This window comes from Panulirus ornatus, chromosome 13 (genome assembly GCF_036320965.1).
Source record: "Panulirus ornatus isolate Po-2019 chromosome 13, ASM3632096v1, whole genome shotgun sequence".
NCBI lineage: Eukaryota > Metazoa > Arthropoda > Malacostraca > Decapoda > Palinuridae > Panulirus > Panulirus ornatus.
The window spans coordinates 51023679-51095767 of NC_092236.1; the positions used below are offsets into that span (position 1 = coordinate 51023679).

The 72089-nt window shown below is 43.7% G+C and overlaps 3 protein-coding genes across 4 annotated transcripts in view; 2 read left to right on the plus strand and 1 right to left on the minus strand.

The window, feature by feature from the left end:
• Nucleotides 1-5289, plus strand: part of LOC139752869 (glucoside xylosyltransferase 2-like) — a 172682-nt gene extending 167393 nt beyond the window's left edge. For both annotated transcript variants that reach the window (XM_071668865.1, XM_071668866.1), the window contains exons 5-7: nt 1101-1443; nt 1961-2137; nt 5068-5289. In XM_071668865.1, coding sequence (XP_071524966.1) covers nt 1101-1443; nt 1961-2137; nt 5068-5274 — 727 coding nt within the window. In that variant the 3' untranslated portion in view covers nt 5275-5289. The remainder of the gene's footprint in view (nt 1-1100; nt 1444-1960; nt 2138-5067) is intronic.
• Nucleotides 5290-16939: 11650 nt separating this feature from the next.
• LOC139752864 (glucoside xylosyltransferase 1-like) lies at nt 16940-39310 on the minus strand. The gene is made up of 9 exons (XM_071668861.1): nt 39204-39310; nt 32804-32999; nt 30624-30782; nt 29601-29672; nt 28633-28729; nt 25303-25642; nt 24776-24952; nt 21528-21686; nt 16940-20584 (listed from the first exon to the last, which is right to left on the minus strand). Exons 1-9 carry the CDS (start codon nt 39285-39287, stop codon nt 20414-20416), a joined length of 1455 nt encoding a protein of 484 aa, XP_071524962.1. The 5' UTR covers nt 39288-39310; the 3' UTR covers nt 16940-20413.
• Nucleotides 39311-64922: 25612 nt separating this feature from the next.
• LOC139752865 (chitotriosidase-1-like) overlaps nt 64923-72089 on the plus strand; it is a 19902-nt gene continuing 12735 nt past the window's right edge. Inside the window, exons 1-2 of the mRNA XM_071668862.1 lie at nt 64923-65080; nt 71646-71939. Of these exons, the coding sequence (XP_071524963.1) occupies nt 71855-71939 (85 nt within the window). The 5' untranslated portion in view covers nt 64923-65080; nt 71646-71854. The remainder of the gene's footprint in view (nt 65081-71645; nt 71940-72089) is intronic.

A 72089-nucleotide genomic window follows, 5' to 3' on the forward strand; every position in this document is an offset into this window, starting at 1 on the left:
CCTCACTCCTCGCTCATTTTCTGTCCTCACTCCTCACTCCTCACTCATCTTCTGTCCTCACTCCTCACTCATTTTCTGTCCTCACTCCTCACTCCTCACTCATCTTCTGTCCTCACTCCTCACTCATCTTCTGTCCTCACTCCTCACTCCTCACTCATCTTCTGTCCTCACTCCTCACTCATTTTCTGTCCTCACTCCTCACTCCTCACTCATCTTCTGTCCTCACTCCTCACTCATTTTCTGTCCTCACTCCTCACTCATCTTCTGTCCTCACTCCTCACTCATTTTCTGTCCTCACTCCTCACTCATCTTCTGTCCTCACTCCTCACTCCTCACTCCTAACTCATCTTCTGTCCTCATGACCCCCTTGCGGGATGATGAATTATGGCCTAACATCCTTGATGAATTTTGCCTTAAGTTATGATTATACTAAGTGACATAATGCTCGCCCAGTCGATCCTTTGCTTGACTTCAAGTTTATCCTTGACTTCAACTTCATCCTTGACTTCAGCTCTCCCTCCTATTCTCTACTAAACCATTATCTGTTCCTCATATATCATCCTTTTGGATCTTTCACTCCCTCTAACCTTCCAATCCTGCCTTAGAAATTTCCCTCAGTGCTTCGTGCCGCATCTCTCTTCTCTCACATATCACCCGATCTTTCAACTCGTCTTCTCTATACCATTATTCATCTCCATGATGCTAAAGAGTTTTACAATATGTCTATAATTGTTTGTTCCTCCTCTTCTCTCCCTCCCTTTCCAAAATGCGTTTGAGTGTTTTGTCTGTAGTAACTTTTGATGCATGTAAGTGTGTACGTGTAAGTGAATAGAATAGAATAGAGTAGAATAGAATAGAATAGAATGGAATAGAACAGTTTATTTGCTCAGACTTTTACACAAATTAATGATCACAGCTCCCAGATAACATCAGCAACTATTAGAAAATTCAATCGTAAATCAATGTTTGTATGTGTGTGTGTGTGTGTGTGTGTGTGTGTGTGTGTGTGTGTGTGTGTGTGTGTGTGTGTCGTCACATACACCCATTATGTGACACACAACTCGCGTTACAGACTAAGTTCGTATCCCTCTTCGTCACAGGTTTCTGGTGGTGACGGACACGGAGACGCTGTACGACCAGGTGGTGTCGCTGACGGAGGGGTGGCCAGCGCAGTATCGCCAACGGCTGGTACTGGAGCACCACAGTGTGTGGTACCCTCCTGACAGAGAGGAGCTGAGGCCCCTGGCCAGACCCTGCTCCTCCGCTAGAGTCTTCCTCACCCACATCTTCCCCAACTTGGACGCCGCCGTACTGCTGGACACGGACACCATCTTCCTACGCCCTCCAGGCCAACTCTGGCAACACCTGCGCCAGTTTGATGACGTGCAGGCCGTTGGCATGGCGCCCGCTGCCGGCAAATACAAGGAAGCAAAAATGGAAAAGGTCGGTTCACTTGTATACCCTGGTGTTCGCTAGAAATGAAAAGGTAAAGGAGTTAAAAAAGGGGACAAATGGTTCATCTTTTACAACCGCTCTACCGTCCTTATCTTGGTCTATTTCTACAACCGGCTTACCATCACTGTCTTCAATGTCCGAAGTTATCGTACGGCAGGAGGTTGTATATAAGTCTTATTATAATCATGATGATTCGATGATAACTTCTTTTGGATTAGGTGATTAGAAAATGACCCACCTGTAACACCTATTCATCATCTACAATCAGAAACTGTTTCTGTGGGTGGAATTGAACTTGTAATGGGATTAGGTTGTGTTGATCACAATACTTCTCTACGTTTTACAACTTCACCTTCAAGAGAATTATATTGTGTGTTGTGACAGTATTGATCGTGTTGATGATGACCATCGTCAGTTTTCTCCTCTCCCCAGTTCCCTCACTATGGCGACGGGGGCGTCAACACTGGGGGGGTGATAACCATCGTCTGTTTTCTCCTCTCCCCAGTTCCCTCACTATGGAGACGGGGGCGTCAACACTGGGGTGATGGTGATGAACTTCACACGACTGAAGAACCTCCCTGGTGGAGGGTACACTGAGGCCTTCTTAACTGCCTATGATAAGTACAAGGACGTGTTGAGTGAGGCGTATACCAACGACGTCATCAATATTGTCTTCAGTCAGGTACGTGACCAGGTGGCGGGAGGATCACAACTCTTGTCTGACCAGGTGGTGGGAGGATCACAACTCTTGTCTGACCAGGTGGTGGGAGGATCACAACTCTTGTCTGACCAGGTGGGGGGGGGGGGGGAGGATCACAACTCTTGTCTGACCAGGTGGCGGGAGGATCACAACTCTTGTCTGACCAGGTGGGGGGGGGGAGGATCACAACTCTTGTCTGACCAGGTGGCGGGAGGATCACAACTCTTGTCTGACCAGGTGGGGGGGGGGGGGGAGGATCACAACTCTTGTCTGACCAGGTGGCGGGAGGATCACAACTCTTGTCTGACCAGGTGGGGGGAGGATCACAACTCTTGTCTGACCAGGTGGGGGGGAGGATTACAACTCTTGTCTGACCAGGTGGGGGGAGGATCACAACTCTTGTCTGACCAGGTGGGGAGGATCACAACTCTTGTCTGACCAGGTGGGGGGAGGATCACAACTCTTGTCTGACCAGGTGGAGGGAGGATCACAACTCTTGTCTGACCAGGTGGCGGGAGGATCACAACTCTTGTCTGACCAGGTGGGGGGAGGATCACAACTCTTGTCTGACCAGGTGGGGGAGGATCACAACTCTTGTCTGACCAGGTGGAGGAGGATCACAACTCTTGTCTGACCAGGTGGGGGAGGATCACAACTCTTGTCTGACCAGGTGGGGGAGGATCACAACTCTTGTCTGACCAGGTGGGGGAGGATCACAACTCTTGTCTGACCAGGTGGGGGGAGGATCACAACTCTTGTCTGACCAGGTGGGGGAGGATCACAACTCTTGTCTGACCAGGTGGGGGAGGATCACAACTCTTGTCTGACCAGGTGGGGGGAGGATCACAACTCTTGTCTGACCAGGTGGGGGAGGATCACAACTCTTGTCTGACCAGGTGGGGGGAGGATCACAACTCTTGTCTGACCAGGTGGGGGAGGATCACAACTCTTGTCTGACCAGGTGGGGGGAGGATCACAACTCTTGTCTGACCAGGTGGGAGGAGGATCACAACTCTTGTCTGACCAGGTGGGGGGAGGATCACAACTCTTGTCTGACCAGGTGGGGGGAGGATCACAACTCTTGTCTGACCAGGTGGGGGAGGATCACAACTCTTGTCTGACCAGGTGGGGGAGGATCACAACTCTTGTCTGACCAGGTGGGGGGAGGATCACAACTCTTGTCTGACCAGGTGGGGGGAGGATCACAACTCTTGTCTGACCAGGTGGAGGGAGGATCACAACTCTTGTCTGACCAGGTGGGGGGAGGATCACAACTCTTGTCTGACCAGGTGGGGGGAGGATCACAACTCTTGTCTGACCAGGTGGGGGGAGGATCACAACTCTTGTCTGACCAGGTGGGGGGAGGATCACAACTCTTGTCTGACCAGGTGGGGGAGGATCACAACTCTTGTCTGACCAGGTGGGGGAGGATCACAACTCTTGTCTGGGGGGAGGATCACAACTCTTGTCTGACCAGGTGGGGGAGGATCACAACTCTTGTCTGACCAGGTGGGGGGAGGATCACAACTCTTGTCTGACCAGGTGGGAGGAGGATCACAACTCTTGTCTGACCAGGTGGGGGAGGATCACAACTCTTGTCTGACCAGGTGGAAGGAGGATCACAACTCTTGTCTGACCAGGTGGGGGAGGATCACAACTCTTGTCTGACCAGGTGGGGGGAGGATCACAACTCTTGTCTGACCAGTGGGAGGAGGATCACAACTCTTGTCTGACCAGGTGGAAGGAGGATCACAACTCTTGTCTGACCAGGTGGGGGGAGGATCACAACTCTTGTCTGACCAGGTGGGGGGAGGATCACAACTCTTGTCTGACCAGGTGGAAGGAGGATCACAACTCTTGTCTGACCAGGTGGGGGAGGATCACAACTCTTGTCTGACCAGGTGGGGGGAGGATCACAACTCTTGTCTGACCAGGTGGGAAGGAGGATCACAACTCTTGTCTGACCAGGTGGAAGGAGGATCACAACTCTTGTCTGACCAGGTGGGGGGAGGATCACAACTCTTGTCTGACCAGGTGGGGGGAGGATCACAACTCTTGTCTGACCAGGTGGGGGGAGGATCACAACTCTTGTCTGACCAGGTGGGGGGAGGATCACAACTCTTGTCTGACCAGGTGGGGGGAGGATCACAACTCTTGTCTGACCAGGTGGAGGGAGGATCACAACTCTTGTCTGACCAGGTGGTGGGAGGATCACAACTCTTGTCTGACCAGGTGGGGGGAGGATCACAACTCTTGTCTGACCAGGTGGGGGGAGGATCACAACTCTTGTCTGACCAGGTAGGGGGAGGATCACAACTCTTGTCTGACCAGGTAGGGGGAGGATCACATCTCTTGTCTGACCAGGTGGGGGGAGGATCACAACTCTAGTTTTAATGTGATGTTGTATTGACTAGTGGGATTCCAATGATTGTAGGCCAGTCTAATAGTGTTGTAGGTTAGGTTGTTGATGTAGGCCAGTCTAGTGTTGTAAGCTAGTCTAGCTGGTGTTGTAGGCCAGTCTAATAGTGTTGCATGCAGGCCAGGTTGATGTTGTAGGCCAGACTGAGGTTGTAGGCCAGGCAGTTCCTGTAAACCAGTCTGGTGCTGTAGTCCATCCTGGTGTTGTAGACCATACGTGTGTGTGTGTGTGTGTGGACTCACAGATCTGTTCTACATTGGAATACACTCTCATCATAACCTTCTCCTCCTCTTCGAGGTAATACCGAATCTCTCTCATGTATGCCTGTGTCTCCCCCTCTCTCTCTTTCTCTCTCTCTATCCCCCTCTCTCTCTCTCTCTCTCTCTCTCTCTCTCTCCCTCTCTCTCTCTCTCTCTCTCTCTCTCTCTCTCTCTCTCTCTCTCTCTCTCTCTCTCTCTCTCTCTCTCTCTCTCTCTCTCTCTCCCTCCTACAGGAGCACCAGGAGCTGGTCTACGAGCTCGAGTACGAGTGGAACTACACCCCGGGAGGTTGCAACGCTCGCTACAACTATTACCCAGAGACCGCTCGCAGGGGCATCTCCCTCCTGCACGCCACAGGCGCCTCCTTCCTCCGTGGCACCAACTCCAAGTTTCAGGTGAGCGGCGACCCATCCGGCCTGCCAGGGACGGAGGCTGTGTGAGGGTGGAAGGATGGGAGGGAGGGATTATGACCCAGGTGGGTCGAGACTGAGGGAGATGGTACGAGACTAGAAGGGAGGAGGAGGAGGAGGAGGAGGAGGAGGAGGAGGAGGAGGAGGAGGAGGAAAGGAAGGATGGGGGAAGAAGGAGGAGGAAAGGAAGGGTTGGGGAAGAAGGGAGGAGGAGGAGGAGGAAAGGAAGGGTGGGGGAAGAAAGGAGGAGGAGGAGGAGGTGGAGGAGGAGGAGGAGGAAAGGAAGGGTGGGGGAAGAAGGGAGGAGGAGGAGGAGGAAAGGAAGTGTGGGGGGAGGAGGAGGAGGAGGAAAGGAAAGGTGGGGGAAGAAGTGGGAGACAGGACGTCAGTGAGTGAGTGAGTGAAGGAAATAGGCCAATTCTGAGGGACGAAATGGGACGAATTGGACGCCTTACTTAGTGCAGCAGTTCAGACAGTGATGGACGGTATGACCAGCAGAAGAACAACACCGTAACACCACTATAGGAGGTATACCACTTGGTAGAACCCCTGCAACACAACAAGAGGAGGTATACCATTGGTAAAAAACCCCTGCAACACAACAAGAGGAGGTATACCACTGGGTAGAACCCCTGCAACACAACAGAGGAGGTATACCACTAGGTAAAACCCCTGCAACACAACAGAGGAGGTATACCACTAGGTAAAACCCCTGCAACACAACAGAGGAGGTATACCACTAGGTAAAACCCCTGCAACACAACAGAGGAGGTATACCACTGGGTAGAACCCCTGCAACACAACAAGAGAGTATACCACAGTAGAACCCCTGCAAACAACAAGAGGAGGTATACCACTAGGTAAAACCCCTGCAACACAACAGAGGAGGTATACCACTGGGTAGAACCCCTGCAACACAACAGAGGAGGTATACCACTGGGTAGAACCCCTGCAACACAACAAGAGAGTATACCACAGTAGAACCCCTGCAACACAACAAGAGGAGGTATACCACTGGGTAGAACCCCTGCAACACAACAAGAGGAGGTATACCACTGGGTAGAACCCCTGCAACACAACAAGAGGAGGTATACCACTAGGTAAAACCCCTGCAACACAACAAGAGAGTATACCACAGTAGAACCCCTGCAACACAACAAGAGGAGGTATACCACTAGGTAAAACCCCTGCAACACAACAGAGGAGGTATACCATTTGTAGAACCCCTGCAAACAACAAGAGGAGGTATACCACTAGGTAGAACCCCTGCAACACAACAAGAGGAGGTATACCATTTGGTAGAACCCCTGCAACACAACAAGAGCAGGTATACCACTAGGTAGAACCCCTGCAACACAACAAGAGGAGGTATACCACAGGTAGAACCCCTGCAACACAACAAGAGGAGGTATACCACAGGTAGAACCCCTGCAACACAACAAGAGGAGGTATACCACTAGGTAAAACCCCTGCAACACAACAAGAGGAGGTATACCACAGGTAGAACCCCTGCAACACAACAAGAGGAGGTATACCACTAGGTAGAACCCCTGCAAACAACAAGAGGAGGTATACCATTTGTAGAACCCCTGCAACACAACAGAGGAGGTATACCACTTGGTAGAACCCCTGCAACACAAAAAGAGGAGGTATACCATTTGTAGAACCCCTGCAAACAACAAGAGGAGGTATACCACTAGTAAAACCCCTGCAACACAAAAAGAGGAGGTATACCATTTGTAGAACCCCTGCAAACAACAAGAGGAGGTATACCATTTGTAGAACCCCTGCAACACAACAAGAGGAGGTATACCACTGGGTAGAACCCCTGCAACACAACAGAGGAGGTATACCACTGGGTAGAACCCCTGCAACACAACAGAGGAGGTATACCACTGGGTAGAACCCCTGCAACACAACAGAGGAGGTATACCACTGGGTAGAACCCCTGCAACACAACAGAGGAGGTATACCATTTGTAGAACCCCTGCAACACAACAGAGGAGGTATACCACTTGGTAGAACCCCTGCAAACAACAAGAGGAGGTATACCATTTGTAGAACCCCTGCAACACAACAAGAGGAGGTATACCACAGGTAGAACCCCTGCAACACAACAGAGGAGGTATACCACAGGTAGAACCCCTGCAACACAACAAGAGAGTATACCACAGTAGAACCCCTGCAACACAACAGAGGAGGTATACCACAGGTAGAACCCCTGCAACACAACAAGAGAGTATACCACAGTAGAACCCCTGCAACACAACAGAGGAGGTATACCACTGGGTAGAACCCCTGCAAACAACAAGAGGAGGTATACCACTTGGTAGAACCCCTGCAACACAACAAGAGAGTATACCACAGTAGAACCCCTGCAACACAACAGAGGAGGTATACCACTTGGTAGAACCCCTGCAACACAACAGAGGAGGTATACCACAGGTAGAACCCCTGCAAACAACAAGAGGAGGTATACCATTTGTAGAACCCCTGCAAACAACAAGAGGAGGTATACCACTGGGTAGAACCCCTGCAACACAACAAGAGAGTATACCACAGTAGAACCCCTGCAACACAACAAGAGAGTATACCACAGTAGAACCCCTGCAAACAACAAGAGGAGGTATACCACTTGGTAGAACCCCTGCAACACAACAGAGGAGGTATACCACTGGGTAGAACCCCTGCAACACAACAGAGGAGGTATACCACTGGGTAGAACCCCTGCAACACAACAAGAGAGTATACCACAGTAGAACCCCTGCAACACAACAGAGGAGGTATACCACTGGGTAGAACCCCTGCAACACAACAGAGGAGGTATACCATTTGTAGAACCCCTGCAAACAACAAGAGGAGGTATACCACTAGGTAGAACCCCTGCAAACAACAAGAGGAGGTATACCATTTGTAGAACCCCTGCAACACAAAAAGAGGAGGTATACCACTAGGTAAAACCCCTGCAACACAACAGAGGAGGTATACCACTAGGTAGAACCCCTGCAAACAACAAGAGGAGGTATACCACTGGGTAGAACCCCTGCAACACAACAGAGGAGGTATACCATTTGTAGAACCCCTGCAACACAACAGAGGAGGTATACCATTTGTAGAACCCCTGCAACACAACAGAGGAGGTATACCATTTGTAGAACCCCTGCAACACAAAAAGAGGAGGTATACCATTTGTAGAACCCCTGCAACACAACAGAGGAGGTATACCACTTGGTAGAACCCCTGCAACACAAAAAGAGGAGGTATACCACTTGGTAGAACCCCTGCAAACAACAAGAGGAGGTATACCACTGGGTAGAACCCCTGCAACACAACAAGAGAGTATACCACAGTAGAACCCCTGCAACACAACAAGAGGAGGTATACCACTAGGTAAAACCCCTGCAACACAACAGAGGAGGTATACCACTGGGTAGAACCCCTGCAACACAACAGAGGAGGTATACCATTTGTAGAACCCCTGCAACACAACAAGAGGAGGTATACCATTTGTAGAACCCCTGCAAACAACAAGAGGAGGTATACCACTAGGTAAAACCCCTGCAACACAACAAGAGGAGGTATACCACAGGTAGAACCCCTGCAACACAACAAGAGGAGGTATACCACTGGGTAGAACCCCTGCAACACAACAGAGGAGGTATACCACTGGGTAGAACCCCTGCAACACAACAGAGGAGGTATACCATTTGTAGAACCCCTGCAACACAACAGAGGAGGTATACCATTTGTAGAACCCCTGCAACACAAAAAGAGGAGGTATACCACTGGGTAGAACCCCTGCAACACAACAAGAGAGTATACCACAGTAGAACCCCTGCAACACAACAAGAGAGTATACCACAGTAGAACCCCTGCAAACAACAAGAGGAGGTATACCATTTGTAGAACCCCTGCAAACAACAAGAGGAGGTATACCACTGGGTAGAACCCCTGCAACACAACAGAGGAGGTATACCATTTGTAGAACCCCTGCAACACAACAGAGGAGGTATACCACAGGTAGAACCCCTGCAACACAACAGAGGAGGTATACCACTTGGTAGAACCCCTGCAACACAACAAGAGGAGGTATACCACTGGGTAGAACCCCTGCAACACAACAAGAGGAGGTATACCACTTGGTAGAACCCCTGCAACACAACAAGAGGAGGTATACCACTGGGTAGAACCCCTGCAACACAACAAGAGGAGGTATACCACTTGGTAGAACCCCTGCAACACAACAAGAGGAGGTATACCACTGGGTAGAACCCCTGCAACACAACAAGAGGAGGTATACCACTGGGTAGAACCCCTGCAACACAACAGAGGAGGTATACCACTTGGTAGAACCCCTGCAACACAACAGAGGAGGTATACCACTTGGTAGAACCCCTGCAAACAACAAGAGGAGGTATACCACTTGGTAGAACCCCTGCAACACAACAGAGGAGGTATACCATTTGTAGAACCCCTGCAACACAACAGAGGAGGTATACCACTAGGTAAAACCCCTGCAACACAACAAGAGGAGGTATACCATTTGTAGAACCCCTGCAACACAACAGAGGAGGTATACCACTGGGTAGAACCCCTGCAACACAACAGAGGAGGTATACCACTGGGTAGAACCCCTGCAACACAACAAGAGAGTATACCACAGGTAGAACCCCTGCAACACAACAAGAGGAGGTATACCACTAGGTAAAACCCCTGCAACACAACAAGAGGAGGTATACCACTAGGTAAAACCCCTGCAACACAACAAGAGGAGGTATACCACTAGGTAAAACCCCTGCAACACAACAGAGGAGGTATACCACTAGGTAAAACCCCTGCAACACAACAGAGGAGGTATACCATTTGTAGAACCCCTGCAACACAACAAGAGGAGGTATACCACTGGGTAGAACCCCTGCAACACAACAGAGGAGGTATACCACTGGGTAGAACCCCTGCAACACAACAGAGGAGGCACCACTGTAAACGATGCAAAACTAGATGCGGCATCACTGTGAACGATGCAACACTAGATGTGGCATCACTGTGAACTATGCAACACTCGATGTGGCATCACTGTGTGAACGGTGCAACACTCGACGTAGCACCACTGTAAACGACAAAACACCAGATGTGGCACCACTATAAACAATGCAACACTAGACGTGGCACCACTATAAACAATGCAACACTAGACGTGGCACACTGTAAACGACAGAACCACAGATGTGGCACCATTGGAACCAATGGAACGCTATGTAAACAAGAGTCACGCATGGGAAAGCCAGGTAACAGATGACCTCCTCCTGCTGCTGGTGGTCTACTCTAGGGTCATCTGCTGAAGGATAGAATGACATGGCTAAGGTAGTTACAGGAGAAACTGTAGTCTGTAACGAGGTGATTTAGTGGAGGTGAATAGTGATAACTTTAGAATCCTAAACTATATCAGCTGCCACTGATATCTCTCTCTCTCTCTCTCTCTCTCTCTCTCTCTCTCTATATATATATATATATATATATATATATATATATATATATATATATATATATATATATATACATATATATATATATAAATATATATATATATATATATATATATATATATATATATATATATATATATATATATATATATATATATATATATAGCTAAGGTAATTACTATGAAATATAGAAAGCATCCTGACATAGACAAGCTGTGTTATGCATATGCTTGAACCCAGTCAGAGATTAAAGATACCAAAAGAAAAAGTCATGACCGAAATGTGATTGATTAAAGAGACGATAAAACTTTTTAGGAAACCTTCACAAAGTGAAAAGAAAGAAAGAACTCAGTGTAATTCGTCTGCCATCATCATCATTATCAAAAAAAAAAAAAAAAACTTTGAATACCAAGAGTTTGAGATGATTAATAATAGACTTTTAATGTTTTGAGAGGATGAATAGACTTTTGATAGCTGAGGTAATCTATAGATACGAGAGAAAGAAGAAACTCTTTGATGAATGCAATGGTTATATTTCAGGATTACAGATTAATGCAATGGTAATATTTCAGGATTACAGAATGAAATACTTCAGGAAGACGTTAATGTTAATATCTAGGTATTTTTCTCATCTTCAATGTGTGTGTGACGGTGAGTCTGTGTTCCCTAGGACGTGACTGACGATGAGTTTGGGTTTCTGGGACGTGACTGACGATGAGTTTGGGTTTCTGGGACGTGACTGACGATGTGTTTGGGTTTCTGGGACGTGACTGACGATGTGTTTGGGTTTCTGGGACGTGACTGACGATGAGTCTGTGTTCTCTGGGACGTGACTGACGATGAGTTTGGGTTTCTGGGACGTGACTGACGATGAGTTTGTGTTCCCTGGGACGTGACTGACGATGAGTTTGGGTTCTCTGGGACGTGACTGACGATGAGTTTGGGTTCCCTGGGACGTGACTGACGATGAGTTTGGGTTCCCTGGGACGTGACTGACGATGAGTTTGTGTTCCTGCCGTGACTGACGATGAGATTGGGTTCCTGGGACGTGACTGACGATGAGTTTGGGTTTCTGGGACGTGACTGACGATGAGTTTGGGTTTCTGGGACGTGACTGACGATGAGACTGAGTTCTTGAGCTGTGTGTGTGTGTGTGTGTGTGTGTGTGTGTGTGTGTGACGATGACTGAGTCATATCACATCTCACATCCAATTAGTCAGAGAGGCTTCGGATAGTTCGAAAAGTCAAAAGGAAAAAAAAAAAAAGATAATCAATGTCTACTCACAAAAGGTAATTCAACATATATACTCAAAAGAAAGAGGAGAATCTGAGGAAGAATTACAGGACTTCGAACGTATGAACTTGAACGAATCCTCTTCATCCACTTGACCAACACATGGTCATAGAATTCAGTGATGTGTTCGTTCAGTGTTTCGTCAGATGGAACCCACGTTTCGACACCATAGTTGAAGTTTCGGTTGCTAAACAATCCTGTACCCTGATCTGTATTTGAGGACCACTTGACCCATTGCTTGGCTGATCCTGTACCCTGATCTGTATTTGAGGACCACTTGACCCATTGCTTGGCTGATCCTGTACCCTGATCTGTATTTGAGGACCACTTGACCCATTGCTCGGCTGGTGGACTCGAAGTACGAAGGCAGGATTTCCTTGAACTTCTGAAGGAGGTGTGGTGGTGTGGTGTGGTGTTCCTCCACTTACAGTCTTGAGTACAAAGACACAACTTTGACGGTACGACCATTGAGCAAGGATGGTAGTTCGACACTTTAAGCGCTGCAGAACGACACCATGTGAACCACTTTTGGACCCTTGAGCTCGAGAGTATGACACCTCAAACACGGCAAGACGAAGACTGAAGTACGAGGGTACGACCCTGAAGCACGACGGTACGACCCTGAAACATAACGGTACGACACTGAAACATAACGGTACGATCCTGAAACACGACGGTACGACCCTGAAGCACGGCAAAACGAAGCCTTAAGCACGACGGTACGACCCTGAAGCACGACGGTACGACCCTGAAACATAACGGTACGACCCTGAAACATAGCGGTACGATCCTGAAACATGACGGTACGACCCTGAAGCACGGCAAAACGAAGCCTTAAGCACGACGGTACGACCCTGAAGCACGACGGTACGACCCTGAATCGCAACGGTACGACCCTGAAGCAAGACGGTACGACCCTGAAACACGACGCTACGACCCTGAAACAAGACGGTACGACCCTTGTGTATGATGAAGCGACGCTGCCGGGTTTATCACACTTGACTGAAGGTCGTACTTTCGTATTCAAGGAATAGCCAATTATTCACAAACAGTTGAATTAAGAACAGATTTAAGTTCACATCAGAGCCTGGCCACACACACTCTCTGGCGTCCGAATGCGTTTTATTTTCCACACGTGAAGGGTGTGTAATCCCCCTTCAAACAGGTTTATCTCCACAGATGTTACGCCTCAGCCAGTGCCTTTGAGCGGTCATGAAACTGAGGAATCGATTGATACTCTCCTGCAGGAGAAGAAGAAGAAGAAGAAGAAGAAGAAGAAGAAGAAGAAGAAGAAGAAGAAGATGAAGAAGAAGAAGAACGAAGAAGAAGAAGAAGAAGAAGAAGAGGGATAAGAAGAAGAAGAAGAAGAAGAAGAAGAAGAAGAAGAAGAAGGATAAGAAGAAGAGGAAGAAGAAGAAGAAGAAGATGAAGAAGGATAAAAAGAAGAAGAAGAAGAAGAAGAAGAAGAAGGATAAGAAGAAGAAGAAGAAGAAGAAGAAGAGGAAGAAGAAGAAGAAGAGGAAGAAGAAGAAGAAGAGAAGAAGAAGAAGAAGAAGAAGAAGAAGAAGAAGAAGAGGAAGAAGAAGAAGAAGAAGAAGAAGAAGAAGAGGAAGAAGAAGAAGAAGAAGAGGAAGAAGAAGAAGAAGAAGAAGAAGAAGAAGAAGAAGAAGAAGAACGAAGAAGAAGAAGAACGAAGAAGAAGAAGAACGAAGAAGAAGAAGAAGAAGAAGAAGAAGAAGAAGAAGAAGAAGAAGAAGAAGAAAAGAAAACGTAAAAATCTAGGATTTCCAAACTTGAAAATGTTTTACATGTATTTTCAATTTTTTGTAAAAGATGTTTACCAGTGCTTCGCCTGCTCTTTTACGTTTGCTTGTAAATGGTAAATGGAGCCAGATCTCCACATAGTGATCCCGAGTGATACATGTCCTCTCTCTCTCTCTCTCTCTCTCTCTCTCTCTCTCTCTCTCTCTCTCAATAAAAAAAGATAAATTCACATATACTTTTCTTGTATATGATGCAAACAACCTTTCCAGCCTCTCAGAGTGAATTAGTAAAATGTCAGATAAACTACACCAGTAAAAACCATTGGATCACTTCAACAACCCTGATTTAGATGAGACAGAGAGAAAAGAATATAAGAAGTGTAGAATTATATACGTATTTGGACACACACACACACACACACACACACACACACACATATGAACTCCGTTTTGTATCACTATTATGGATGTACCATTTTCTATCTTTAAATCATAATAAACTATTGAGTTCGCGACAGGATAACGAGTCCATTGTGATACCATCATGTCATCACGTCATGATATATTAGGTTTACAGAAGAGCTTTTCTGAAATGTACATCAAGTCGACGCACGAAGTCGCGTTGACTCGGTGTTTACCACTGTAAGACGTGGAACGAAGCGAATACTGGGGGGAAAACGAGTGTATAATGACCGTTTAGTGCGTTCGTTGATCTCACGGCCCCGTCGCCTCACCGCTCGAAGCGGATTGGCTGAGGCGTGGCGTGGACAGAAAGACGTGATTGGTCAAAGAGCCAAACACGAGTTGGCCTTGGGAGGTGAGTGAACGTTACCACTGCATCAACACCAGTGATTTCTAGAAGGGAGTTAGTTACCCACCCTGTAGGACGCCAGATTTATGTGGTTCCGATGGTGTGGATCATTGATAGTGGCTAGGCGGGCGAACACACAGACGCCAGTGATGGAGGAGTGGCTGGGAGCAGCAACGCGACACGCACCATGTTGGAATTCCAGGAAATTCTTCATCCGCTGGGGCAAATCTTGGCCTGCAGGAATGATCGTGAGTTTTCGTGTCTTTGTGAATGGTTTTGGGTCACTATTTTTTTCCCCCTTGTGATGATCTACATTTGAGAAAGAGGAATGGGTTGGGATATGTTAGCAATTTGTAAGTTGAATTTATTCGTCTCTAAAAGTATTGTATTATTGATGTATTTGGGATTATGATAGATAATCATTTCAAGCGACTGTATAATGGAACGTGATTGGAGGAAAACTTTAAATAGATTGATATTTGTGATTGTTGGAAAGTGCCTGTGTGTGTGTAAGCTGTGAAAGGCATACTAGCTGTAAGTTAACCTGTAGTTCATAGGTGTTTGTGATTTGGTATTGGGTCAATAGTATAAGAACTCTGTAAGTTTTCTTTTCATTTCCACGACCTCTTCTTAACGAGCGAAACAAGGCATTGAATGGTTCCATGGTAGTTGGTCCTGGTGTTGGTGAATGTCATTACCAACATTATTTGTTACTTTTCTATGCAGTCGACTCAAATACGGCCATGTTGAGGATGGCTTTTCGCCCGCTGCATGATCTCCTGCGTCTGGCAGTCCTGCAGGTGCTCTTTTGTATGAGAGGAAAGGGAGTTCTGCCCACGTATCTCATGCGTGACGTAGATGTCTTTAAATAAAGTCTAGAAAGAGGGATTTGGGGGGAGGGGGCTAGAAATATCCTCCCTTACTGTATTACTTTCCGAAAGGATGAACAAAGGAAGGATCCAAGCGAGGATTTTTTTTTTCCGACAAGCATTCGTTCATTCCCGACGCTACTTCGCCCACACGGGAAATGTCGAACAGGAATACATTCATTATCTGTAGTTGTCAACAGCTGTCTAATTATACATGATGATGTGAAGTTCCTACAGCAGAGCAGTAGGAGACAATGACACAGGTACTGGCAGGTAGAGTACATGATTACACCGACACGAAAAGGGTAACGGTGTAGGTCCAAGGTCCACATACGCACACAACTTATTCGACGTAAGGCAGGAGAAGGAGTGATGATCGTATGTAATATCAAATTCTAATGAGAAATAATGTATTTCATACAGAAAAGACAAACTGACACATATATATATATATATATATATATATATATATATATATATATATATATATATATATATAAGCGTGTCGTAGAAGGCGACTAAAAGGGGAGGGAGCGGGGGGGCTGGAAATCCTCCCCTCTCGTTTTTTTTTAATTTTCCAAAAGAAGGAACAGAGAAGGGGGCCAGGTGAGGATATTCCCTCAAAGGTCCAGTCCTCTGTTCTTAACGCTACCTTGCTAACGCGGGATATGGCGAATAGTATGAAAGAAAGAAAGATATATAAATATAAAGTGAACTACCTTGTACGGGCATAACACGCTTGAAGGCCATCTTGGGCAAGGGGAAGAAGAAAAGCCAATCTGGTCTCGACACATGTTTTGTAAACCTGACTCTTTAAAGAACACGAGAAGGTTACAGTCAGAACGAGAGACAATACAATGAGAATTTCACAGTTCATTAGCTCGATGGAAATTGTTAATGTTCGCGTGTCAGTATTGTGCTGAGCTGGGCTGACACTTTGGAAGTTCCAGGGTTACAGATGGCTGAGACTTGCCATTAATACAGTTTGGGGACACTTCAGTACACTTCAGTCACCTGGTCTTCGTGAAGTGTGAGTTCGAACGCGTGAATCTGAACCAGCTGGAAGGTTCGGTTGCCTCTAGTTTGTGTGTGGGTTAGGTAAGGGAGGCCTTGGGGTGGGGATGATAATGAGGGTGAGGGAGGCCTGGAGGTGGGGAGGATAATGAGGGTGAGGGAGGCCTTGGAGTGGGGAGGATAATGAGGGTGAGGGAGGCCTTGGGGTGGGGAGGATAATGAGGGTGAGGTAGGCCTGGAGGTGGGGAGGATAATGAGGGTGAGGGAGGCCTGGAGGTGGGGAGGATAATGAGGGTGAAGGAGGCCTTGGGGTGGGGAGGATAATGAGGGTGAGGGAGGCCTTGGGGTGGGGAGGATAATGAGGGTGAGGGAGGCCTGGGGGTGAAGAGGATAATGAGGGTGAGGGAGGCCTGGAGGTGGGGAGGATAATGAGGGTGAGGGAGGCCTGGAGGTGGGGAGGATAATGAGGGTGAGGGAGGCCTGGAGATGGGGAGGATAATGAGGGTGAGGGAAGCAAGAAGGCAAAGAGGTGTGTGTATTCCAGTTTTCATGTCTAGTTTCATTGACCTAACCATACATGGATTGGTGACTTGAGGTCACTGATTGACGCACATGGACAAACACTTTGATTACATCTTATGAAATGAGAAACATTAAGTCTAAACTGATAATTACACTAATGAGAACACTTATCTCTTCCCCTTCCGACATCCCTACTAACCTTGACAAGGGTCACTCCAGTATTACTGTCAGCCACACGAAGCTTAACCTCCCATATGAATGCGCTATCAACAACTACACATAATGAATGTAATCCTTTTCGCTATTTCCCGTGTGAGCGAAGTAGCGTCGGAGATCAATGAATGCGTGTAAGAAGAAAAAAAAAGTCCTTGCTTGGATCCTTCCTTTGTTCATCCTTTCAGAAAGTAATACAGTAAGGGAGGATTTGGCCATCTATTTAAAGTCCTTTGCCATAAGGAGGAAAGGAAAACTGTTTTTGCATTGATTCTGTGATGTACCGTAATTTCTTCAGTCAGCCAATCGCTGCGCTACCCTAAGTACAATTGGACCATTAAGGTGATGCAGGCTGGTTCAAACGACCAGTCCTCATCATAACCCGCCATCAGAGCTAACGAGTTATGAGGTCAAATTGTGAGGCTGCGAGATAGTGGCCTCTCATACGAGCCGTTGATCATCATTTACAGTGAATAAAGTGGCTCAGAAAATGGGAAGAGGGAGGGAATGTTTACCTATATACTGAGGAACATAAAGAAAACGTGTTTTGCATTTAAGTAAAAGTATATTTTGAAACAATAACTTAAACATGAGATTCAGCAATAACTATTATAGTCGTTATCTTAAATGTTTTATGATTCCGGGAAATTCGTGAATACGGCTAACGAACGTTTAAAAATGTTGGGAAGGTTCACAACTTGACAAGCATACTTCATGGTCACTGTTCGTGACCACAGTTGGTGTGACACGACCACCACAAGAACATTACTCTTCTTCAAGACACTAGTGTGAGGCCGGTACTCGACGCAGGATCCTACATAATGTAGGCATCGCTGGCGGAACAACACATAGGAGACTAACCAAGTGTTTGAGGCTTGGGACAAGGTCGCGTTCACCAAAGACATTTTTTTCTCTCGTCCGTGAATCGCGGTAGAATACATTTCTTTTTTTTTTGGAGGAGGATTACAATACATTTTTTTTTTTAGGAGGGTTAACACGAGATGTATTATAAGGTCTCAGACTACAGTAACGAAGATAAAGATACAAGCTGTAAATCGTGTATGGATCATGCAGGGGAACTACATTATCCCTGAAATGTATATGTATATATATGTATATATATATATATAATATATACGTTGTGGTCCATACATATAATGAATCGTGATAATGGATTATTTACCAACTGCAGGTTTGACTGACAACACACACGAGAGAGCGCGAACTAGGGTGCATATCTGTGCATGGTATGAGCCAAGTTATCTATACTGGGTGCGGTTGAAACGTTCAATATACACCACATATACCTCTATTATATTATACAGAACCTTTTTTTCATCGTCCTCCTACATGAAAGGAACTTTTCTCGTTCATTACCACCCAACATCACCCACTCCCTTAGTGTTTGTCACCCGGAGATCATCGCTATAGCCACACTTTTTGCGATATTCCAAAAGTGTTTTGGTTTGCTGGTGGGCAAACCCTGTGTCATATCCCCACCTCCACCTCTTGCTGGCCTGGCCATGTAGAGGCGGACAGACATGAACCCAACGGAGGATTGGTGGGCCAATATCGTGAACACACGTAGGAGCTCAACCGGGGGAATAGGGTTTGACGGAGCTACTCTTTCGATCACAGAAATGCAACTTATAGCGGATCAAAGACCCTTAAATTGTCATCCGATGCCATGTTGTCTCCATGACCTGACGTTCTGGACGTGGTAATATATCAACAGATAATGTTACTCAGTGTTGTTGAATAAACTACTTTCTATTCACATTGGATTATCTCTTGAATATATTCTAGTTCAGTACTAGAATAGAGAAATCGTTGAATATCTGCATAAAACGTATCGCTTAAGTATAATCCCCTGAATGAGATGTTTCAAATGGTTTAAATAACCAATACACTATGTGTATAAGGGAATAATTACGTGCTGAGCTTGTTAAAGTTTCGAATTGGATATTGATGCAAATGTCAAATACTTGTGAGAAAAGTTCATTCATATGGGAATACTAATTTTGAATAGCTAATCTTGATTAACTACTTTGATTGGAGGCGACGATGTTGGGGTAGATATTGTTAAGGAATGAGACGTGTGTGTGTGGGGAGGTGGGTGTTACGTCTCGGTCAAAGTGTCTCGAACCATTTTTGGGCTCGTTATCCAACACTTGAATTGATGGCTGTAGAGTGATAGATTAAAAATGAATAGTAATTTATTCGTAACTCGTAATAACCCCCCGTCAGTTATAATGATTTGCTCAAGCTAACAACTGCACCTTACAATTGTCATTGCTGCATAACCTACCCACACTACCTCCCTCCCTCAAAATTCTGACCCTCCTTACCCAAAGATCCATCACCCCCTACCTCCTTCCACAGTGTTGCCAGATAAAAAAAAAAAGATACCTGCTGCTGGGACGAATTCACAATTCGTGGAGACCAGTTGATTGTAGCGTGCGGAAATGTCCACAACCATGTCATCTTCACTTTTCCCGAGTGACTGCACCATTCATTCGTGTTACTGAATTTCTATATGTATATACTGGTGTTGGCCTGGGTCTGATCTCTTTATAATGCTGTGGTTAGTAGATGATCTATAACATCTTGGGTAGTTCATCTGGCTAATATAAAGTCCACAACGAGTACAATATGTTGTATGTAAGTGACCCACTGTCTTAATTTGGTCCGGCTTGTGATCTCTCTGTTTACAATCGTAGAAGCCATGCTTCACTCTCCTTCATCATCATCAGTCGTCGCGTCTGTATCTCTCGTTATTGGCAAGTACATTTGCTGTCGCACATTCTATATCACTTGCAAAAGTCCTCACGTCTTAAAAGTGTTGGGTTTTAAAAAAGCGTTGCGAGTCGATGGTATGAGGAGGGAAGATAAGGGGTTTGGCGTTGCGAGTCGATGGTATGAGGAGGGAGGATAAGGGGTTTTGGCGTTGCGGGTCGATGGTATGAGGAGGGAGGATAAGGGGTTTTGGCGTTGCGGGTCGATGGTATGAGGAGGGAGGATAAGGGGTTTTGGCGTTGCGAGTCGATGGTATAAGGAGGGAGGATAAGGGGTTTTGGCGTTGCGGGTCGATGGTATAAGGAGGGAGGATAAGGGGTTTTGGCGTTGCGAGTCGATGGTATGGGAAGGGAGGAGGGAAGACAAGCGGGTTTCGAGGATGAGCTGTCCTTCTGCAGGTGTTAAGTGGAGTCGATGCGTTGCCTCAGAGCCTTGGTGAGGAGGTCGTCAATGCCCGGTACGAAGCGGCAGCTGTCCCATCCCAGGCGACGTCTGAGGTAGACTGTCATCGTGGCCAGCATGGATGTGAATGGTGACTGTAAGTGGTGTTCCTCCCACGCCTCAAACACGGCCTGGAGGAAAGGGAGGGACATCATGGAAGCGACGGTCAGACTGGGTAACGTAAACACACAAAAGTCCCTGGACTTGATGTATACACACGTTAAACTGTGACAAACGTTTACTTCGCTACACACACACGCACCATGCTGAACTCAAACGTTTCTTGAGGACACACACACACACACAATCATCCTGAACTCAAACGTTTCTTGAGGATAACAGGATACAAGAGTGAAGGGATACTTCTTAACATTAAACGTTCATCACAAAAGGTTATCATGTATAATAAACGTTTGCCCGTTTGTGTCAAAGCAAACATTTACCATGAGGATCCAAATGGATGAACAGGGGTTTTGATCGTAACCTGTCAACGTATTATATTGGGGCATTATCAAGGAAGTGTAGATGATGGAAAGGAGTTCAGAAATGCAAAACTCTCCCCATCAGAAGCGAATTTGAGTGTTTAATCTACCCGTAGCGCCTTCAAGAAAAGCTTGGTCGCTATTAACAGCAATATCTTTTCCTTTTATTTAAGATGCATACCTGTAGCTAAGTGCTCGCGCACACGCACACACACACACACACACAAATTCTAAGATCCACTTCACCTTGCACACACACACACAGTAATCACACGCGTATCTACTCAGGAATTTTAAAATAGAATAACTTTAATGATAAAAGACCGAATCTTGGAGTGTCAGAGGTGAAAAATGATTCTAGATAACAGTACTTCAAGTGGTATGAATTGATAGTAGTAACGATGATGAAGAGATGTTTGATGGTGGAAAAGATTTGAGGAAGTTACTTTTAAAAGTGGAAAGGATTCCAGAGGTTATGGGTTCTTCCAGTAACTTTATGATTTTCCATGAGAATCCTCTCGTCCCTCTCTCACCACGATCTCTCCCAACTCTTCTCTCCTTCCTTTCTTCCTTCCTTCACTGTACCTCTTACCTGGAACTTGTCGCTGAAACCGCTGAGGAAGGAAGCCCCTGTGGCATGGAGGATGGACACTCCCCGGTCTCTAATCTGCCTGGAGTAGTTCAAACCATCCCTGCAGGCCATGGGCGTGTAGTTCCATTCGTAGGGCAGTTCGTACACCATCTCCGGATGCTGTTCGAGTAATGGTTGTGAGGTGAGTTACTTCCTCGAGAGGGTGAGGGGGACGGGCTTGTCTGTGGGACTGGGGACAGCTCTAGTGTTTAGAGCCCCCGTGGGGGAGCTACCCTGGCCAGAAGTCATTTTTACTAGGGACTGGATTATCCTGTCGAGAGTGAGGGAGTGAGGGAGTGAGGGAGGGAGTGAGGGAAGGAGGAAGAGATGTCTGTGATGTTACAGTGAGGGATGGTGTCGAGAGATCTCTAATCCACAAGGGTCAAGGTGGGAGATTCTTTTATTTTTGATCTCTATCAAAGGTTCCATTCATGAAAAGAAATCCTTTCCCGAGGTCAGATTTTGAATGGAAGAGAAAAAAGATTTTTTTTTTTTAAAATGATGTAAAAGTGGAGTATCGGGGAAAGGGAGACTATGAATCGTATTTAACATTTGTGTTTAACTTTAGATTTTTTTTTTGTTTTTTTTGGATTCTTTCCATCCGCCTCCCCCCCCCCCCCCCCCCCCCCGCCCCCCAAGAGAAAAACATATTAAGGCACTAATCCATGAAGAAACGTACGCTATTTTTGTAAATCCAATGCGTCATTTCTGCTTTTCAAAATCGTTCAATCGTTGATATTTCCACCACTAGTTAACAACCCAGTGAGACAAGAGTTGTGATCCTCCCCCCCACCTGGTCAGACAAGAGTTGTGATCCTCCCCCCACCTGGTCAGACAAGAGTTGTGATCCTCCCCCCACCTGGTCAGACAAGAGTTGTGATCCTCCCCCCACCTGGTCAGACAAGAGTTGTGATCCTCCCCCCCACCTGGTCAGACAAGAGTTGTGATCCTCCCCCCCACCTGGTCAGACAAGAGTTGTGATCCTCCTCCCCCCACCTGGTCAGACAAGAGTTGTGATCCTCCCACCACCTGGTCAGACAAGAGTTGTGATCCTCCCCCCACCTGGTCAGACAAGAGTTGTGATCCTCCCCCCACCTGGTCAGACAAGAGTTGTGATCCTCCCCCCACCTGGTCAGACAAGAGTTGTGATCCTCCCACCACCTGGTCAGACAAGAGTTGTGATCCTCCCACCACCTGGTCAGACAAGAGTTGTGATCCTCCCCCCACCTGGTCAGACAAGAGTTGTGATCCTCCCCCCACCTGGTCAGACAAGAGTTGTGATCCTCCCCCCACCTGGTCAGACAAGAGTTGTGATCCTCCCGCCACCTGGTCAGACAAGAGTTGTGATCCTCCCCCCACCTGGTCAGACAAGAGTTGTGATCCTCCCCCCACCTGGTCAGACAAGAGTTGTGATCCTCCCGCCACCTGGTCAGACAAGAGTTGTGATCCTCCCGCCACCTGGTCAGACAAGAGTTGTGATCCTCCCACCACCTGGTCAGACAAGAGTTGTGATCCTCCCCCCACCTGGTCAGACAAGAGTTGTGATCCTCCCCCCACCTGGTCAGACAAGAGTTGTGATCCTCCCCCCACCTGGTCAGACAAGAGTTGTGATCCTCCCGCCACCTGGTCAGACAAGAGTTGTGATCCTCCCACCACCTGGTCAGACAAGAGTTGTGATCCTCCCGCCACCTGGTCAGACAAGAGTTGTGATCCTCCCACCACCTGGTCAGACAAGAGTTGTGATCCTCCCCCCACCTGGTCAGACAAGAGTTGTGATCCTCCCCCCACCTATTCAGACAAGAGTTGTGATCCTCCCGCCACCTGGTCAGACAAGAGTTGTGATCCTCCCACCACCTGGTCAGACAAGAGTTGTGATCCTCCCCCCACCTGGTCAGACAAGAGTTGTGATCCTCCTTCCACCTGGTCAGACAAGAGTTGTGATCCTCCCGCCACCTGGTCAGACAAGGGTTGTGATCCTCCCCCCACCTGGTCAGACAAGAGTTGTGATCCTCCCCCCACCTGGTCAGACAAGAGTTGTGATCCTCCCCCCACCTGGTCAGACAAGAGTTGTGATCCTCCCGCCACCTGGTCAGACAAGAGTTGTGATCCTCCCACCACCTGGTCAGACAAGAGTTGTGATCCTCCCCCCACCTGGTCAGACAAGAGTTGTGATCCTCCCGCCACCTGGTCAGACAAGAGTTGTGATCCTCCCACCACCTGGTCAGACAAGAGTTGTGATCCTCCCCCCACCTGGTCAGACAAGAGTTGTGATCCTCCTTCCACCTGGTCAGACAAGAGTTGTGATCCTCCCGCCACCTGGTCAGACAAGAGTTGTGATCCTCCCCCACCTGGTCAGACAAGAGTTGTGATCCTCCCCCCACCTGGTCAGACAAGAGTTGTGATCCTCCCCCCACCTGGTCAGACAAGAGTTGTGATCCACCACCTGGTCAGACAAGAGTTGTGATCCTCCCACCACCTGGTCAGACAAGAGTTGTGATCCTCCCGCCACCTGGTCAGACAAGAGATGTGATCCTCCCCCCACCTGGTCAGACAAGAGTTGTGATCCTCCTTCCACCTGGTCAGACAAGAGTTGTGATCCTCCTTCCACCTGGTCAGACAAGAGTTGTGATCCTCCCACCACCTGGTCAGACAAGAGTTGTGATCCTCCCCCCACCTGGTCAGACAAGAGTTGTGATCCTCCTTCCACCTGGTCAGACAAGAGTTGTGATCCTCCTTCCACCTGGTCAGACAAGAGTTGTGATCCTCCCACCACCTGGTCAGACAAGAGTTGTGATCCTCCCGCCACCTGGTCAGACAAGAGTTGTGATCCTCCCCCACCTGGTCAGACAAGAGTTGTGATCCTCCCCCCACCTGGTCAGACAAGAGTTGTGATCCTCCCCCCACCTGGTCAGACAAGAGTTGTGATCCACCACCTGGTCAGACAAGAGTTGTGATCCTCCCACCACCTGGTCAGACAAGAGTTGTGATCCTCCCGCCACCTGGTCAGACAAGAGATGTGATCCTCCCCCCACCTGGTCAGACAAGAGTTGTGATCCTCCCCCCACCTGGTCAGACAAGAGTTGTGATCCTCCCCCCACCTGGTCAGACAAGAGTTGTGATCCTCCCACCACCTGGTCAGACAAGAGTTGTGATCCTCCCCCCACCTGGTCAGACAAGAGTTGTGATCCTCCCGCCACCTGGTCACGTACCTGACTGAAGACAATATTGATGACGTCATTGGTGTACGCCTCACTCAACACGTCCTTGTACTTATCATAGGCAGTTAAGAAGGCCTCAGTGTACCCTCCACCAGGGAGGTTCTTCAGTCGTGTGAAGTTCATCACCATCACCCCAGTGTTGACGCCCCCGTCTCCATAGTGAGGGAACTGGGGAGAGGAGAAAACAGACGATGGTTATCACCCCCCCCAGTGTTGACGCCCCCGTCTCCATAGTGAGGGAACTGGGGAGAGGAGAAAACAGACGATGGTTATCACCCCCCCCAGTGTTGACGCCCCTGTCGCCATAGTGAGGGAACTGGGGAGAGGAGAAAACTGAAAAACCATTTCTTTCCCTCTGTTGCTATAGTTCAATAACGTAACCATACGTACTTGGAAACCAGGCAGTTTAAACATTGCAATGAATCAAAGTTCACAATCGCTAGTCTAGGGTACAGGCAGGAGGTCATGCTCTGGTTAATTTTACTCTGGTGATGTATAAATAAACTTCTACATCCGACCTTGTGCAAATTCTCTCTGTATCGGTTGCCAGATGGCGCCATGCCAACGGCCTGCACGTCATCAAACTGGCGGAGGTGTTGCCAGAGTTGGCCTGGAGGGCGTAGGAAGATGGTGTCCGTGTCCAGCAGTACGGCGGCGTCCAAGTTGGGGAAGATGTGGGTGAGGAAGACTCTAGCGGAGGAGCAGGGTCTGGCCAGGGGCCTCAGCTCCTCCCTGTCTGGAGGGTACCACACACTGTGGTGCTCCAGTACCAGCCGTTGGCGATACTGCGCTGGCCACCCCTCCGTCAGCGACACCACCTGGTCGTACAGCGTCTCCGTGTCCGTCACCACCAGAAACCTGTGACGAAGGCGTCTCGTAACGCGGGAATATGACTGAAGGTGATTCCAGAACTGGTAGGGAGAGATCAGGGGTTGCGAGACTCGTCATGTAAATGGTTACACGATTGCGCCTCGAGTGTATAGTAAATAGGGATAGAAATGCAGTAATGGGGATAGGGATTTGGGAATGGGGTTAAGTATAGTAATAGGGATAGGAAAAGATCATAGACCAGACCTCGTATAGCTTATAGAAGGTAACAAAACGGAAGAATAAATGTATTATATAGACTGAGTATGAACATTCTCTTTGGGGAACCATATATCAAATGGGGTGTAGGTTTTAAGGGGACCCTGACTTAACCAGTCTTTAAGTTGCCTCAAATGGGGTGTGGGTTTTCAGGGGAACCTGACTTAACCAGTCTTTAAGTTGCCTCAAATGGGTTGTGAGTTTTAAGGGGAACCTGACTTAACCAATCATTAAGTTACCTTTAACTACACTGGTGAAACACTATGTCCAGAAAAAAAAAAAAACATCTAGAATGCACTTTAGACTCCAGGATTGGCGGGTCATACATCAATATCTTGTCTACGCCTGAAATAAGACGTACTAGATAAGGGTCAGGTTAGATGTTACGCCATGTGAGGTGGTCAAAGGGATCAGTGATAACACAAAGATGGGAGAGTCAAGAAGAATGAGATAGAAGGAGAGAAATCCTCGAACTCTTGATACTTTACCTGTAATGCACAGATAATAATCGCGCGTGCATGCGCGCACACACACACTTTATCATTTCGCTGTGGCTAATCAAGGAGTAGAAAAATGTAGAGAATCGTACGTTTTAAATCTACATTCTAGGTAGAAGTCGACTTTAATAAGTTAACAGATCTAAATCGTCTTTTAAGAATAATGAACAGAGCGATTAAGATGTTCCAACATCATAAAGTGAATAAGCAATTTCAAGAAAATCTACAAAAGTTGACGTTAAATGATAAAAAAAAAAAACTATTGAAAGATTTAATTGACTGCCTCAATATTTTTCTGAGTAAACTTCGTTTTTCCAAAAACTTTTTTTAAGTGTAAGTGGCTAATTACGATTATAAGTGAACAAAGTTACTATTGGGATATTGGATTAGAATATTCATCACATTTAGGCAAGAAGAAAACGGAGTTAATCTAGAATAAACTTAAGAAAAATCCACAAGGAAGGTTACCAGAATTGAAGTCTGGCATGGGAAGACATAGTGACCATACACGTCACTACATCTGTAAGCAAGAAGACAAATGAAAAGGATTATATTGGAGCCTTTCAGTAGATGGAGGAAAGAGCAAGGAAGAAACGAAAGATGAATCATAAATGGAGAAATTAATAGCAATGATGAATGGGATCATCATCCCACAGTAGTTGGAGGAGGAAGTAGAGAAGAGACTGTGTGGAATCGAATCCAACTTCATAAATGGTGTCATTAAATGGAATACATTAGGGAGATGTGAATTATGATCAAAGGCTTTGATAATTGGAACGAAATGGTTGAGTGCGGAGGATTCAGAAGGCGTACAACGACAGGGGAAGAAAGAGCAATGAATGAGGATTGGAAAGAAAAAAAAAAAAAAGGGGTTCAGAAAGGGTTCTATTTTTTAATCCTTGAAGCGGTTCGTCAAAAGGATATGTCCATATTAGATCAGAGGCGATTAACAGTAACAGATGGTGGGGGAGGGAAACGGGGACAATGTCCTGGCATAGTTTAACAGAGCGTTAGAGTTCAACAGAGCGTTATAGTTCAACAGAGCGTTATAGTTCAACAGAGCGTTAGAGTTGAACAGAGCGTTATAGTTCAACAGAGCGTTATAGTTCAACAGAGCGTTATAGTTCAACAGAGCGTTATAGTTCAACAGAGCCTTATAGTTCAACAGAGCCTTAGAGTTCAACAGAGCCTTAGAGTTCAACAGAGCCTTAGAGTTCAAAAGAGCGTTAGAGTTCAACAGAGCGTTAGAGTTCAACAGAGCGTTAGAGTTCAACAGAGCGTTAGAGTTCAACAGAGCCTTAGGACTGACGCAGTGGAACAGAGATCTGGGGACATAGAATCAAAGGTTGCAGAGAGGAGAATCAAGGGCAATAGTAGATAAGAGCAATATTCACTGTTGAGAGAGAGAGAGAGAGAGAGAGAGAGAGAGAGAGAGAGAGAGAGAGAGAGAGATAAGGTTAGGTGTCTGCTGAAGTTTGATGAATCAACGTTGAAGGGATTTACCAGAGGAGCGCCGCGGTGGCACCAAATTGAAATTGCAAATGAGTGAGGAAGGCTGTGAAATAAGTCCTCGGTAGGAGTATTATCTTTAAATCTAAGCTGCAGGAATGTGTGTGTCTTAAGATGGGGACTTGCGATTTGACAACGTCCCAAACTTATGACCACAGTCCCATTTTGGGAGAATTGTAGGGAAGATACACTGTCTGTTGGCAAATAAAAAGAGAAATTGTATTTAACTACTACATGCAAATATGGCCAAAACTAAAATGTTTCTCGCAAACCGAAAAAATGTATGATGGTCCAGAAGAGGGAATCAAAGATGGTGCCAGAAAGAAGAATCAAGTTATGGGGAAAGATTAGAAGCCTTAGGTTTGTATATCAAGGAAGAGAGAAAGGTGAGGGGTGACCTGATCATAATCTCTTGTCAGACCAGTTTGATGGGATCAATAGTGAACACATCTTCAATATATCCATTAACAGAACCATCATAAAACCATGAAATGAAGACAAACTCGTTACAAAAAGATTAGTTACGAAGTGGTGGACGAAGGGAAATTGACTGAGTAATGAAATTATGAATGTGGACAACACACAAGCGTTTAAAAAAAAAGTTTAAAACACTAGTGTAGATAAAGTCCTCCCATGAGTGGAGAACTTGGTTCCCGTACCGTAAAGCAGGTAGTTACAAATGGGGTAATTAAACACACACACACACACACACACACACGTACACACACACACACACACACACACACACACACTTACCTGAGGGTGATGGTAGTGAGGGCCACAGCCGATTTCAAAAGGACGTTCGTCTGACGCAACTGTCGCACCAGATCCTCCTTCAGAATCCTGCCCAGACCTGTGTGAAGGATGTCCTACAGTTACTCCTATCTTCCTTAGCCTCCTTGAGTCCCACGTCATGGGCACGTCCCTCCTGCTTGTAAATCCCTCTCTCACACTCAATCCCTCTCTCACCTCCTCTCACACACTCGCAGAAATGTCGTCCTCTGCCACAGAGTACGGAAGGAAACCCATGGACACCCCACCACACACACACACACACACACACTGAAGTGAACTTTGACCTCTGCACTGAAACGTGCAGTTCTTAAATATTCACTCTGTTCTCACTCCTCGGTGCACGCATGCCTTTATTACACTTTCTCTCTCAAAAAAAACAAAATAGTCTCCTGTGAACACGATCGTAAAAATAAAAGAAAAATCCTCCTCCCACTTGACATTTTCTCTCTCCACTCGCCTTGTTCATTCTTCCTCTGTGTATTGTATTTCAGGTGTATGTCCTGTTGCATTTCTCATTCGTCTCTACTGTACCATGGTTCTGTAATCATTTGAATCGTCAAAAGTATAATTTCTCATCCATGCTGTTCTACAGTAATACATGTTGAAAAGAATAAAGCAGACGTGTATGTATAGTGTTACGCTGTACGCCACTATATATGTGTTTCCATAATGTATGAATGTGTGTTGATGACTATTGGCCAGATACACGACCGAATAATAAACAAATATAAAAGGAAGAATAATGTATTGGTGGATAACATTAGATGTTCTATCTAGAGATGTTTATGGACGTAAGTGTTCTATCTATAGATGCTTAAGGACGTAATATAGACATAGATGTTCCTCTCGATACCGTTTTAAGGCGATCGAGTCTTTTGCTATAAATGGTGAGGAGGAAGGAGGGTGTCATCTGGGACAGCAAAACTAACCTTTGCAAAGTATGATGATGAAGGTAGGTTGTGAGTGTGCTAGTCCAACCTCAGCTCTCCCGTCTGGTTCATCTGAAGAGAAGTGGGAACAGATTACTGTCTTAATTCTAGTGATGAGAACTTGGCTTGAGTCCTTAACGTAACACAATGTCTGGTGGTCTGTACAACCTGGAGGGTGCTTCGTGAGAGAGTGAGGGTGGGTGGTATAGGGTAGGAAACTTTGACCAGCCAGTTGGTTGGTATTTGCTGTGAGTTGAGGGAGAGTAGGACTGGAAGTGATGCTGATATCTTTGTTGACAGAAGTCTAGCTACGTCTTGAGGCCTGTAGTGATGTATAGAGAGTCTAGGTTCCTAACTGTTATGTCCCTTACAGGGAAAAAAACCTTTTAGGACTTCTTGTTTTGAAATCCACAAGGCAGTTTATTAGGACAAGCTTTGAGTTTGGGAAGCGACTGGATGGATTGGGTATATAGACTGGTTTCGCAAAGGGGTTCAGAATATGGTAAGTAATGCAATGTTCTAAATTGATCTATCTATAAGGGCGCCCTCTGTGATTCTTCCAGAGGTACTGTATGTCTGTATTTTGACATGAAGAAGAAGGAATGGAATGTGTCTTGTTTATAATGTACAACAGTTGTAAGTAGGGCAGATCTACTTAACGTGTGATCTACTGTGTCTTGTGTTAACAATCTACTACGACAGTTGTAAGTAAGGCAGATCTACTTAACGTGTGATCTACTTATCAGTGATCCAGCGTCTGTCTTCATGTCAGCTATGTACGTAATGCTAGGAGGAGGATGAATATGATTTAACGATTAATATCAATTTTATAAGTTTAACGAGTGTATTGCTCGTTGTGGTTTTTGCCTCTAGCTCGCAACGATCCTTAAGCAGGATCATGATGGAATGATGTTCGTTGAACATGATAGTTAAGAGACTTAGCCTAACGAATGATCAAGGGAGGGAATGGGTTAATGACCATTCATCCGCTCGTTGACCACCAACTCCAGACGTCATACGTACCGTATATGACGGTCTGTTCCCGGGTGACGGTGAGGTGGAGGAGGGAGAGACACAGGACGACCATCCCTGTCACTACCACAGCGCTGGTGGTCATACAACTCGCCCGAGGCAACGTCCTTACCCACATGGTGATGGGTTTCTCTGCTTGGAAGCAATTGTCTGAAATGGAATTGAAGGCCGAATGAAAACATGTATCAGTAATTCCCTTTATCTTTCATATGATCTTTCATATTACGCTGGTTTGGTAAGTTTTTCTTACCCTCACAGCTGCGTCTGAGACCTGACCTTATCTTCAACCTTACGTATACCTTACGATGTGGGTTTGGAAGGTCATCTAACCCCCCCAATAGCTAGGTCTAGAACCATACTTTACCTCACGCATGCCTTACGGTGGTGTGAGAGATTTTAACACCCACCCACCCACCCCAACATCTTGGTCTGGGACCTTGATTTTAACCTTGGAATGTTTTCTGAGGTCATCTAGCCTCACAGACCCGTCTTGGACGAAGCAGCAGCCTTGATGTGGCATTATGTCATCTGACAACATTTTATGCCTTTCGATGAACTTTCTGCACTCCGGATGCGACTCCAACATTGTATATACTGGGCGCCTCTGCTCCGCTGGTGTCCAGTGCTCACACCACGGGGAAGACATGTACACCAATCTATAATCACCTTCTTCAGCTGTGGTTCCGCCCGGTGGACGCAGCTGACTCTCTGAGCGCTGCAAGGGGGAGGCCCAATAGTGGAGGAGATCATGGGACAGGAAGGTAAAAGTTAGCATTTCATTTTTTGTTTCGTCCATATTGTCTTGAGTGACAAAGACTTTTTGAGAAGTTACCGATGTTTTGGTCTTCCTCCTTCAGGTCACCTTCAGGAGTAAGGTGATAGGAGTCTCTTGGATCCCGCGCAGGGGACGAGGAAGGGGAGATGGGAGTGGAGGCACGATTAGGAGGTGGCAGATGGATGAGATCTATGCCATCTTATCAGCAGAAGATAAGCGACGGTAGAGATATTTGGGAGGAGGGAATGAGGCAGGGGCCTAACCCACCGTGCCGTGGTCTTTGGCTTTGGAAGATTTAGAGATGTGCACCACAGTTACAATCGCTTTTACAACGATCTCTCAACATACAATGGTATTTGTTCCTACTTCTAATTTCCTCCTCATTAGAACATTCGATTTGGTTTTAGAGGTCTATAGCGTTTAGAAATTGTGCTATAGGTTTTGGTTTAGAATTCTAGACTGAGTGTATGAGTTTGAATAACTAGTTGGTTTGGAAGACTGGGTTTAGGTACTTTAATAACCAGTTGGTTTAGAAGATTGGGTTTAGGTACTACTTTGATAACCAGTTGGTTTAGAAGATCGAGTCTAGATACTTGGATAACCAGTTGGTTTAGAAGATTGGGTCTAGGTACTTTAATAACCAGTTGGTTTAGATGACTGGGTCTAGGTACTTTAATAACCAGTTGGTTTAGAAGATTGGGTCTAGGTATTTTAATAACTAGTTGGTTTAGAAGATTGGGTCTAGGTACTTGAATGACGGTTCTGCTAATATCATTTAGTCGACCCTGATAAGATTACAGACGAATCTCGTACAGGTCCCACGATGGAGATGGAAACGTACAGTTTCTATATCAACGAGACACCAACATCTACTGCTGGAATGTTTCCTCTCTCGTGTAATTCTGCAATTGTAAGGGAATCACTTTTTTTTGTAACGTATCCACCGTCATGGCTTCATTCTGTATCTTTTTGAAGTTTCTGGATATAGTAGTACATAAGGGTGTTGGTACGAGGAGGATTAATCTATCTTGCTCCAGTAATACCCCAAGGATAAAGGTATAAGATTTGAGGGGAGGATAAAGAAACTAAGTGAATGTAACCTCACGCTGGACGAGTCCGGTAACTTGTATATAGACTATTCAGGAGGGTGAAAGACATGCGCGGGATAGTGAATTGGAACTATGCGGCATACTAGGGTCGACTTGCTGTCAATGAACTGAACCAGGGATGTGAAACGTCTTGAGTAAACCATGGAAAGGTCTGTGTGACCTGAATGTGGATAGGGAGCTGTGGTTTCGGCGCATTACACGTAACAGGTGAAACATCGATACGAGCGAATGTGAGCTTTCTTCGTATGTTCCTGGCGCTATCTCGTATGCACCACACACGCACTTACCTCCTCTCTTTTGACTTTCCTGTTGACGATCGGCCTTCGAGACTGATGATTGTACGTTGGCTGTTAATGAAGCCGAATGAATCTTGACATCACAAATAGAACAAACTGTTGATGAACGTGTGTGAGTTTTGCACTTGTTGTGGAGAAGATGACTTCGTTCCTGTTGCCGAACCCGGTTATAAAGTCTTTCTTTTTCCTGTATGAAAAGGAAAAAATGGCTTAGAAATATTTCCAAATGATATATATATTTAGGTTATTTGAGTTTGGTCTTCTGTTTTGAAGTCAATGGCAGAGACAAATAGGATGTTTATAGACGTTATATAATAGATCATATATATTCCACTGAGTTGGCTGTTAGGAATTCATATGGAGTGGATGAGGTCACAGGCGATACCACCAGCACGAGAGGTCAGACTGCTGGGTCAACAGAGGTCACAGGCACTACCACAAGCGGAAGAGGTCAGAATAATCTTCCTTGCTGGGTGACCGGAGGTCACACTTGTCACTTAGCTCTCTCGTCAAAAGCTTTTAAGGACGTGTTGGCCACATACTTTGGTCTGGGTTAACTGGACGAGAGAGACGCACTCTTTTGCGACAATCGGTCACGCACTCTTCTGCCACAGTCGGTCACATGTGAGCTGCTACGGTGGCGATGTGGTGAGGCGGAAGAGGGATCAGTGACCCCCATACACACACACACACACACACACACACACACACCTTGCAAGTTGCCGAAAAACAAAGATATAATCGCAACGGGTGTGTATGTAAATGAGCCGATGTTGAGGATGTGATACAACGTAAGAACCTGGCGGCACCTGTTACGTAGATCGGGAGATGGGAAGTAGTTTACTTGTAAACATTAAGATATATCTTTCTCTCCATCAATGGAGGATGGCGAGCGCGGTGTAATGTTCTACAGCACACACCAGGAAATTAAGATGGATTTTTGGTCTTTCCTCAATTTTAAGTTGATGGTTTGTCACTTTTAACGATCGTAAATGGTTACTTCGATGAATGAAGAGGTAACGAAATGGACTCTCTCTCTCTCTCTCTCTCTCTCTCTCTCTCTCTCTCTCTCTGAGACTAGGATTGTGCAAAGAATTACGATATGGATGCGAAGCGAGGGAGGAGGAGGAGGTGGTGGTTCGTGGTGGCTGAGGGCCCGAGACAAAGAGTGTGTGGAATGTAAACCCTAAAGCGATAACCTGTGTCCGAAAACACTTTGGATAGAAGACACTCGCTCGACCAGCAAAATTATAATTTCGTTCTAGCATTATAGACGAAGGAAAAATATATTGAACAGTGCTATGTTTTTAATGTTTTCTTTTGAGAAATCCGAAAATAAATTCAAATTCGCGCTGTAAATCTATTACTAAGCTTTATCTATTATCACACGTATAGCCTCTTGCTATGATCACTCATGCAACATACTGTGTTATTAATCAGTCGTACAACCTCATCTCGCGTTATAATCGCTCGTACGATCTCATTTCGTGTTATTACAACTCGTTCGATCGTATCCAATCATTTCATGGCCTCGCTCATCCTTCATACACCCTCCTCTCATCACTCATGAAGCCACATTTCATGTTATACACACTCACACCACAAACTCGGCTCCCGTTTATCACTCGTATATAACCCACGCCACCTACACGCCCTCAAAACTTGTCTCATCTTTTTACGTTCGCTAATAAGCATTCGCTATCGGTGAACATTTTGAATTCGCTTCGCTTCTGGCGTCGGCGAGTTTGTGTGTGTGTGTGTGTGTGTGTGTGTGTGTGTGTGTGTGTGTGTGTTACATTAGCCTGTGGTCATTGTGTGAAGGTTAAAGGCTTTACAAGCTCGAGTGTTCAAAAGACTGTGTGGCGTCAGGAAAATCCCTTTCTCCATTAAAAATTCTATCGAGATTACCTATTGGATTACAATGTTTTCTCAGTTATTTGGATTATCTACTCGGATTATCTTCTAAATTGCCTCCCACCCCCCCCCCCCCCCCCCCCCCACAAACACACACATTAATACTCTTACGTTTATGTTTCTTAATCAGTTTTATTTACGTTGTCACACTGAAGTTTTGGGTAATATTACGTTATTTCAGAGTTCATTATCATTACGTTATTTCGTTTAATTATTGTAACGTTATTTCGAAGAGTTGATTATTTATCATGTTAATGGCTTCTACATTAATGACTGAGCACAATGAGGAAGATAAGGTATAAGAAATGATGAAGTGACAAAGGCAGGAAAATGAAGATCCTGTGTTTTGTTTCTGTTATGAACTTTTGAATATGTAAAATTTGGTTTGCATGGCAATGGTCGTGTTCCCATTCAAATACATGGCACCTCGACCGGATAATAAGTTTTACTGTACCCAGAATGTGACCAGAAAATAAATGTAATATCTACCATGTGGCCAAAGAATATGTAGTTCGAGGTACATATATACACACACAAGTGATATAATCTCTTCCTTTTTTCGTCATTTTGATGGAGGCGTATCTGGCTATCTCTCCCTGTGCAGCGACTGACGTCTTCCTAAACACAAGACCACTGTATTCTCTATTTTCTAGAATGATAGAAACCTCTGGATGAAAACCTCTACGGTGATAGAAACCTCTCAGATGATAGAAACCTCTAGTAGGATTTGACACTCGAGTTAGACTGATTAACCAATTTAACCCACGCGGTCTTGTATATTTTAGTTCTCTATCACTTCCACCTCTGACGAACTCGCCCCTGAATTTTTCATTATTAGCATATTATCCTGTTCTTAGTAAACCCCTCTCTGGTTAAACCAACCCACCCTCCCCCTCTCTCTATACATCCCCTTTTCCAATTATCGAAATGTTCCTCTGTCGTTCCCTTGGATCACTTCAGACTAAACGTGGATCATTCTCTCCTTAGGACACAACTCTCTCCACCTGATTGCTCTACCAGTCGTCGTGCAAGATGTCCATCCATCAGTAATCAAAAGTCCAGTGTTGTTGTTGCAGTAGAACCCGGCCAAATAGGGGGTTCGTGTGTGGCTTCGCAACCCTACTGTACTTGGTAAGTGCAATTACTTATCCGTTAATGTATGCCACATTTATAGATATTTAGAACTATATAATGACCTATGTTGTCACTGTGTGGCTTGCACCAACAACGACAACCTGTGTTGGCGAAGGTGATTCTCTTGTTGACACAGTGTACCCGTCTGTCATCCTAGACTGTCTTAAGTATCTTGTGTCCCTAGAGGATTATACCCAGTCGCTGCTTCCCCCGTCAGAGAGGTAGCGCAAGGAAAGTAGACGAAGAACGGCTCATCCACACCATACACATAAACGCCCATACACGCACATATACATACATACACATTTCAACGTATACATACATATATGCACATGTACATATTCATACTTGCTGCCTTCATCCATTCCCGTCGCCACCCCATCCACATATGTACCTAGATATTACAGTGAAATGTCACTCTAGCCAAAATACATCATTGCTGCCGGAGTCACGCTAACATTGGACTTTAGACATACAGTTTTCATTCTATTGGCCTTTCGTAATGTTTGAGTTCATGCTTTTCCTTAATAGCACAGAACAAATCGGGATAATGTTGAACCGATCATAAAATGCTCTCCATCATCGGGGTCCTGTGTTGTCCGCTGGGTTTTGGAATCTTTCGTGATTTCATGGACTTGTTGTGTGCGAGTGTTGGTCATGGAATATTGGTAGATTTGGTCCGTGTTAACATTATCATGGGTTCATGGTACATGTGGTCTGTTAACATTATCATGGGTTCATGGTACATGTGGTCTGTTAACATTGCCATGGGTTCATGGTACATGTGGTCTGTTAACATTATCATGGGTTCATGGTACATGTGGTCTGTTAACATTATCATGGGTTCATGGTACATGTGGTCTGTTAACATTACCATGGGTTCATGGTGCATGTGGTCTGTTAACATTATCATGGGTTCATGGTACATGTGGTCTGTTAACATTATCATGGGTTCATGGTACATGTGGTCTGTTAACATTATCATGGGTTCATGGTACATGTGGTCTGTTAACATTATCATGGGTTCATGGTACATGTGGTCTGTTAACATTATCATGGGTTCATGGTACATGTGGTCTGTTAACATTATCATGGGTTCGTGGTTGGCCTGGTTTGTTAACATTATCTCGAATGATTTGGCCTGTTACCATTATCATGCCTTCGTGGTTGACATGTTAAATGCTAACATTATCATAGCTTCGTGGTTAACGTAGTCTGGTCTATTAACATTCTCATGCCTTCATGGGAATTGAAACATGTCAGGGAAAACCTTCAGGCTCGTATCCTACAGTGTAAACATCGAGGAATTTCCTTTTTCTTTTCATCATCCTCGATGAATAATTTCCCTCGCCTCCAACACCATCCTGGTTGCATTTTGCCTGACACTTGTCGACATTATCTGTGGATCTTACTGAGAAAACCAAGCTTTAGACGCCTATTTCCAGCTTTTGAGAGACGAAGATAACCTGACAATCGTTTTTATCTGTGGATCTTACTGAGAAAACCAAGCTTTTGACGCCTATTTCCAGCTTTTGAGAGACGAAGATAATCTGACAATCGTTTTTCTTTTACACAATGCCAAATGTTCCCTTTCACGTAGATGGATTTTATCAACATTAGCCAACATATCGTTTTGCTTTTCTCATCATTCTCCTCGCATAGCAAGGGCCACATGACGCAGTAGTGTGTGTGTGTGTGTGTGTGTGTGTGTGTGTGTGTGCTTCTGCAACCATCATCCCTAACAACTGAGGGTGTTTAAAAGGTGTATTGAATTGGTGGTTGCATTAGCTTTACGATGACGACCTTGACGACCCTGGCAGTTCGTTGAAAAGCATCTTGCTCAAACGACCGACGTCACAAAATTTTCCAATAATAAACCAGGAGTAATTACTGCTTCGGGACTTATATATATATATATATATATATATATATATATATATATATATATATATATATATATATATATATATATATCCCTGGGGATAAGGGGATTAAGAATACTTCCCACGTATTCCCTGCGTGTCGTAGAAGGCGACTAAAAGGGGAGGGAGCGGGGGGCTGGAAATCCTCCCCTCTCGTTTTTTTTTTTTTTTTAATTTTCCAAAAGAAGGAACAGAGGGGGCCAGGTGAGGATATTCCAAAAAAGGCTCAGTCCTCTGTTCCTAACGCTACCTCGCTAACGCGGGAAATGGCGAATAGTTTAAAAGAAAAAGAATATATATATATATATATATATATATATATATATATATATATATATATATATATATATATATATATATACGGTCCAATTCTTATACCAATACGATGGTCACCATGAACTATCTATAACCTTTCTTTAACTTAATTGTCTAATTTCATCGCCACTTTGTCTGACCAATGTTGAATCTTTAAATTTTTTTTACCCCAATAAGCTTTCCATACTTCCTTGTACCACTAGCACTTCTGGAATCATTAGGGAAACGTAACTGGTATATTGTAACGTCCTCTGGTTGATCTCTTGTACAGATCAGTAATAATCATGATACAAAAGTGAGCTACGAAACGAGACATTTTTGTATCTTCATTCAGCTTGGAAACCTTCCCTTTGAAATGCGTTCTGTCTTCTCTCATCAATGAATCGGTTTAAGTTGTCCCTCACTCCAACCTTAGCTTTAATCTTCTTCCGTCTATTCTCAAGAGAACAGTATTGAATACCTTTTCTTCGATCCATCTCTAAAAGACAGTGATCAAACGAACCACCCGTCTCTTATTTAATGTCTCTCACTAGAGTTCGAGAAATTCATATCTTTGTCTTTTTTTTCTCTTGAAATCGTGACTTCTCTCACTCTAGTAGGTTCCATCTTACAAAATATCGTATATATACCTTCCTGTTTGTTGTTTCTAGCACCTGTGTAGACCAAACCTAACTTAAATCTGTTGGATTAGGTCAAAAAAAAAAAAAAGGATCGAATTTACCATGGCCCTCATCTTCACTAGACTACCTACATCTTCACTACACCCTCATCTTCACCTGCATCATTATCTCTACTACTCTGTAATCTTCACCACGACCTCATCTTCCCCACATCATCACAAGCCTCTATGTTCACGACAGACTGAGACGAGAACAATTACACAATTGCACGATACGATTTTACAGTCGCACAAAACCATTACCAGTATACAGATAGATAAGTCTGTCATTATGTTCTGTTTTCTTTTATCCCATCCCCCCCAAATGTGGCCTATAAAGAAAACGTCGTCAAACATTGGCGCTTCTAAGCATTCCACTGCTTACCTTCTCTCGCCATAAGACTTAGTCTAGCAGCAGCACCTCCGTTTCTTTCCGCTTTTCAAATACCTTTCGACGTGGAGCTGGTTTGAAGAGTACCGCTGGTCGGCACGTCAGCTGGGTTGTGATGGTGTCAAAGGATAAGCATTTCATACCGATGCTGTGCTAGAGGAAAACCACAACGTATATTGATCATTTCTCGCATTCATTTCCTGGTTTGTTTCCTTGACGAAGCTGAGTTTGAAACCTTGTCGTCTCGCATGGCTTTGATGTTATGTACTACACAACTCTCAAGGTCTCTCTCGACCCGAGGCTGTGTGCTACGGAAACGAAAACAAAAAAAAAAAAGTTCTCCGTTTTCTTAAAATGAAAATGGGGAAGGGATGATACCATTTATAGTAAGGTTATAATTAACGTTTAAGTAATAATCACTAGGTCTTGGTGATTCCGGTTTGTAGGAGAATTCGTCTGTTGTACACCCAGTCAAAGAGAATTTGATCCCCTTTATAACGTGATGCTATGTGACGCGCCACAAGAGTCCTTGTTTTTCTTTTTGGAACTCTTAAGGTCCGCTGGATGGTTGGTAACACTGATCTCCTGAGTTGCCAGTTAACTCTGTGACTGGTATACCATTTTGCAGTGGCTTGTACGTGCAGACGATGCCTCGTAAGAAGCGCTATGCTTCTCGGTACAACTTAACCACTACAGTAGTGTTTACATTAATACCACAGTGGTAGCTATCCTTGCTACAGACCGACTATTTTTTTTTTATTTGCAATCAGACTATTATTGTACTTAAAGGGTTGCCCCCCTCAACCCCCTCACCCCCCCCTGGCCATGATCCAGGCTGGGCAATCGTTTCGTTAGGAAAGGTTAAAAGAAAAAGAGGAGTTTCACCTGAGTTTATTTTACTTTTAATTCTACCAATAGCTATTGTAGGCACCTGTGGCTGCTTTTAGGACACAGGGTTAACCTCTCTGGCTGGCGTGCATTTCGTCTCGTCTACCGTCCCTCCCTCTGCTTCGAAATAAACATTAACGCTTCCCACCGCGCGTTCCGAAGCTCCCGACTCTCTGAGTGTTTGAACCACTTCCGATCTCGATCTATTCGATACATTGACGTCGGATCACGGATCTTTTGAGGTAAAAGTCTACAGTAATACGAACATGATTTGCCTCTTATCAATTTCGCAACCAATCACACCCCGCTCGTGGGGTCTACTAGTCTTTTCTTTGGTGTACTAAAAAGAATATCCTGTCTTGTTTCGTGCGTTGCTTCATGCTATTGCCAGCACAGCTATGTTTAATGTTCTGTTACGGTACGTAAACATTGTGTTCTTTGCACATGTGGTCTTGTGTTACAGGGTGTTTACCTACATTCCATCATATACGTGTGTAACGTTGGTTTATGTCGTTCGTATTGCATAATGTAATTAAAACCTCAAATGGCATCCTAGTCTGATACAAATTGTGGGTTTGATGATTATAAGTTGATACTATGACGTTCAGAGGTTTTCGTACTGACATTTTGTATATTCTCGTTTATCAACAGTTAAATACGACACGTGGCTACAGAAGACATCATATTACGTTACCCACACACACACACACACACACACAGGGGTATTAACTTCACTAGCCATCTCTGCAAGGCAAGAGTTCAGAGTAATTTCAAAAAAAAGTATGTTTCAAAGTTGTGTAAAACGCACATTTCATGTCACTGCTTTGATGAATGTCTTTATGATGATGAATGAGTATAAACTCTGATGCCATAATGTAGAAATTTCTCTCGCAATTACGTTTACCTGCACTGGTCGAGGCTAAACGAATCTCGTTGATCATTTCGGAATTCGTCGAACTTGATTAATTGTGAGATACTTTTTTAATTTGTTGCAGTTGATCTCGCATCTTTGCTAAGCATCTATCCACATCCGAGGCCTTCCTTCGATTGGAGACTGTTATATACTTGTCCTGTTCTCAACATTCCCTCTGCTGCTTTCCATTTTGCCAACTGGCTTAGTTCTTGAGTTAGATTAATAACCTTTCAGGCTAATGTAATATCTTGAACTCCTTTGTGGTATGTTTTCCTCCTCCATGTTTTCACCACTTGACCGTTTTCCAATACAGGAAAAGCTTGACACCATAGACAGACCTCGATGCTATAAGTGTCCAGGAAAGAAAATGCATTTTCCTAGTCTCTTATGAATTCCACCATTCTCTTCCTCTTCTACTGTGAAATGCATATTTCTGCTGACATTATCTAGCTTTACTTGATGTCTATGTGGGTTCTGTTAGGAGCTACCACTATCGTGTACATGTAGCTATTTATCTCCAAAATGTTTCCACATACAGGCACACTACTATGACAGCACTAGGGGGTGGAACCCATATGGCTAGACCACAACGGTGCCTAACTCTAGCAAGCCTTCGGATATAGATGTATACTTAACGAAGACTAGAATAAACGTCGGGTATAAAGACGGAACATGTGTTGAATAACGAAAAGAGAATCGGGTATCAACAAGGAGAGTGTAGTATACCATATACCATGCTCCGGATGCCTGGCCACATACCATGGGAATTGACTGATATGTCATCATAAGACATCGAATGCCTTTGTTGTCCATATAGACAAGCAAGAACACCTACCAAAGTGGCAAGAGGCGAAAGAGATGCATGAGGTTTGAATCGAACGAATAAGAAGAGCCGTTGAGGGTCCAACAGATGTATGGATGGAGTAATGAACAATCGTAAGGTTGTTAGACGTTGGACCAGATCAGTGGCAAAAATGGCGGGAGCAAGGGAACACGGCAGAGAGATGAGAAACAGGGCCTCTGCGAAAGCCGAAACGTTACAAAAATAAAACTTTCCCCTATGTTTACTCGCCGCCCTAATTTACACACTTGTCGTAATGAACATATGGAGAGAAGGAGTGAGGAAAGACAAAAAGGATATGTCAGAGGTAGAGGGAACAAGAAGCAGGAGACAGAATTGGAGGTCGAAGGATGGACTGAAATATTTTGAGCGATCGGGATCTGAACATGCAGAAGGGTGAGAGGCGTGCAAGGAATAGTGAATTGGAATGATGTGGTATAGCGGGGTCGACGTGCTGATAATGGATTGTACCAGGGAATGTGAAACGTTTGGGATAAACCATGGAAAGGTCTGTGGGGCCTGGACGTGGATGGGGAGCTGTGGTTTCGGTGCATTACACATGACAACTAGAGACTGAGTGTGAACGAATGTGAATTTTTTTGTTTTGTTTTTCATTGACCGTCAAAGGCTCTATAGTTTATGGCGGTCAATGACCACACTGCTGGGCGTCAGGCACACTGTCTTACGTTACGAAGGTCTGAGAGAAGCTGACGAGGCTAACCAGACCTCTGCGCCACATTTGGACAATAACGATTTTGCTTGGTCCTTGGTGTATTGGATGGACTATCTATATTCCTATCTTTTGGAATATTGTTCTGTGTTTTTTCCCTCGATTGTGTTTTCTCCACTTTTGTTTCCTTGGGTTATAATCAAATTATACTACTCGTTACGACATTCATTTTAGTATTTTCCCTTACTTTTACGAGCTGTTTTTTTCAGCACTTTTATATTCTCTTTGCATTTGCGCATTTGTTACCCAAGATTTATCCCTTTCTTTTCTTGCTATTCATGTTAATGCCTCTGGGAAGGCGAACGCTTTAGTGAATATAAGGAGAATTTCGGACAACTGGTGTTTGAGCAACCGTCCGATGATAGAATGATACTGAGAAAATTAGAGGATATAAGAAAAAATTGACAACTGTAAATACGGTGTCGTGTTCAATTTCATGTGATGTATAGAACGCTTTTTCGCAGCTTGCTTTATATATATATATATATATATATATATATATATATATATATATATATATACATATATGTTATACCAAATGGCGTCCTACCTACGTCTCTTCGTTGTATATCAACTGACTTTTATCTATTTCTTGTATCTCCCCCTGATGATGTGATTATTACACGAAAGTGCACTTGGGAACTTATCGTGTTCATTTTCCCCGTGGACTCTAAGGAATATATATATATATATATATATATATATATATATATATATATATATATATATATATATATATATATATAATATGTGTGTGTGTTTGTATTACCTCCCATTATTTTCTGAACCGTATAATTTCTTTCGGCCAAAATCGTGGACTCTGTATCATGCACAAGGTTAGCTGTAAGTATAACCCAACGTTAGCCTAACTATGGAACAAACTGATCATTCTGGTTAGTGTTATATGAAAGCATCTAACTTGCCAAGGAGCAAAAGAATTTGTGGAACGTATGAAGATCCTCGAAAGTTTGTTTCAAATCTTAAGTTCTTTTTTTTTTTTAGAGGGGGAGGGGGGTTGGCAGTGATCGTTCTAAATGGTGTTGATACGAAAGCCTTCTCTTAGGAAGGGGTAAAGAAAAGTCATCATCAGGAACGGGTCGAGGAGGAACCCCGGCCAACCAGCTCTCCTGTTATCGAACTGATGAACGAACGACCGAGATGAGACGAAGGGCATCTCGCTCTCTCTCTCTCTTTCTCTCTCGACTGGAAGTTTGATTGAATCTCTCTCTCCTCTCTCTCTCTCTCTCTCTCTCTCTCTCTCTCTCTCTCTCTCTCTCTCTCTCTCTCTCTCTCTCTCCCAGCTGGCTTGTTAACGAGGACCTGCACCAAAACGCTCGGCCTTTCGTCAGTAGCTTCAGCCTATACACACACACACACACACACACCTCTGCTGTACGGGACGTGACTCCTACACTATGACCATCGTTACCCTGTTTGGCTTCCGTTCACTGTTACCTCTGCGAGGTTGAGAATGGTTGAGAATGGTCAGGGAAACGAGTTCGCACGCTACCTGTCAGAGGATGAGGGAGGGAGGGAAGGGGTGTGTGTGTCGTCGTGGGAATGAGGTAGACTCTATGGGAGGCTGGGAGAGTCGTCCTTGGAGTGAGGTAGACTTTACCTATGGGAGGCTGGGGAGTCCTGAGAGTGAGGTAGACTCTAGGGGGACTCCTGGGAGTGAGGTAGATTCTACCCATTGGAAGGTGGTGGAGGTGGTCGTCTTGGGAGTGAGGTAGATTCTATAGGATAGACTGGGGATCCTAGGAGTGTGGTGGCAGTCTCTGATCTATGGAAGCGAGTTCATTTTTTCCCTCCTATAAGACTGGTGTGAGGAGGGAGGCAGGTATTGTCTTGCATCCTCTCTCGTCTCCCAGACTGGTAGATCCTGACCCACAGCAACCTATTCTCGGCGAAGCTCAAGAATTAAAGTCTTCCAATGGTCCGGTAATCAAGGACTCTTTGGGACTTGACTTCATCCCCGATCTCTCTTTTAGTAGGTACTGGCAAAACTATTATGACTACTGGCAGCGAAAGTATTAATATATGATAACTAGAGACTGAAATATCTTGAGGTCGACGGAACCATTGGTTTGTGTGTGAAACAAAAGCTTAATCTGATGGTGTTTGGCTACCAAGAACTTCACCAAGACGACATTACACAGTCATTCAGGGATGTTGGTGTTGATGGTGATGTACAAACAACACCGAGCGTGACACAAAACAAAGGCCAGAAACGAGGTGAACACCCTCGGAGCATTCACCGACGTCAGGTTTGGACAAAGGAAAAGAATACCATATCATCCTTGACAACACGGATCGCCCGCTCCAGCCTAAATTACGCCTCACCCACCCACTTGGCCTTCCATTCGATCCAAAGAAAGCAAGTCACACGAATTGAGGCTTTCATAGCATATCACTGGCTGCCTAGCAATAGGTTATGAATTTTGTCCTTCGTCTACAAACATACTAGATGATCAATACAAACCTCGAAATGCAACACAGGGTAGAAAGGAATTCGTGTTCCTTTGTATCCCAGACGATGTATGCTCGACATGTTCACACAATGGCATGTTGGACGGACCTGATTGTGCGTGTGCAGCGTAGCAGGCAAAGGCAATAGCATGCAGCAGTAGGAGGCAGGCAGGCACAAGCAGTTGTTGTTGAAGCGTCAGCTGGGTGAACCATGCTATTGCAAGCGGATAAGTAGGTTTTCATCTCATTTCAGAAAAGCTTTTTCACTTTTGATCCATGACGGAGGAATTTCAGAAGGTGGTGTGTTATAATGTTGCTCGATTCTTTTTAAGAGAAAAATGACGTTGTGGGTTTGTAAGACACTATTTTCGTTCTTCAAAGGAGTTTTAGTCATTTCCCCCAGCAACTGATTGTAGCGCAGACTTTGGAGCTGCATCCAGAGACCCGTGAAAGGGTCTCTGAGGGTTATATAAATGAGGCTTTATATAGATAGAGACCCGCTCAGTGTTGCGACGCAAGAATACGACCACAAAAACAAAGTTCCATTTTCTCCACGGACTGGTCACCCACATTAGGGAGAATGAAGCAATATGAAACATGGTAAACGACACAAAATACCTGCGGGGAAAAAAGAGAAAGGATCTCTTTATTAATTGAGCTGCCATGTGATGGTAAGAGCATACACACACCACACACACACACACACACACCCTACACACACCCACACCTCCCCTCCACACACTCACCCCCCTTAACCCACCCACATCGACACACACACACACACACACACACACACTCGCATACACACACATCCACACTCGCCCACACATACACACATCCACACTCACCCACATCCACACTCACCCACACACACACACATACACACACACACACACCCACACACACACACCCAAACACATCCACACACCCACACACACAAGCAAGAGCTGTGTTAACAATACCACACACAAGAGCTGTCCCTCCTTGACTATACAAAACCCGTGTGTCAAGTTTAGTCTTTAATATATAAACACACACATTCCACTTAGCCGAGGGGAAATGTGATATAATAAGAGAATGCAAGACAAACTCTTCATAAAACCATAGATCTTGCTCTCTATGGGGTTAAAGCTAATATCAGACACGTTTTTGTGTGAAATACAGTATAACAACCATTCAGACTAACAATATGATATACTGTTGAAATTATAACATATATAAAAGCTATTGCAAACTCATTGTCAACTGTTCAGTCATCCTGCATAACTGATATGGAAAAAGAAATATGATAATTGGGTTATTTCATTTATATATGTACACACACACACACAAGCACACACACACACATTTTAATTAATTACAAGCGTTGTGTTTTGTCATATATTTACATACATGAATAATTCCTATATGTGGTGTGTCATGGCTTGAAAGTTAATTGAGATAGTCGTTATCAACAGATATATATATATATATATATATATATATATATATATATATATATATATATATATATATATACATATATAATATATGTATGTATATAGTATTACGTGTGTGTGTTTGGGTGGGTGTTTGGGTCGGTTTTCAATGTGTCTCTCGTCCATCTGTATCATGTATGATTCTCCAACAATGATTCTGATTCGAACATCCTGATAGGGGGAGTGTTGGCGCATCCTCCAACATTCATGACTATACAATCGTCAGATGGGAAGCTAAAAGTTAACTCATTCAAATCCAATACCTTACGGAGTTGTGGACTGAGATAAACCTGAGAAATGGTTGAACGTTTTAGATATGATTCGGAACGAGAATATATACTGAATGCCTTTTTTTTTCTGTATAGACAAAGAGGCATTTCTTTTTTTAGGTATTTGGTCTTTCAAAGGCCAACCTACCTTGGCTGCTTTGGTAACACTGGTCGGTAGCTGTTACCATGGGTATTGGATTACCTATTTATGAGCATAGCGTATTCGACATCATCCAACACACAAGGCAGTCACTAATGCCATCTGGAATGGTTTTAAGGGGTACCAAGTCCCTCATGACTTTTAAGAAAGTTACCCTCGTATATTCCCTCCCTTAGACGCTTACAGAGAACCAACTTTGGAATTCTAGATATGAGAAGTCAAACTCCTATTGAATATATATATATATATATATATATATATATATATATATATATATATATATATATATATATATATATATATTGACCTCCAATTCACTACAACTTAGAGAATACCAAGATATGCTATATTAACATCAATATCGTGTTCATTGATTGCCTGTGTGTTTAAGCAAATAAATCTTGTGTTCTTTTATATTGAAATTAAACGTAATTATTTATTTTTTGTCGTAAAAGCCATTTCTATCCCCGTGTAGCGATAAGTACCCCAGCTAATTTATTTATATATATATATATATATATATATATATATATATATATATACACCAGAACACAGACACAGAAACGTGTAAGTACACACATTCGATCATGCATGAAAAAGTGCATTCGTAAAACTGCATACATACATACATACATTGCATACATACATATGTACATATATACACACATACATATATTATAAACACCACATCTCTGATAGAAATCAGGATATATATATATATCTTCGTCAGTCAACTAGATGTTAGTGAAACGTACATATGTATATATATATATAAACTCATATAGCTATATGAATGTATATGGATATATATGACCGTATAAAGAAACACATTAGCTTACTCCTCTCTCAGTAAGTAGCGATCTTCAACCCTTACTCCCCTCCCGTCACAATGGCCTCGTCCACTGAAACCCTGTTCTTTATCTCGCACAGTGTTCATTCCACGGTGTATATCAGTCTAGAAAACGAAAAAAACATACGATGGATATCGGAGGTAGAAAACGCTCGGGATGAAAGGCCATTGAGGGTAGAGAACATTCTTAAATTGAGAGAACATAAGGTGTTGAAGAACATTCTTGGGATCGAGAACCTTGTGAACAGAGAACATTTATGGGTATATGACATCCACGTGGGAGAATGATTTTGCAGTAGAGAACGTATCGAGTAGAGAACGCAAAGGGTAGAAAACATTGAGAGTTAGAGGGAATTGAGCACAGAAAACGGACACACGAGTCTAGAAAACGCCCACGGGGTAGAGAACACACACGTGGTAAAGAACACAGGTACTAATACACTACATGGAGTTAGAAAACATTCGGTGTACATAGAAAACACGTGGGAAAATTAGAGTGTAAAATAACTTGGTGTTTATTGAAACCGAGAGAGAGAGAGAGAGAGAGAGAGAGAGAGAGAGAGAGAGAGAGAGAGAGAGAGAGAGAGAGAAGAGAGAGAGAGAGAGAGAGAGAGAGAGAGAGAGAGAGAGAGAGAGAGAGAGAAAGAGAGAGAGAGAGAGCCAGTGACGAACTCGGGTAACGGTATGACACATAACCACACTTAAAATCAAGGTTACCAGGTTACCCTGGCCAGCGGAAGGGTGTGGGTACGGTTACCTGTCTCTCTCTCTCTCTCTCTCTCTCTCTCTCTCTCTCTCTCTCTCTCTCTCTCTCTCTCTCTCTCTCTCTCTCTCTCTCTCTCTCTCTCTCTCTCTATTGTTGTTGATCTGAAAATGATATGCTCATGTATGTAAGGAAGATAAACACACGTGTAGACTTCCTCCCCTATACTGTATACACACACACACACACTCACACACACACAGAAATGTACACACACACACACACACACACACACACACAGAAATGTACACACACACACACACACACACACACAGAAATGTACACACACACACACACACACACACACTCACACACACACAGAAATGTACACACACACACACACACACACACACACACAGAAATGTACACACACACACACACACACACACACACACACACAAATGTACACACACACACACACACACACACACACACACACACACACACACACAGACAGACAGACAGACAGACAGACAGACAGACAGACAGACAGACACACACACACAGAAATGTACACAGATAGACAGACACACACACACACACACAGAAATGTATACAGAGACACACACACACACACAGAAATGTATACAGACACACACACACACACACACACACACACACACAGAAATGTATACAGAGAGACAGACACACACACACACACACACACATTCACATACATAACATGTGAACTCTGACACTTTTCCCCGGTGGTCGAAGAAGAAAAAGTGTTCCAAACTGTAATAAGTAGTTCTTGTAATTAGAAGACGAGTTAGCTCGTCATTTTTAATGCCGTCTGAACAACTTCGAGACAAAGGATGGTGAGGCGGGATTCGAACCGGTGAAAACTATGAGAGTTAGTGAAATATCGGGAGTGTTGTACGTTCACTTTCAAATTTGACCTTGGTGTCTCTCTGGCAAACCTCCCGTTTTCTCTAAATGGACTCGCCCGTTTTCCGTTTCCGTGGTTACTGAATATCTCGAAATGTTTTCGCTTCCTATAGTGAACCGAGTTCATGGATCTGCGGATTTGTATGCATAGATTTTTAACATGCATGCATGCACACACACACACACACACACACACACACACACACACACACATATATACACACACACACTTACACACACACACACACATATACACACACATACCTATACACACACACACCTACACACACACATACCTACACACACACATACCTATACACACACACACCTACACACACACATACCTACACACACACACACACACACACACACACACACACACACACCTACACACACTCCCACCTACACACACACACACACCTACACACACCTACACACCTACACACACACATACCTATACACACACACCTACACACACCTACACACACACACTCCCACATACACACATACACCACACACACACACACACACACACACACACACACACCTACACCCACGTACACAAACACACACACAAGCATAAATATTCTGCAATATTCAATCATTAAGAAACTCTACTTAATGAAACAGACTCTCGAAGGTGAACCCGGAGGTCGGATCAGGAAGTAATCCCTTCAAAAACACCGTAGTAAACTTAAGAAGACTTATCCAAAGTGTTTTACTTTCGAAGGTTTGAAAAAAAAAAAAAAAAAGGATGGTTTAACCTGAAACTGTCACTGAAGCATTATTGAGGAAACAACGACAGCTTTTGAAAGATAAGCTTTGCTGAAACTCCTGAAACACCGCAGACGACGCTTAGTTTCAGTTTGAGATTTTTTTATAGTGAACGTAATGGTGATGTTCAGCCTCCCCTATATATCAGACAATGGCCTCGCCCGGTACCCATATTTGATGGTTTATATTCCTACGTCCTTCTATATCACTGGCTATGCCACAACTCCATAGAAAACGTCATTATGTTGTGACGAAATGAAGAGAAGCTTGGAATATTCGGGTGAGTATAATGTGAAATAACTGGATAAATGAGAACACGAAGGGCGAAAGTCTTTACTTTCTAAACTTCATCAGTAAGGAGGTAACGGGCACAGCTAACGGTAACGGGCCCGGCTAACGGTAACGGGTCCGGCTAACGGTAACGGGTCCAGATAACGGTAACGGGTCCGACTAACGGTAACGGGACCTGCTAACGGTAACTGATCCATCTAACGGGTATTGGGCCTTGCTAAGGGTAACGGGTCTAACTAACGGTAAAATACCCAGCAAACAGTATTAGCCCCAACTATAGATAACGGAACTAGATAGCGACAACAGTGTCCTGTTAACGGTAACAGACCCAAGTAACGGTGGCTGATGCAACACCTTTCAGTATTACCAGGTAACCACGTCAGAGTTTTATATATATATATATATATATATATATATATATATATATATATATATATATATATCCCTGGGGATAGGGGAGAAAGAATACTTCCCACGTATTCTCTGCGTGTCGTAGAAGGCAACTAAAAGTGAAGGGAGCGGGGGTTGCTGGAAATCCTCCCCTCCCATTTTTCTTAATCTTCCAAAAGAAGGAGCAAAAGAAGGAACAGAGAAGGGGGCCACGTGAGGATATTCCCTCACAGGCTCGGTCCTCTGTTCTTAACGCTACCTCGCTAATGCGGAAAATGGCTATACATTGGAAAGGATCACAATTTTGCGCGTGATCAAGATATTACTATGAGTCCACGGGGAAAATGAAACACGATGATCGCATGTTTACCAAATGGCGTCCTAGCTTCGTCTGTACGATGTATATCACCTGACTTATATTTCTCTCTTGTGTCTCCCCTGATGATGTGACTATTACACGAAATTGCACTTGGGAACTTATCGTGTTTCATTTTCCCCGTGGACTCGTAAGAATATATATATATATATATATATATATATATATATATATATATATATATATATATATATATATATATATATGAGGAAGGGAGAGAGCGAGCGTACCTTTCTGCCGAAGACGAGATAAATCATTGTGCTTCCCATCTCATACCCACAGTAATCTCTTTTCTTCCTCGTTCTCCTTCAATACCATGGGGGTATGTATTCATCATAGGATCTCCCTCCCTTAAGTCTGTCCCATGGGATGGCATGAAAGCCTGGATGAAGGACGAAGACCCTGCAGGAAAAGGAGGAAGAGGAGGAGGAGCAGTAGCCCTGACGTGATCTCATCCCGAAGTGGATTGGACTCCTTGGTTTACCGAAGTCGAGTGTGAGGGAGGAGAGTGTGTGGTGGTGGCTGCTGCTTCTCCTCCTCCTCCTGCTCTCTACTTCCTTCTCCTCTCTGCGTGGTGGCTAACATCTCTTGTTTCGTCAAAGGTGAAATGTGGTGTTGATATAATCGTTCATCTTTTTTTTTTTTTTCTGACCATATTTCTGGATGCTATGGAAATCTTGTACTGCCTCACACAAGATTAACTTTTGGCGTCTTGAATGACTGAAGTAGACTAACGTATACCCTGAGTTTATTATGTATATATATATAAATATATATATATATATATATATATATATATATATATATATATATATATATATATATATATATATATATATATATATATATTCTTATGAGTCCACGGGTAAAATGAAACACGATAAGTTCCCAAGTGCACTTTCGTGTAATAATCACATCATCGGGGGAGACAAGAAATATATATATATATATATATATATATATATATATATATATATATATATATATATATATATATATATATATATTGATCGTGGTTTACGGTCCTGAGGTCTCTCTCTCTCTCTCTCTCTCTCTCTCTCTCTCTCTCTCTCTCTCTCTCGCCTAAGAGGATTATTCTATACCAAGAGGATCCCATGGGATACGATCAACACATGGCACCATCTAAAGGATCGAGTCTTACCTTACGCGGGCGGGGTTGATAACTTTATCAGATATTATTATCCACCCGCCGCCCCCCCCACACACACACACCCAGTGGTATGTCTACACAACCCTGAAGTATGAGGGGTGTATTTCCATTCACTTCCTCCCCTTCTCGAACTCTCTTTCTCTATTGACATGAATCAGATTCGATGTGTGCAGGTGGGGTTGGCTGGGTTTTCGCCACCCACATCTCTGCCTGTGGTAAGTTTTTCTCGCATCTTGTATCATCCTATATCATCGTTTACAGCTGTCCTTGCATCCTATATCATACTTTACAGCTGTCATTGCATCCTATATCATCCTTTACAGATGTCCTTACATCCTATATCATCCTATATCATCCTTTACAGCCATCCTTACCTCCTACATCATCCCATATCATACTTTACAGCTATCCTCACATCCTATATCATCCTATATCATCCTTTACAGCTATCCTTGCATCCTATATCGTCCCTTCTCTTTGATCTCCTATCCCTTCCTCACCTCAGTACCTGGTCGAGTTACATCTCCTTAATGGCATCAGTCCAGCGTTGGCCCGTGTGTTCTCCTGTGGTCGTCTGCTGGCGGCTCAGTCGCCCTCAAACCCCGTCTCGCCTTTGTTCTCGTCGCCTTTGATCCAATTTGCAATAACTCGGGTCTATTTCAGACTCCTCGAAACACTTAATTTACATACACACACACATACACACACACACACGTATATATATATATATATATATATATATATATATATATATATATATATATATATATATATATATATATATATTGGAAAGGATCACAATCTTGCGCGTGATCAAGATATTCCTATGAGTCCACGGGGAAAATTAAGCACGATAAGTTCCCAAGTGCACTTTCGTGCAATAATCACATCATCAAGGAAGACACAAGAGAGAAATAAAAGTCAGTTGATATACATCGATGAGACGTAGCTAGGACGCCATTTGGACAATCACATGTTTACCAAATGGCGTCCTAGCTACGTCTCATCGATGTATATCAACTGACTTTTATTTCTCTCTTGTGTCTCCCCTGATGATGTGATTATTACACGAAAGTGCACTTGGGAACTTATCGTGTTTCATTTTCCTCGTGGACTCATAGGAATATATATATATATATATATATACATATATATATATATATATATATATATATATATATATATATATATATATATATATATATATATATTTCTCTCTTGTGTCTCCCCTGATGATGTGATTATTACACGAAAGTGCACTTGGGAACTTATCGTGTTTCATTTTCCTCGTGGACTCATAGGAATATATATATATATATATATATATATATATATATATATATATATATATATATATATATATATATATATATATGAAAACAGAGATGAAACCAGATTCATATATGGCATATAATCGTGAGAAATACACGGGACTAAATATATCCAATGGGTGCATGAATTTGGGATATAGAGTTCTGGAGCAGTGATAAAGATCACTGTTGTAGACGGCACTGTAAAATCTACAGTGACGGAGTCAGGCCATTGCCACTGCTATACGTGTGTATAGAGGGAAAAGCCAGAGGAAAGAGATAGATATAAAAGTTGGTTATTTACTGTGGAGGTGATATAGACGGTAGTATAACCACCCTTAACAACCCTGCCAGATGATAGGCACAACCAACCAAGTGATTAATACAGAAAAGGTACAACCAACCAAGTGATCAATACAGAATAGGTACAACCAACCAAGTGATTAATACAGAAAAGGTACAACCAACCAAGTGATCAATACAGAATAGGTACAACCAACCAAGTGATTAATACAGAAAAGGTACAACCAACCAAGTGATCAATACAGAAAAGGTACAACCAACCAAGTGATTAATACAGAAAAGGTACAACCAACCAAGTGATCAATACAGAATAGGTACAACCAACCAAGTGATTAATACAGAAAAGGTACAACCAACCAAGTGATCAATACAGAATAGGTACAACCAACCAAGTGATTAATACAGAAAAGGTACAACCAACCAAGTGATCAATACAGAATAGGTACAACCAACCAAGTGATCAATACAGAAAAGGCACAACCAACCAAGTGATTAATACAGAATAGGTACAACCAACCAAGTGATCAATACAGAAAAGGCACAACCAACCAAGTGATTAATACAGAATAGGTACAACCAACCAAGTGATTAATACAGAAAAGGCACAACCAACCAAGTGATCAATATAGAAAAGGCACAACCAACCAAGTGATCAATACAGAAAAGGTACAACCAACCAAGTGATCAATACAGAAAAGGCACAACCAACCAAGTGATTAATATAGAAAAGGCAAAACCAACCAAGTGATCAATACAGAAAAGGCACAACCAACCAAGTGATTAATATAGAAAAGGCAAAACCAACTGTAATTAATACAGAAAAGGCACAACCAACCAAGTGATCAATACAGAAAAGGCACAACCAACCAAGTGATCAATACAGAAAAGGCACAACCAACCAAGTGATTAATATAGAAAAGGCAAAACCAACTGTAATTAATACAGAAAAGGCACAACCAACCAAGTGATCAATACAGAAAAGGCACAACCAACCAAGTGATCAATATAGAAAAGGCACAACCAACCAAGTGATCAATACAGAAAAGGTACAACCAACCAAGTGATCAATACAGAAAAGGCACAACCAACCAAGTGATCAATACAGAAAAGGCACAACCAACCAAGTGATCAATATAGAAAAGGCACAACCAACCAAGTGATCAATACAGAAAAGGCACAACCAACCAAGTGATCAATATAGAAAAGGCACAACCAACCAAGTGATCAATACAGACGCCCCTACGCAAACAGAACCAAATCCTCCACTCTGTTTTCTTGTCTTTTGAATATAATTCTCCCTTGATAAAAAGAAAAAAAGAAAGATTACATTCCAAGCCGATTACCATTCGATAATTACCTTTCAATTATTTTTACCCCCAGGACGTGTGCAGTTTGTGTTCTCTGTCTTCCTGTTACCAGCCTGCCTTGATAGAGAGCCTTTTCTCTGTTTTTGAAAGGAACAGATGATCACCAAGTAGATCATCTTCAAACTTTGAGCATTAGCGCTTGCTGCGCGCCACGCGTTTGCCCGATTTAACTTTCACGTTTTTCGGGGTAATTTCTGAGGTAATGGAGAATTAACTCGAGTTCTCCTTTCCCCGGAGAAGAATGGGGAAAGGTGCCCCTATTTCGTACACAGGGTGGAAAGGAAATCTAAAGGAATTCTTTTTAAATACATTAAAAACAAGGAAGAAAAAAAGAAAATAATCAAGGGTATTTTAAACTCATCAAATTACATTTGTCAACATTACCGACCTAGAACAAAAGACCTTTCAATATAAAGGATTATATTTACCTGGTGTTTACGACAGAAAATTCGTCTAATGAACCATAGAGTCCATTCAAAGCAGTAATTAGAGATGAATAAAAAAGTTCATTATCAATTGATCATTAATATGGTGTCCAGAATTAACTGGGCCTTCGTACCCTCTGATATTGGACACCTGGACTATCGTAAAAGAACCCCATCAGTAAACGACCTCACCCAAAAATTATCTTCTGGATAAGAATGAAGGCCATGGCACAGGAGACCTGGTTTGGTTGGTTGGATACGGTACTTAACAAGGCTAACGCCAGTTCAGTTCTAGTCACCCAACGAGGTCAGAGGTCAGGTCAACACTTGGAGGAAACTTCACAAGGAGGAGAAGACACCAGATAGATTGACCCACAACTCAGGGTGAAGACACGTGAGGAGGATCGACTTCCACCAGAAATTAGATTAGAGTCCTTAATACAACACAAAACTACCAAAAGACTTGAGATAACGATTTCTCAGACTAAGAAACAATATCGAAGAGACCTGATATAACAAATTCTCAGATTAGGAAACAATTTCGAAGAGACCTGAGATAAATTCTCAGACGAGTAAACAAGTTTGAAGAACATGAACGAACGAGAATGTCTTCATTTTACGCGACGATTCAATGACTATTTTAATCTGATGACATGAAGATCAAAGGAGGGAGTTGTAATAACAATGTGGGCAAATTTTCAATTATGGAGTTGTGGCTAATTGGTATAAATTGCTCTACCGTTATGGTAAATGCAAAGACTATAAATGTCTCGTTGTTTAGTCTATATAAGAACAGGACAGAATTAAATGATATGTTCAATCATGGTGGAGATTTAGGACCATTGGAATACATATTGGAAGAGTGGTGTTTATATATTCATCACTTGTCACTCATTGATCAAGAGAATTATCACTTAATCTTCTCTAATGAAACACACACAGAATTGTAACGTTAATATTAGCGAGGGGTCTATATAAACTGTTGGAGGTCGACCATATTTCTCAAGATGAGGCCACTTGGTTAATTCATTCTCTCTCTCTCTCTCTCTCTCTCTCTCTCTCTCTCTCTCTCTCTCTCTCTCTCTCTCTCTCTCTCTCTCTCTCTCTCTCACTTGTCCTGAAAACCCAGCAACACCCACGTAGATTCTCCACAACAGTGTTGCATCACTAAAGGTAAAGGGATTTCAGGTCTTTCCCCTTCGCCTTTTGTTCATCTATGATGACGAGCTCAAAAACAAGAGTTGATAAGTCTTTCCGTTTTCTGTGAGAAGTTCCTAATCTCTGACGTGCCCTGAGGAGGAGGGGGTAACTTGGCTTGTTATTACTGGTCCTACGAACTCCCTCAGCGTGTATTTTCTTTGCCGCGGGACAAAACTTTTCTTCGTGTACCTTGGGCAGAAAAGCTGTGAAAAAACTGATCGTATATATATATATATATATATATATATATATATATATATATATATATATATATATATATATATATATGCTTCATTGCCATATCCCGATTTAGCGAAGGTAGCGCCAGGAAACACGTAGAAAAACACATCCACTCACATACACACACACACACACACACACACACATATATATATATATATATATATATATATATATATATATATATATATATATATATATATATATATATATACGTATATATATAGAGTTTTGGAAAGAGGGGCAAGTATGAAGTCTGTTGGGGATGAGAGAGCTTGGGAAGTGAGTCAGTTGTTGTTCGCTGATGATACAGCGCTGGTGGCTGATTCATGTGAGAAACTGCAGAAGCTGGTGACTGAGTTTGGTAAAGTGTGTGAAAGAAGAAAGTTAAGAGTAAATGTGAATAAGAGCAAGGTTATTAGGTACAGTAGGGTTGAGGGTCAAGTCAATTGGGAGGTGAGTTTGAATGGAGAAAAACTGGAGGAAGTGAAGTGTTTTAGATATCTGGGAGTGGATCTGGCAGCGGATGGAACCATGGAAGCGGAAGTGGATCATAGGGTGGGGGAGGGGGCGAAAATTCTGGGAGCCTTGAAGAATGTGTGGAAGTCGAGAACATTATCGGAAAGCAAAAATGGGTATGTTTGAAGGAATAGTGGTTCCAACAATGTTGTATGGTTGCGAGGCGTGGGCTATGGATAGAGTTGTGCGCAGGAGGATGGATGTGCTGGAAATGAGATGTTTGAGGACAATGTGTGGTGTGAGGTGATTTGATCGAGTAAGTAACGTAAGGGTAAGAGAGATGTGTGGAAATAAAAAGAGCGTGGTTGAGAGAGCAGAAGAGGGTGTTTTGAAATGGTTCGGGCACATGGAGAGAATGAGTGAGGAAAGATTGACCAAGAGAATATATGTGTCGGAGGTGGAGGGAACGAGGAGAAGAGGGAGACCAAATTGGAGGTGGAAAGATGGAGTGAAAAAGATTTTGTGTGATCGGGGCCTGAACATGCAGGAGGGTGAAAGGAGGGCAAGGAATAGAGTGAATTGGAGCGATGTGGTATACCGGGGTTGACGTGATGTCAGTGGATTGAATCAAGGCATGTGAAGCGTCTGGGGTAAACCATGGAAAGCTGTGTAGGTATGTATATTTGCGTGTGTGGACGTATGTATATACATGTGTATGGGGGTGGGTTGGGCCATTTCTTTCGTCTGTTTCCTTGCGCTACCTCGCAAACGCGGGAGACAGCGACAAAGCAAAAAAAAAAGAAAAAAATATATATATATATATATATATATATATATATATATATATATATATATATATATATATATATTATATATATACGCACAAACTTGCACATATGCATATTTATACACATGCATACATATACATGAACATACACGTATAGATATATGCACATGTACATATTCATACATGCTCGCCCTCACTCATTCCCGACGCCACCTCGCCCCACAGGAAGCAGTACAAATGCGTCAGAGAGGTGGCTCCAGGAAACGGGCGAAGAAAGGCCACATCCGCCCACATCCATATACGAGCTTTGAAGTATAATGCACCGAAACCACAGCTTCCTATCCATATTCAGACACCACAGACCTTTCCATGGTTTACCCCGGACGTTTCACATACTCTGGTTCTATCCAATGACAGCAAATCCAATGCCAAATCGTTCCAATGTACTCTATTCCGTGCATGGCTTTCACCCTCCTGCATATTCAGGCCGCGATCACTCAAAATCTTTTTCACTCCATCCTTCCACCTCCAATTTGGTCTCCCGCTTTTCCTTGTTCCCTCCACCTCTGACTCACATATCCTTTTTGTCAACCTTTCCTCACTCATTCTCTCCATAGGTCCACACCATTTCAACATACCTTCTGGTCTCAACCACTCTTTTTCTTATCCACATCTCTCTTACCCTTTCATTACTTACCCGATCAAACCACCTCACACCACATATTGTCCTCAAACATTTCGTTTCCAACACATCCAATTTCCTCCGTACAGCCCTATCTATAGCCAATGCCTCGCAACCATATAATATTGTTGGAACCACTATTCCTTCAAACATACCCATTTTTGCTCTCCGAGATAATGTTCTCTCTTTCCACACATTTTTTATCACTCCCAGAACCTTCGCCCCTTCCCCACCCTATGACTCAATTCCGCTTCCATGGTTCCATTCGCTGCGAAGTCCATTTCTAGATATCTAATAGATTTCACTTCCTTCAGTTTTTCTCCATTCAAGCTTCAGCCCCAAATAACTTGTCCCTTAACCCTGCTGAACTTAATAACCTTGGTTTTGCTCATATTCAGTCTCAACTTTTCCTTTCACACACTCCTCCAAACTCAGTCGCTAACTTTTGCAGTTTCTCACTTGAATCAGTCAACAGTGTTGCATCATCAGGGAATAAAAACTGATCTCACTTCCCAGGTCCTCTCACCTCCCAATGTCTCATGTGTATCCTCCACCTACTTCTACTAATGCAATAGGTGGAGTTCGAATATGAGCAGTTACTTTTAACCATCACATTCTCACTATAAATTACCTCGGAGGCTGTTCAAACATTTTTCAATATAACGATTAGGGAAAAAAAAAAAGAAGAAAAAATTGAAATGTCTTGACAGCACATCAGCTGTTACACGTATCGTGTTACAGATCATGACTCAAAATTATAGTGTTGGCTAAAGAGGAGACGAGTTTGTCTATGATGAAATGTCGTCATGTCAGGAGAAGGTTAGAGTGAGCACACACACACACACACACACACACACACACACACACACACACACACACACACACACACACACACACACACACACACGTGCATCGATATAAAGTGAATATGTTATTCTATACTAGGAATTCACATAACTATAACCTTGTGGTCTTTTGGTCTTCATGAAGTAATGACAGGTTACTGCATCCTGTCGTAATTTTTTCGAGAAGGGCTACGACTTGTGGGCCTTGTTACATTCCGTCAATAAGAGCATCGAAAACGCTTGCGGTTGCATGGTTAAGGCATTCGAACTATATAAGATCTGATGATCTTAATGACATGCAGGGTTGGATCAAGAGGTTACGAATCAGTGTCGCGTGAGGCGACTTTGATAACCTGGCAGAATGAACATGAATAACCAATTTGTTTTGCTGGTTTGAGAGATATAATGGATATTGTGTTGATACTCAGCCATGGTATATCGTTTCTTCGATCATATAGGTGTGGTGATGATATAATGAGGTTTTATAATTTCATCATGTAATGTCATGCTCGATATATGTAGGAATCATACATGACAGCTTTTGAGTGTAATGTGTGACCCACCCCGTAGTGACGACCACCACCGCAGAGCCACACTCGTGCTACACTCACACCACACTCACGCCACACTCCCGCCACACTCACACTACACTCGTGCTCCACTCACACCACACTCACGCCACACACCACACTCACACCTCACTCACACCACACTCACGCCACACTCACACCTCACACCCACCTCACTCACACCACAAGCCATGATAAAACCAACCATAGGCCTCATTTTTCCTGACGTCTTGATATTGTACAGTGCTAGTACCTCACTGCATCGACAACACACGTTCAACATTACAGCAAACCAATGAAGTTTGCTTCCTGAATATAACATCCATGAGTATTGTATAACATCCATGAGTACTGTATAACATCCATGAGTATTGTATAACCCCGTATGAACACTCATCCATACTAGGTGCCGTCATACATGCTGTAGGATCTTTAACATAGACATTTAGGAAATATTCATTTTGTGGTGTAAAATAGATTCTTTATCAGTTATGATCATCCATTTATATACACAATGATCACATGTTATGGTGGGTCTTCCACAGAACTAGTCTGCAGTAAGAGATATGAGATAAAGCCTTTCATCTGTTGCAATTGAGCAATTAAGAAGCCACAGTGGAGAAAATTGGGGTAGTGTGCTGGCCAACGAATAGGAAGAACCCAATTGAAATGCAATTAGGAAGATTAAGACATCCTACGCACAGGTTACTGTATAGCCTCATTATTAATGTTATCTTAATGCAGTTTACATCCTACACGAAGGTTACTGTATGACCTCATCATTAGTATCAATGCATTCACTATTTTTTCTTTCGAAGCGAATTCCACAACTAGGATCTACGACCATCAGAGGTGGTTCGACACCACACCATCATGTTTCACTTTACCCTAACACCACGTTTTCTCTTCCTACCACCACCACCCTCACCCCTTTTGCTACCCACCCCGCTCCCATGGTGATTACCCCTCCAGCAGTTACATCATGACTATCAAAGTATCATGGTGATGTGAACGACGCAGTCTCAGGGCCTGAGGTCTTTGGACCCCCACCTCTGTTTACCCACGTTGGGGCTTCGAACTCACGAGTCGAAGAAACACTCGGGTTCACATTTTCTCCTAAGTAACAAGAAGTTGAATACACCAGGCGGAATGGACACAGGAAACACACACACACTGAGTGGTCTGGGTGAGGTGGTGTGGGGTTAAGTAGGTGATTATACCTAACGTGATGAGCGTAGTTAAAGTCGGTAGTTAGGTGTGCATGCATACCTTTGGTAAATCAGTGTTCGTTTCGTCCCATCTAAATTGCCTATGGCATATACTACTTTTCCCGAGGGTGTTTGAAATGAAACAGGATCCTCAAAACCTCTTTCCAGAACATATTTTTTGATAATGGAGTAGATGTTTGCCCTAATCTGTATGATAATCACAAGAAGCTTTGTGCTGAGGTAATGCAATGATATGTTGGTTCATTTCTCTATTCCTGTTGGGCATTTTTGAACGTGTATTGGAGAGAGGTGTGGGTGAGAAGGGTCTACAAGACGTTGAGGATGGAAGAGCTAAGGAGGCTGGGAAGTTAGTCAGTTGCTATTTGCAGATGACACGGCTCTGGTGGCAGACTCGAGTGAGAAACTGTATAAGCTGGTGTCAGCGTATAGGAGTAAGTCGAGAAGTAATTCAAGTATAACTAGTGTTATGAGGTTTATCAAGGGGGGGTTAGGTGAGGAGGAAGAAGACGAGATGATCTTAATGAGAGTTTGTGAGGAAAGACTTGACTTGAACTCTCACAAGGGCGTGCTCATTATGAGCATTTGAGCATTTGGACGCTTGTTTTTCGACCTGAAAAACACTGTTAAGGATGATTTAGTCAGACCCCAGCAAAGGGTTGAATTAATAGTTTTATTTAGTCACCGACACTATTGAGCTTGTAGGCAATATCATTGCTTTTAATAGGTTTACTGAGTTTTAACTAAACCGTACAAATAAGAAATCGATGAATTATTGGATACTGAACTGTTTAACGAAGTCATCCTTTCTTGTCAGAAAAACCCTCGAAGATATTTTGGTACTAATGTGAGAGATTTACCTCACTCTGAGCTATGCAGGCACCGTGAATTGATCATTTAAATTTCCCACATTTACGCACCGGTAACACTTTATTTACTGTGAATTATGCTTCGTAGATGTGAGGTTCTCTAGAGATCCTTTCGACCCTGTGTATGTCTTATAGTGTTTACCTATGGTGTTGTGTCGTCACTTCCCACCATAATATTTGTATTCGTTCCCAAGTGAACCATTTTCCTGACGGGACGACTGTACCCCAGGGTCACTGTACCCCAGGGTCACTATACCCCAGGGTCACTATACCCCAGGGTCACTATACCCTGGGTCACTATACCCCTAGGGTCACTAAGCCCACTTATAGACCCATGTATCACCCACCTATATTGATGTCTCGTCCCCACTTGCTTGTACGCTCTGTACTTGCCCTACACCCACGTTACCACTGCTTCGTCTATGAGTACTCACACAAATGAAAACTTCAAATTCATTTCCTTACAATTAACACCCCGAGCTGTGCTGTGGGGTTGAGCTTACGTCAGACTACACTTTCTAAACCCCGCGTCTCCTGTAAGTTCCTTCCACCTCACCAAACACCCCCGCCATGGCCAAATCTCATTGTGGTTGTCACACACACACACACACACACACACACACACACACACACACACAGATCACCCGTCACACTACCGACCCTCCTCAATCCACACAATGACCTCTCGTATTTCATTTCCCTCCTGTCAAAAATAAGTTAACCCTTTCCCTCTCAGAACTCCTGTCCATCAGACACCGTCTGGTGTACTGTAGCGTATTCCAGTATACCTCTCACTATCTCGACATATTTCAACCATTCCTTCTCACACATATATTCTCCCTACAGTGCCACCGTGTCCCCACCCTGTGGCATCATCCCACCCGCTGCCACGTGCACTCCAGGTGACCCCAATAAACACACCAGGTCCTTCTAATCTCATCCCTCACTCGAACCCTCCTGTCTCTAACGTCTTCTGATGCACCACACACCACTCTCCTACTTTCGCACACACCTCCACGCAAGCTTTCTCCTTTCGCACACCCTTCCCTCAAGCTGTGTTGCCTGATCAATGTAAAATTCCCTTGGTTGGAAAAGGACGTACTCTGTCATATGACAGACATCGGTCATACATTTTATAATTCTCTTATTACGAAAATGGAAGTAAATAATTCCTGCTCGAATGAGCGATGAGTTTCCTTTTTTTTCCCCTCTCCCCCACCACAGGCGAGTCCATTCTCATGCTCGTGGGGGAGACGACTGGAGGGGATTGAGAGTCCAGGGTTGCTTGACCACGTGGGTCTGAGTTGGTGGCCTTCAACACACACAGCTCGCCAGACCAGCCCGCCCCCCCGCCCACCAGTCCGTCCAGCTCCTCCTCCTCCTGCTGCTTGCTGGTGTGTGTGTGTGTGTGTGTGTGTCTACTGAGGGAGGAGAGTTTTCTCGGTTCGTCTTTGGTTATTTAGTTGAGAATATCCATCGTGTGGCTGAATCTAACCCGGGAATATATATATATATATATATATATATATATATATATACATATATATATATATATATATATATATATATATATATATATATATATATATATATATATATATATATAGCAATAGATGCAGATAAATGATAAAGAAATGAATGATAATGATAATAAATGATAATGAAATGATATCAATATATTTCTTAATATAGAAACATGCGAGGAATAATTATCAATTTTTTTTCACTCTTTGACACGATATCCAACGCCACTCACTCACTCACCCACACTTCTCCACAACACCCCACCACGCCACATTCTACACCCCCCTCTCCAACACCACACCACATTCTACACCCACCCACCCTTCCTCTCCAACACCACACCACATCCTACACACCCCCATCTCCAACACCATACCATATTCTACACCCCTCTCTCCAACACCATACCACATCCTAAGCCCCCCCTCTCCAACACCATACCACATCCTACATACCCACTCTCCAACACCACCCTCTCCAACACCATACCACATCCTAAGCCCCCCCTCTCCAACACCACACTACATCCTACACCCCCTCTCCAACACCACACCACATCCTACACTCTCTTCTCCAACACTATACCACATCCTATACCCCCTCTCCAACACCACACACCCCACAGACATCCTATACCCCTTCTCCACCACATCCTACACCCACCCACCCCTCTCCAACACCCCCCCCCCCCGACTTCCTGCACCACTCCTCCACCACCACGCCCCCAGCCACTCCCTCACCAACCCTCCCTTTGTCTCTCTCTTTCTCCTCTGCACGATCGCTCCGTCACATCCCGAGTCAGTTCAGTTGTGTGGTGCTGTCTCGCTACTTGTCTTATTACAGCATAGATCCGCTACATCTACGTCCGCCACTAAAGGTAGAGAGATGTTCAGTATGACGTATTCATCATGGTGTAGTGAGAAGTGAGGACACGTGTTCGAGGGTGTAGTGAAAGCTGTTATGTGTCTCCAGGTGTAGTGAGAGTTATATGTCTCCAGGTGTAGTGAAAGTGTTTCTTGTCCCAAGGTGTAGTGAGAGCTGTTATGTGTCTTGAGGTGTAGTGAAAAGTGGGGACAAGTGTTCGAGGGTGTAGTGAAAGCTGTTATGTGTCTCCAGGTGTAGTGAGAGTTATATGTCTCCAGGTGTAGTGAAAGTGTTTCTTGTCCCAAGGTGTAGTGAGAGCTGTTATGTGTCTTGAGGTGTAGTGAAAAGTGGGGACAAGTGTTCTAGGTGTAGTGAGAGTTGTTATGTGTCTCCAGGTGTAGTGAGAGCTGTTAGGTGTCTCTAGGTGTAGTGAGAGCTGTTAGGTGTCCCAGGGTGTAGTGAGAGCTGTTAGGTATCCCAGGGTGTAGTGAGAGTTGTTAGGTGTCCCAGGGTGTAGTGAGAGCTGTTAGGTATCCCAGGGTGTAGTGAGAGCTGTTAGGTGACCCAGGGTGTAGTGAGAGCTGTTAGGTATCCCAGGGTGTAGTGAGAGCTGTTAGGTATCCCAGGGTGTAGTGAGAGCTGTTAGGTATCCCAGGGTGTAGTGAGAGTTGTTAGGTATCCCAGGGTGTAGTGAGAGCTGTTAGGTATCCAGGGTGTAGTGAGAGCTGTTAGGTATCCCAGGGTGTAGTGAGAGCTCTTGGGTATCCCAGGGTGTAGTGAGAGCTGTTAGGTATCCCAGGGTGTAGTGAGAGCTCTTGGGTATCCCAGGGTGTAGTGAGAGCTGTTAGGTATCCCAGGGTGTAGTGAGAGCTGTTCGGTATCCCAGGGTGTAGTGAGAGCTCTTGGGTATCCCAGGGTGTACTGAGAGCTCTTGGGTATCCCAGGGTGTAGTGAGGGCTGTTAGGTGTCCTAGGGTGTAGTGAGAGCTCTTGGGTATCCCAGGGTGTAGTGAGAGCTGTTCGGTATCCCATGGTGTAGTGAGAGCTCTTGGGTATCCCAGGGTGTAGTGAGAGCTCTTGGGTATCCCAGGGTGTAGTGAGGGCTGTTAGGTGTCCTAGGGTGTAGTGAGAGCTCTTGGGTATCCCAGGGTGTAGTGAGAGCTCTTGGGTATCCCAGGGTGTAGTGAGAGCTCTTGGGTATCCCAGGGTGTAGTGAGGGCTGTTAGGTGACCCAGGGTGTAGTGAGAGCTGTTCGGTATCCCAGGGTGTAGTGAGAGCTGTTCGGTATCCCAGGGTGTAGTGAGAGCTGTTCGGTATCCCAGGGTGTAGTGAGAGCTGTTAGGTGTCCCAGGGTGTAATGGAACTGTGTGAAACTGTCTACACCTAGTTTTCGTAAGAGCAAGCATTCACCTGTGCCTGCTTGCCAGCTGTAAGTGAAAGGGTTTGTTCTTTAAGATAATTGGAAGCAGCACTGAACACCTGATTGCCATAGTGAGGTTGTGAACAGCTTTCGTGAGATGTTACGATTGAATACTTGTGTTGGATGACTTGTGTTCGCCGTCGTTTGGTTTTGACGGAAACTGCAACCCAATCCGTGAACTTCTTTCTTTCATACTATTCGCCATTTTCCCGCATTATCGAGGTAGCGTTAAGAACAGAGGACTGGGCCTTTGAGGGAATATCCTCCACCTGGCCCCCTTCTCTGTTCCTTCTTTTGGAAAATTAGAAAAAAAAAGAAAATGAGAGGGGAGGATTTCCAGCCCCCCGCTCCCCCATCCATGAACTACAAGGATTTTGAAAATAAAGTCTATCCATTTGTATGGTTGTGTTCATTAACGCGCCATGAACAACGTTGTAGCGTAATAGATATTAACATATCGTTAAGATGGGGAGGGAGGAGGGACGGGGGTTTGATAACCCCCTTCTCAGTAGCTCTGGACGCGGATTCAAACTTCAAGATATTTATATTCGATGATGATGCCGCCAATCCACTTTGTTTAGAAGCCTTTTCGTGACGATAAATGATTCGATTAATCTAAATGCAAATGAGGATTTGGTTAATAACCAACTCTTCACTCTATCAATTGATAGTGGCAGATGCCATTAACATCGGCTCGTGTAATGGAGAACTGTGTGTCCCAATTACACTTGTGTGTGTGTGCTGTCTACACTTGTGTGTGTGCTGGGTGTAGATTGCACGCGAGAGTATATTTGTGAGTTTTTAATTTGACTTGTTGCCAACATGACAGTAATATTCTGTACATCATTTTGACTTAATGTAGTCTACTTATAGATATTAGTATTTGAGTAATTAAAGGAGAGACAATATTGATTGAGGAAGGGAAACGAGACAGGAATGGAGGAAGAGGGAAGGGCTCTTCCTTCCCATCCCTCTCCGCGTTCCGTGGTCGACCTTGGAAGTTTGAAACGTCACGCCATAGTTTCCACACCAGTCACGTAACCAGACAACAACATACCTAAATTTCCATTGATCATTTTAGTATAGTGTGAGTTTGTATGTATCTCATGAATGAATTAGAATTTTAAACCGTTTACAAATTTGGTTGAGAGAAAGAAAATGGAATTTGGTTACATGTTGGCGTGTGACGTCTTGAAACATTTGGCTACCCGATTTTCTTTGACATATGTTGCTAAATGTCGTCAGCTGCCGTAAAGGAAGATAATATATTCGGGGAAGCGCCACTTGTAAAAGAGTAATTGCGTAAAAATGTTTTACTCCATGATTCTGACGGAGCGATGATGGTGTTTACGAAATACGACGACATAGAAGCATCTTTTCTGTCTTTTCAATTTTTTTAATTCACTCGTTGTCTAAAGACATTAGGCATTTACCTGGGCATTAATTTGACAACACTTACCCCCAGGCTGGTTGGCTGGCTGGACCGCCCTACATCCATCCGTTCAAGGCTCTTTCATGAACACTTGTCCCCCAGCAAATGTCACAGCTGCACAGATCTTTAAATACGTGTGTATGATCTATGCAGACCGCTAGTGCCTGCTTGGCTTCCCACCCAACGGAACCAAAGGTGAGCGATCTAGTTTCTGCATCTCGCCAGCCATCACCCAGCCGCCGGCGAACTTGTCCAAATTGTATTGGTCAAGACTTATGATATCGTAGCTCCGAGGCAAAAGTTTTCATTCATTCCACCTAGGCTTTGAAGACAGACAAATATACAGACGTCCTTGAACGTAACTAAAATAACATTATTCCTTCGTCTGTCTACTGCGAAGTAAAACTTTCTCATGAAGTCGTACTAAACTCTAGGATAGCATAGTGAATTTCATCTCTCAGGAATTAGGGTTTTTTTTTTTTTTGCCCATGTCAACCACATCTGCTTTACCGCACAATCCGATGCTATTGTGTGTGTTTGTGTATAGAGCAGAAGGATTCTTGAAGAGATCATAAAGAATTAGTGTCATATCCTACTGTTTTTGCTGGTTTTTTTTTTTAAGTACAGATGTGCATTCCAACAGCAACATACATTATCCAGTGGGTTTTAACGAGGTAATTTGTGGCGGTGGAAGAGAACAGAAACTCGTGGTTTGATGTGGTGTGAGAGAAGTTTTTTTCCCAAAGAGGAAGACCTGGTAAAACGTTTCAGATTTTTAAAGGTGGAGGATATAATATCAGTTGTGGACTTAAAAGCGAAATATCGTTTTAGTTTACGCCCCAATTTTTTGGTATACCTCATTAACGCCTCCACAAAGCGGCTGGAATTACCTATACCCTAGCCACAATGTAGCCCTGGCAACATCCTTTTAAGTCTGCTAATCTTGTTGCTTACGGTAGACAAAGGTTTTACTTGATACATCTCAGTTGCGATGAGAAAAAAAAAAAGCGGATCTCAAAAGTGCCTCTTTGCACCTCATTGCGTGATGGTCCGACCAGCGCCAGAGGAGAGGCTGCTAGCAATGAGTGAGAGGGTGGTGGGAGAAGGGACGTCAAGGAGGAGGACCCGTTGTGATTGCTGGGCGATGTCGCTAGAGGAAGGAGGAGGAGGAGGAGGAGGAGAGGCGTGTTAACGACCAGTCGACAAGCGGTGGCATGCCACCCACACACCCTGACTCCCACCTACCTGTGTTTACACCCGACGCACCCTTGACCAAACTCGCCTTAGGCGTTGTTTTATCATATGCAAATTCTCCTTGAAGCTCGCTCCTGTATGGGTGACATAAGCAAGGGGGAAATGGTGACCATGTGGGGTCTATCTTTGACAACTGGAGTCTTGCCCTCAAAGAAGTTGGTCATTATCCAGTTTACATGTTAATGTAAATGTGAGAGTCTACTACGACCCAGTTATTACAATTGCTCCCCCTTTTTTTTTTCATCATTTCAACATTCCTCATGCATTCGTATTGCTTCTGAGAACACAGTAGGGTTATGAAGCGATCTTCAGCGTTCTCAAGAACATGATTATATGTACTCTTGTGAGGGGTGTGTGTGTACGTGTGTGTGTGTGTGTGTGTGTGTGTGTGGAGGTAACTGTTTTATCATCGCCGTCTGGAACCAAGCCAAAATTCAGCTTGTGGACGGTTCAACCCTGAGTGAAGTAAAAGCGTTTGGCCTCAGCTCCAGCGGCCGAGAGGATATATATATATATATATATATATATATATATATATATATATATATATATATATATATATATATATCCATAAATGCTACATACAAATCCATTTGCTTTTCTAAGTATTTCTCACATACATTCTTCAAAGCAAACACCTGATCCACACATCCTCTACCACCTCTGAAACCACACTGCTCTTCCCCAATCTGATGCTCTGTACATGCCTTCACCCTCTCAATCAATACCCTCCCATATAATTTACCAGGAATACTCAACAAACTTATACCTCTGTAATTTGAGAACTCACCTTTGTCCCCTTTGCCTTTGTGTTAGATTATCCTGTGTTAGAAGATCTTTCGTGCACGAAAAATGTTTTAGATAAGATAAAAGATAATGATTGTCCCGTGTTATCAACCTTCTTGCGTCGTGTGGTGAAAATAATGACAACACAGAGAAACAAACAAAAAAACGACAGAAAATGTTTGTGTGATGCGTTTTTTTCTTTTTTTAAAGACCAAGATGAACATTTCTGTTTTCATAGAGTATTTACATACGAGTATACGAACCTTATATGGTTGAAATAGGTTGTTGACCCTGGTCGAACCACCATTCAAATATGTGTTCATATCCTCGTAAGGCTAGACAGCGATGTTAGTTTGTGTGAGTGTGTGTGTGTGTGTCTGTGTGTGTGTGTGTGTGTCATAGTCCTCTGTCAAGCATTTCTGCATGACGAGTTCCTTACGTCACATATGACATGACAGGTCATGTAGGCCTAATGACCTTCCTCATAGGTTGATAGCCATAAAACTCAATAAACATTGCAGGTCTGGGTGTCACTTAGCTATATATCTCACTCACTGTCAGTCATGTGTGCATAACTGACCCTGCACATGTGTGTTTACCCCGTCAGTCATTTGTGCATGACTGACCCTGCACATGTGTGTTAACCCCGTCAGTCATTTGTGCATAACTGGCCCTGCACATGTGTGTTAACCCCGTCAGGCACTGGTGTATGATTAGGTTTGCATTTGACCACGCTGGTTAATTATTGCTTAGTATGACAACTTACATTATCATCCCCCGATCATATCTCAAAGGATAACTGGTTAATTAGCGTCTCTTAACCGGGTTAAAAGAAAGTGTCATTATAGAATTTCTTGTAAAATTTAAATTTCTCGCGAGGGAAAAAATTTGAAAAAATTTAAGGAAATACTTCGGTAAAATATTTTCCAATGTTTTTGGTTCCGTGGTGAGGAGTTTTCTTTTCTTTTCGTCTTTATCTCGTGAAATACTATCGAATAGACTTTTTAAATCTGGTACGAACGTGGATGGGTCCAGTCTTCTCCAGCTGGGAAAAAGTGAAGAGAATATATATATATATATATATAATAGAAAGGATCACAACTTTACGCGTGATCAAGATATTCCTATGAGTCCACGGGGACTCATAGGAATATATATATATATATATATATATATATATATATATATATATATATATATATATATATATATATATATATATATCTAAGGTTCTTCCTCTGTTCTTAAAGCTTTGTCGCTAACGCGGGAAATGGCAAATATGTAAAAAAAAGAAAAAAAAACATAGATAGATATAGATAGATAGATAGATAGATAGCCACCCCTTCTAAGCCCTTGAAGATATGTTTATAATCCTACATGCATTGGTATAGCCCAATAATGAATGTGGTGAGGAAAGATACACATGACAAAGTTAGTCTCGTCTCCCTAGTGTGTGTTTATTACACAACCACCCCCCCATCTTCAAATCCAAATCACTTAAGAGAAAAAGGAAAAAAAAAAGAGAGAATCTTAATTCTATCTGAATATTTTCCCTTAGCGTGATCGTGAAGATCCGAGAGAACATAGGAATATTCTCTATATTCGTTCTATATAGGGCAAAGGGCTCTGGGTGTTTTTCTACGTGGATGTAATCATAGAGTTTCTTCGTTTTCTTTTTTCTCTCCAGGGGTAACTGCCAAATAATGAAGGCTTGCTAGTGATCAGGACCTGCGCCTTCATCCACGACTGAACAACGGCCAAAGGGGAATAAAAAAAAAAAGAAAAGAAAAGAAGAAAGGTGGTGAGGGAAGGGCGCGCGTTGAGAAAGTCGCGCACCCGGACGACCCGCCCGTCGTCGCTCCCATCTAGCATCGGCAGGGAGAGGAGATTTTCATCATGTGGTCCTCTCTGTCGTCTGGCCTCCTCCTCCTCCTCCTGCTCCTCGCAGTCCGGGTGACCCCACAAGACAACACAGATGGTGGTAAGTTTCAGGAGGGTCACGGGGCACTAGAGAGTAGAGAAGTCATTCTTTGACACACACGGGTCACTGTTTTTGCTCAACCAAATAGTAGTTTATGTATCATTCTCTCTCTCTCTCTCTCTCTCTCTCTCTCTCTCTCTATATATATAT

What these genes read in the sequence shown, in the direction of transcription:
- LOC139752864 (XM_071668861.1), bottom strand. Translation starts at nt 39,287, where the DNA reads ATGAAATGCTTATCCTTTGACACCATCACAACCCAGCTGACGTGCCGA. An exon ending in CATCATCATACTTTGCAAAG is followed by an intron (nt 28,730 to 29,600) that starts GTTAGTTTTGCT and finishes TCCTTCACACAG; the next exon opens with GTCTGGGCAGGATTCTGAAG. An exon ending in GTTTCAGCGACAAGTTCCAG is followed by an intron (nt 20,585 to 21,527) that starts GTAAGAGGTACA and finishes CCTTTCCTCCAG; the next exon opens with GCCGTGTTTGAGGCGTGGGA.